Below are 72,089 nucleotides of genomic sequence, written 5' to 3' on the forward strand. Positions count from 1 at the left end.
AACTCCACAAACGAGAGACCTCGCGGTCGACCTCTGCCCTCCTGTCAACACCGACTGCGAGCGTCCCTGGAGATAGGAGGAGAACCACTGTAAAACCGTGCCTCCCACTCCCAATCCCCTGAGACGCCGCAGCAGGATACCATGGTCGATGGTATCGAAAGCCGCTGAGAGGTCCAATAGGACTAGAACAGAGGAATGACCCCTGTCCCGAGCCCTCCAGAGATCATTCACCAGCGCGACCAATGCCGTCTCCGTGCTGGAGTTGGGGGGGGGGACAAGGTCTTGCAGGGCTCAAAGGAAAGATGCAGAGTAACTTTTCCCAATGTCAGATTGCATCACAGAGTAAATTGCCTATTATGGACAACAGGATGGATAACATGCCTGAACAACAAAATGCCAATTATAAAAAGAACAGGATTAGCTAATGGACTTGAGAGGTTTATTTGTAATGACGACCCTGAATGTTAGGGGTAATATGCTGACACTATAAACTGCCCAGAGAGTGTTGTAAAGCACTATGGAGTGGTATATAAGTCTAAGTGCTGTTGCTATACGGAATAAAGAAACCAAAGAAGAAAAGAATCTGATTGATGGCAGATAAGACGATAAACGTAAAGGTTCCCCTACACATGCGTGCTAGTCGTTTCCAACTCTAGGGGCTGGTGCTCATCTCCGTTTCAAAGCCAAAGAGCCAGCGCTTGTCCGAGGACGTCTCCATGGTCATGTGGCCGGCATGCCTAGACGCCAAAGGCGCACGGAACGCTGTTACCTTCCCACCGTAGTGGTCCCTATTTTTCTACTTGCATTTTTAGATGCTTTCGAACTGCTAGGTTGGCAGAAGCTGGGACGAGGAACAGGCGCTCACGCTGTTACGCAGCACTCGGGATTCGACCCACCAAACTGCCGACCTTCTGATCGACAAGCTCAGCATCCTAACCCACTGAGCCACCGCGTCCCTGAGATAAGACAATAGTTTATTTTAAAAAAACTGAAATTTCTAAAAACAAGAATAAGTCCAGCATCTCACCATTAGCATCACTGCCAAACACTTTTTACTCTAAGGACAATTACAGTTAGAAATAATGAATAACACATGCTATTAGAACATATCTAAATTCAGGAAAAAAAGATTAAACATCAAGAATTGTTCAATGAAAAAAGGAATCTACCATAGTTAATATATCTGTATCTAATATTTTATTTCTAATTATTTCTAACCTTCTGTGGGGATGCAGTGATGCAGAGGCTTAATGACGCTTGGATGTGCTGAGCAATTGCCATCACTCCAGTGGTTCGAGTGCAATTCTGCAGGACAGGGTGAGCTCCTGTCTGTTGTCCCTAGCTCTTGCCTACCTAGCAGTTTGAAAACATTGTGTGGGAGTGGATAGATAAGTACCTCCATTTTGGTGGTGGGAAACTACTGGCTGTGTTCTGCATGGGGAGCTGGAACCAGTGCTGGATCTGCCTGGATGTGATTGGCAAAGGAGTGGTGGAGGAAAGTCCTGGATGAACTGACTTCCTCTAAGAATACTGCAGGCCAGCCGGTGTTAACCTAGTGTGCCCTTTTGTGGTGCATCGGTGTAACAAACAGACTAGGAACTGTCGGCTACCAGGACTTCTACTGTGTGCGTAACATTGTAGCCTCCTTGTATGCCATGTGCTAAATAAATAATTCTAATCTTCTATTGTTAAACATACAAACAAATAAACAAACAAATAATTCTAATCTTCTGCTGTTGTCCAAATCAGCCTTTCATAACCTTTTCCTTACATAAAGGTTTCCCTGTCCAGTCACATCGACTTCTAGGGTGCTCATCTCCATTTCTTGGTCATGGGAGCCAGCATTGTCCAAAGATATTTTCCGTGGTCAAGTGGCCAGCCTGTCTATCTACCAAAGGGACACAGAATGCTGTTACCTTCCCATCAAAGTGGCATCTATTAATATATTCAGATTTGCAAGCTTTCAAACTGCTAGGTGGGCAGGACCTAGGGCAAGTAATGGGAGCTCACTCTGTTGCATGGCACTGGGGTTTCAAACCCAGACTGTCAACTCTCCAGCTGACAAGCTCAGCATCTTTCATTGCTGAGCTATCACGCCCTTCCAAGAACAGTATATTGGTCTATAATTCCCAGCCATATATTAATGATTCAGAGGTGTCCGGGGCGAAGGCACATATGAATCATAGGCTGTCAACTGACCATTTTTGATTTAGATACACTATAATTAATTCTGCCCCTTCATGGATTACTGCCTTGTCGTGGCGAAGGGGCTTGCGTAATTCAATGAAGCTATGAGCTATGCCATGCAGGGCCACCCAAGACGGACAGGTCATAGCAGAGAGTTCTGACAAAACGTGATCCACTGGAGAAGGAAATGGCAACCCACTCCAGTATCTTTGCCATGAAAACCCTATGGACAGTACCAAAAGGCAAAACGATATGACGCTGGAAGATGAGCCCCTCAGGTCGGAAGGCATCCAATATGCTACTGGGGAAGAGCAGAGGGCTAGTACTAGTAGTGCCAGAAAGAATGAAGTGACTGGGCCAAAGCCAAAAGGACGCTCAGCTGTGGATGTGTCTGGTGGTGAAAGGAAAGTCCGATGCTGTAAAGATTTTTTCTCCATAGGAACCTGGAATGTAAGATCCATGAATCAAGGAAAGCTGGACGTGGTCAAACAAAAGATGACAAGACTGAACATCGACATCTTAGGTATCAGCGAACTAAAATGGACAGGAATGGGTGAATTTAATTCAGATGACCATCAGGTATACTACTGCTGGCAAGAATCCCTCAGAAGAAATGGAGTAGCCTTCATAGTCAATAAAAGAATAGGAAAAGCAATACTGGGATACAATCCTCAAAATGACAGAATGATCTCAGTTCGAATCCAAGACAAACCATTCAATATCACAGTAGTCCAAGTCTATGCCCCAACCACCGGTGCTGAAGAGGATGAAATTAACCGGTTCTATGAAGCCCTACAGCACCTTATAGAACTAACACCAAAAAATGATGTTCTTATCGTCATGGGGGATTGGAATGCTAAAGTAGGAAGCCAAAAGATAACCGGAATAACAGGCAAGTTTGACCTTGGAGTACAAAATGAAGCAGGGCACAGGCTGATAGAATTTTGTCAAGAGAATACGATGGTCATAGCAAACACTCTTTTCCAACAACCCAAGAGATGGCTCTACACATGGACATCACCAGACAGTCAACACAGAAATCAGATTGACTACATGCTCTGCAGCCAAAGATGGAGAAGCTCTATACAGTCAGTAAAAACAAGACCAGGAGCTGACTGCGGCTCAGACCATGAGCTTCTCGTTGCAAAGTTTAGGCTTAAACTGAAGAAAGTAGGGAAAAGCACTAGGCCAGTCAGGTATGAATTAAATCATATCCCTGTTGAATATACAGTAGAGGTGACAAAAAGATTTAAGGATAGACAGGGTGCCTGAAGAACTATGGACAGAGGTTCGCAACATTGTGCAAGAGGTAGCAACCAAAACCATCCCAAAGAAAAAGAAATGCAAGAAAGCAAAATGGCTGTCTGAGGAAGCTTTGCAAATAGCTGAGGAAAGGAGGGAAGCGAATGGCAAAGAAAAAGAAAGATATGCCCAATTAAATGCAGAATTCCAAAGAATAGCTAGAAGAGATAAGAATGCCTTCTTAAATGAACAATGCAAAGAAATAGAAGAAAACAATAGAATAGGGAGGACCAGAGATCTTTTCAAGAAAATTGGAGAGATGAAAGGAACGTTTCATGCAAAAATGGGCATGATAAAGGACCAAAATGGCAGGGACCTAACAGAGGCAGAAGAGATTAAGAAGAGGTGGCAAAATTACACAGAAGAACTATACAAGAATGAGCTTAACATCCCTGATAATCACAATGAGGTGGTCACTGACCTCGAGCCAGACATCCTACAATGTGAAGTGAAGTGGGCCTTAGAAAAGTTGAGCGACAACAAAGCTAGTGGAGGTGACAGTATTCCAGCTGAGCTATTCAAAATCTTAAAAGACGATGCAGTAAAAGTGCTACACTCAATTTGCCAGGAAATTTGGAAAACTTAACAGTGGCCACAGGATTGGAAAAGATCAGTTTACATTCCAATTCCAAAGAAAGGCAGTGCCAAAGAATGTTCAAACTATCGCACCATTGCACTCATTCCTCACGCTAGTAAACTTATTGTTGTGATTCAGGGTCAGCCTGTGGGTTTGGCAGTTGGGTCGGACGACTCAGAACAGGAGGAGGGGGGTGTTGAAGAGCTTGCTGATGATGGCCTTGAGGCTCCGCAGAGCCCTCAGCCGGGCCCCTCCCACCTGGTCACGACGGAGACCCAGCTGTGTGAGCCTGACAGCGTGGATAAAGATGACCCACAGCTGGCCCTGTTCAAGGATGCCCGACGCAGGAGGCAGTCAATCAGGAGTAAACAGAGGAAGGCAATGGGGCACCTCGGAAGGAGGCAGAGAGAGGCCATGCCCTGAACTGTATTTAAGGGGAATGTGTGGGAGGGCTGGTTTGCTGAAGGCACCCACTTGGATAGTTCCTGTTTCATAGCTCCTGTTTCATGGTTGGTGTCTTGTCTTGCTCTGTTTTATGTTAATAAATTTGGCAGGCTTTATTCCAGCCTCTTGCCATTTGTAAAGGGGTTGTCCCTGCTTTTGCTGCAGGGCCGGTAGCAGGCTGGTACAGAACAGTTATGCTTAAAATCCTACAAGCTAGACTCCAGCAGTATGTGGATCGAGAACTACCAGAAGTACAGGCAGGATTTCGAAGAGGCAGAGGAACTAGAGATCAAATTGCTAACATACGCTGGATCATGGAGAAAGCTAGAGAGTTCCAGAAAAACATCTACTTCTGCTTCATTGACTATGCTAAAGCCTTTGATTGTGTGGATCATAACAAACTGTGGCAAGTCCTTAAAGAGATGGGCGTGCCAGACCATCTTATTTGTCTCTTGAGAAACCTATATGCCAAGAAGCAACAGTGAGAACTGGAAACGGAACCACTGATAGGTTCAAAATTGGGAAAGGAGTCCGGCAAGGCTGTATACTGTCACCTTGCCTATTTAACTTATATGCAGAGCACATCATGAGAAAGGCAGGGCTAGATGAATCAAAAGTTGGAATTAAGATTGCCCGGAAGAAACATCAACAACCTAAGATATGCAGATGATACCACTCTAATGGCAGAAAGTGAAGAGGAACTAAAGAGCCTCTTGTTGCGAGTGAAGAAGGAGAGTGCAAAACTTGGGTTGAAACTAAACATTAAGAAAACCAAGATCATGGCATCTGGCCCTCTCAATTCCTGGCAAATAGATGGGGAAGAAATGGAGGTAGTGACAGATTTTATTTTCCTGGGCTCCAAGATCATTGCAGATGGGGACTGTAGCCAAGAAATTAAAAGACGCTTGCTCCTCGGGAGGAAAGCCATGACAAATCTAGACAGCACACTAAAAAGCAGAGATATCACCCTGTCAACAAAAGTGCGTATAGTCAAGGCTATGGTCTTCCCAGTTGCAATGTATGGCAGTGAAAGTTGGACCATAAGAAAGGCTGAGCGCCAAAGAATTGAAGCCTTTGAAATATGGTGCTGGAGAAGACTCCTGCGAGTTCCTTGGACTGCAAGGCGATCAAACCGGTCAGTCCTAGAGGAGATCAACCCTGACTGCTCTTTAGAAGGCCAGATCCTGAAGCTAAAACTCAAATTCTTTGGCCACCTAATGAGAAGGAAGGACTCACTGGAGAAGAGCCTAATGCTGGGAAAGATTGAGGGAAATAGAAGAAGGGGACAACAGAGAATGAGGTGGCTGGATGGAGTCACTGAAGCAGTAGGCGTGAGCTTAAATGGACTCCAGAAGATGGTAGAGGACAGGAAGGCCTGGAGGAACGTTGTCCATAGGGTCGCGATGGGTCGGACATGACTTCGCAACTAACAACAACCATCAATTCTGAGATTAAAATTTTATTTTAAACTGAATTGGTTTAAGAAATGTTGGCATTCAGATTAGTGATGTAATGAGTAGAAAAAGAGATGGGAACTCTTCCTTAGCCCTATTTGGCCACCACCACCCCCAGTTCCCATCTACAAGTTTGAGGTAACTGTTTGCAATTGAGACTTTGCCACACAGTTTTGATCAGGGAACATTTTCACATGCTACTTGCACTTGGGCTTTCCAAAAGTGGTGAAGGATCTGCACTGCAAAGCATATTGGGTAAGATGTTTGTCAGTGGAAGAGAAGGTAGAGCTGATCTCCTCCTCCCTTATTGTTTGAGCAACCTGAATAACTCTGTAGAGCTACTAAGAGAATGGCATTTGAATCTAAGTACTCTGAAAAAGTGAATTCTAACTACTGAATTCTGACTATTCTGATAGACCACAATCGATGTGGTTGCTAGGAATCAAGAATGACTTAACGTCACATATCGATCAATTCTGAAGTTTTACTCAGTTGGATCTATACAAGGATTTCGCAGCACCCCCAAAAGTAAACTTCTGGCAAGTAGCTCCATGAACATTTTTCCAACAAAATCTGACATTTCCAAAACATTTAAGAAAATAGAACCAAAGCAGTGCTAGGTTCCACAAGCCCTTGATTCATTTTCAAAAGCCAAGATGGGACGAGAATTACTTCAAACAGGGCCAATTTATTCTTAAAACGGTTACGTATAGAGATAAGACTAGCTGAGAATGTTTCGTTCAAGTTCTCATTAATACAAGTGTCATTATAAATGAGAGATAATTTTCTCCTATTTATTTTTAGATCAGAGAATTTGTCACAACAGTGACATCAAGTGGCTAGGCGGAGTGCCAGCTGCAGTTCCCTGAAAATTCTCCAAAAGTTTGTCATTTCATTTTAACTGTAATAGAATAGCATTTAGCTTTAATAAAACTTTTTATACTTTTGTTTAAATTTGGCAGTGCTACTTTGGGGAATAAAGTAAATGTATTAAACATCTTTAAAGGTTTTAATTTGGGACTATTGTAATTTGGGACTTCCAAAATACAGGTAGTCCTCAACTTACAACAGTTCATTTAGTGACCAAAGTTTACAATGGCATTGAAAAAAGTGACTTCTGTGTTTTACGTTTACGACTGTTGCAGCATCCCCATGGTCATGTGATAAAAATTCAGATGCTTAGCACCTTGCTCATATTTATGAATCATATTTATGACCGTTGCAGTGTCCAGGGGTCATGTGATCACCTTTTGCAACCTTCTAATAAGCAAAGTCGGGGACGCGGTGGCTCAGTGGGTTAGGACGCTGAGCTTGTCGATCAGAAGGTCGGCAGTTTGGCGGGTCGAATCCTGAGTGCCGCGTAACAGAATGAGCGCCTGTTACTCGTCCCAGCTTCTGCCAACCTAGCAGTTCGAAAGCACGTGAAAAACTCAAGTAGAAAAATAGGGACCACTACGGTGGGAAGGTAACAGCGTTCCGTGCGCCTTTGGCGTCTAGTCATGCCGGCCACATGACCACGGAGACGTCCTCGGACAAGCGCTGGCTCTTCGGCTTTTTTTTTTTTTTTTTTTTTTTTTTTTTATTGAAAAGTTTTAAAATACAATTTTCCTTTGAAAAACCCCCCTTCCCCCTCCCTCCTCCCCTCCCTACCTCCCCCCTATCTCCCCCCCTCCCCCTCTCCCTCCTCCCTCCCCTGCCTCCCACCCCTCTACTTCCCCTCCTCCCCCCCTCCCCCCCCCCGACTTCCCAGAGCAAAATACAAGGTATATATCTAAAAAGCAATCATAAACAATCATATACTAACAATTATAAACTCTAAAATCCATCACTCTCTAGCTTATATAGAGTAAACCAATCCTTAACAATACTAAATATGTATAAAGAACTAAAATAAAAGAAAACTAGCATCATTCCCATCTATGTTCTTCCACAATTCACTATTACCTAGACATATTCTCACTTACACATCACAAGCACCTATCCCTATTAACCTCTCTAGCCAAAATAGGCTATAATAGATAGTTCTTACACAAATTAACCCGCATTAACCCACAAAATTTTCTTCCTCTTCCTCTGTAGTAAATTGTCCATTAATTCCAAATTGAACATTCTGTTACCATAGATATCATCCCAAAACTCTTAAAAACACAGCTACCACTTGACTATAAGTATATTGTGGAAGTTCCATAGATTTCTACTGGTCTTATTTTTTAATCTTTTTTGAGCGTTTTAAGGCAGCACGCGTCACCCTCTGTTCTCTAGGATCATCCAAAAGAGTTGCAGCTTGATCTCCTCCTGTACCCTTCTCGTCTATCTGTCCATCTTCATCCTCTTGATGTTCTCCTTCTCCAGAGCCCTCTGCAGCTTCCAGAAGTGTTGATGGGGTTGCTTTTAAAACATTGTTGTAAAAATCATGCGCTTGCTTCACAGTACCCAAACAGTACCTTTTGCCATCATACATGAAGCTCAACCCATTAAACATTTATTTAAAATGTTTATGCAGCTGCTCGCTGGCTCTTCGGCTTTGAAACGGAGATGAGCACCGGCCCCTAGAGTCGGAAACAACTAGCACTCATGTGCCGGGGAACCTTTACCTTTTTTAATAAGCAAAGTCAATGGGGAAGCCAGATTCACTTAACAATCATGTCACTAACTCAGCAACTGCAGTAATTCACTTAACAACAGTGGCAAGAAAGTGTGTAAAATGGGGCAAAACTCACTTAACAACTATCTTATTTAGCAACAGAAATTTTGGGCTCAATTGTGGTTATAAGTCAAGGACTACCTGTACACATAAGTTTCTTTCCATGTAAACATGCTAATTTCAACCTTAAACGAATGGAATGTGCTCTACAATGCCAATGAGAGTGAGCACATAGTTTTTGACAATCAAAAGGATGAACATAAAGTAATAAGAGGTTGAATGATTGATGTAGGAAGCAGCAACGTTCATAATATTTTATTGTATTTTTTAGAGCTAGAAGGGCAATTTGTATTATAGAATCCACTTAAGAGTGTAAGATTGCAACCATATTCTCCACTGCAAACTTAAATGCAGTTAATGAACTGACTAAAAAGAAATATCACCTAGGACAAGAGGTGATGATTTCAGTTATTAAAAAAAACTAAAATAATTATAGAACAAATGCGTTGTACATAACACAAACAAAAGAATAGAGGAAGGAAAGAGACATCATTAGATGTCTGTATTATACCAGCCTGTTCAGATCATAATAGATAAATAATACAAGTGAGAGTTGGATATCCAATTATTGTGTGATATGAATGGAATCCAGAATGGATCATACTAACTTGTAACTTGCATCTGAGACAATTTATGTTAATAAAAAACTTTCTTGATTCTTGAGGATTGTCAAGGAAGGAATCTTAAGTCCAATGAATGAATGCAGCCTAGCCTCTATTAAACATATTTTGAATCTGTTAGTAATATTCCTTTTAATTGTTGTTCCTGGTGTTACAGAGAGTGTATTAAACACATTTGTTAGCTTATCTCCTCTCCAATAACTTTAGTTTTATCTGAACAGCTCCTCAGGAGAGTTAAGCAAGCTATAATCACCCCATTGATCTTGTTTAAGTTTCACGTCCTTTAACAAATATGACATTTTATAATGTATTAATTTAGATACGTGTAGAGAGGATTGTCATCAATGAAAACAAATCATACTGCTATACTACCACAAGATGGCAGGCAAGATATGTAAAATACATTGCTATAAGGTTCTTCAGTCTGTTAATTTCCGAAGTCTATGACCACGATCCATAATTCCATAACCAGCGGAATTGGTATAACCAATGGAATGTTGACTGGCAATTACAGACACTGAAGTTCAACATATCTGTAAAGCCCCAGATTTTGGGAAGCCTAAGAGGGCAAAGTTCACCAATAATCTTATTCCTGTAGTGAAAGACCCACAAACAGATGTACAGTATTTTTTTGATAGCATGTAAATAGATTAAGCAGATTTGTAAACTTTTATCCATAAACTCAAAGTCTATTTTTGATTTGTCTTTTTGCTATTAAATAAACTATCCAGTTTAAGGTAGCTTTCCTCTTACTCCTTTTCTCCTGCATGACCAGCAAGCTATTAAAAACTATCCAACACTAGAATGGATATTTTGAGTGCAAGTCCTTCTTTCCTCTGCCTGCATAATAGATAAATGTGATAGACTTGCTTTCATTTTATGCTTTAAGTACATAACAGAACTCCTACAGCAATATAATATCTAATTTGTTTTAGGGTGATATTTTTTCTTGTTTTTTTCTTCTATTTTATACATGTATAAGTAATAATTTAGCAGAGATTCCCTTAAGATAAAAAAATCACATTTTTTTCTTTAATGTCATGAAAATATTTGAGGGAACACCTGCTGCCAGCATCAAGTTCCCTTCGTCCAGTGCGCTCGCAGAGGGAGGGTCTTCTCAGGGTGCCGCCGGCTGCTGGCGGATAACACCCAGGGAGAGGGCCTTTTCTGTGGGTGCACCTGCCCTCTGGAACCAGCTGCCCGTAGAGCTCAGGACTGCCCCTGACCTACGCTCATTCCACCAGGACCTGAAGACTTGGCTCTTTGAGCTCTCTGACCCAGGCTGAGAATTTTAACTGGGGTTTTATTTTCAGGGATAATTTAATCTTTTAATTCTCTTTTAACTTTGTATTTTATATTGATGTGATTTTAAAATGCCCTGTAAACCATCCTGAGTCCTTCGGGAAAGGGCGGTATATAAATCTAATAAAATCTAAAATCTAAATCTAAATCTGAAGGAACACCTGCTGCCGGCATCAACTTCCCATCGTCCTGTGCGCTCCCACAGGGAGGGCCTTCTTAGGGTACCGCCGGTAAAGGATTGCCAGCAGGTGACTCCCAGAGAGAGGGCCTTCTCTGTGGGTGCGCCTGCCCTCTGGAACCAGCTTCCAATGGAACCTAGGACTGCCTCCGACCTCCGCTCATTCTGCCAGGACCTGAAAACTTGGCTCTTTGAGCTGTCGGGCCTAGACTGAGGGGTTTTAATTGGGTTTTAAATTTTGGGCTCTAAATTTAATTAACTGTTTTAATTAACTGCTTTAATTTTTTTAACTTTTGTATGGTATGATTTTAATTGCCCTGTAAACCGCCCTAAGTCCTACGGGAATAGGGCGGTATATAAGTTAAATAATAAAATAAAATAAATAAATAATAAAATAATTAAAAGTACTTTGCTTGGTATCTTATTTTTTTATTGAAAAGTTTTACAGTACATTTTAAGCATATACTCCTTCCCTCCCCCTCCCCCCCTCCCCCTTCCCCCCCGAACTTCCCAGAGCTGAATACAGAGTATTGCCTCAAACAAACTTAAGCTAAAATATGCTAACCAACTATAAATACACTTTAAATCCTATCACACTTTAACTCCCCTTAAACATAAGTAAGTAATAATACATCTTATAATTCTAATATTCATTCATATGCTAAATAAAATGCTTGGTATCTCTTATTAATGCTATACTGAGCGTTAATTGTATAATTATCTGTCCATCTACAGATATTATCCATTTTAGAAACATATTTCTGTTTTAAATTTTCAAATGACATTTAAAAAACTAATCCTATTTTAAAATTGATAAAGTGGCTGTTTGGGAAAAATAAAAAAAATTCTACAGCAGAGAAATATAGAGGAATCAAGCATATAAATAAAAAGAAATAGACAAAGAGTACTTGTTTACAAAGCAATTTTTGAAGTCCAAAATAACCAATACATAACCTCACTTATATCAGCAGCAGTGTGAATTACTATCAACCATTCCAAGTCTTGTATTAGTGGTATAGGTTTAAGATAACACAAAACCAAATGAAATTTGAATGCACGATGGTTATTGGTGAGATTCACTTCCAGTGAATGAAGCAAAATGGGAATAAATTGATGGAAATTGAAATCTGGAGGGCATTTCATTAAATAAGGGACATTTGTTACTGAATTTTATTTCAGCAATGTTTTAATATATTACTGAATATTATTTTCCAGAGTGGTTATTATTATTATTCCCAGCACGACATACATTCCCTGACATACTGTATTAAGAGGCAGTTCTATTGCAAGCATAATATTGAATAACCTTCTTCAACCTGGCATCTTTTAGATACTAGAGATTACAAATCCCATCAGAGCCAGGTAGGCCAATAGCCATGCTCCCTGATGATTATGTAGTTTGCTACCTGCACAGGTGGGAGCCACTATTAAAGAAAGACCTACTTCGTCTTCTGTGAAAACACTTTCTTAGGAAGCAGATGAAACCACCCTCTGATGCACTGACTAACAACCAAACTGTGTGTCTTAGGAAGAGCTATTGCCTGGACTCATTATATGAAGCGCTGATAAAGGTCTCTCATCTAATATTTTAGAAAAATTCTCTTCTTTATAGGCCATAATCAGAATTTTACTGTGCTAAGGAACAGCTAGAGCAGGCATGTCAAACTGCCGGCCCACGGGCTGAGTGTGTCACAAGGAAACTGCGCCCACCCCATTGCCAGCAATGGAGAAAAAGCTCCAATACGTCACGCAACGTCTCATGACATCGCGAGTTTGACATGTCTGAGCTAGAGGACCTTCAATAACAAAGACATAATCCACAAGTCAACAATCTAGCAACAGAATTCTGAAAACTTTGTTTGTTATCCAATACAGTGTGAGTGGGTAATCTGTTGTCCACAACCCATTTTTAATTTCCATGAGCATATGACAACTTTAGTAGCTAAATTTGGTGGTAACATGGAGCAAAATGCTCCCAGTTGCCCTTATCCCTCAAGCCGATGGACATCAAATCTAGTTTCTAGATCCAATTTTGCCAATCATTTTGTCTTCTGGGACATGGGAATAGGAGGAAAGGGCAATCAAACCATTCTCACCTTACCCTTAAAAATTTCCCAAATAGCCCAAATCAGCTCTGATTTCAGACTTTATTTATCGATGTAATAAGGGTGGGGTTCAGAATGGATTGCCTCCAATGAATTGCTTTCTCCCAATCTGCATCCCATCCACTCCAGCAATACGGACTGGGGGGAGGATGGTTCTCCCTCTTTTAGTGATGTCATTATGGTCTCCCTTACCTCTCCAGGTCAGGCAGCTCATTTGCTGCCTCTTTTCTCCAAAGATGCCCATGCCAATTTCTGACATCTTAAAGCAAATCAAGTGAAATGCAAGACTGTGCCACTGAGCCAGATTTTACTTGTAAATTAATTGGCTGTAGGGAGAAAGGCAAAGTGAGAAACAGACATTTTTCCTAATGAATAAGAGGTTTCAAAACCAACAGCACATGCAATAATTTACATTCCACTTTCAGTCTTCAGGAAGGAAGGTTGGTGCACGGACAGTCAAAAATAAGCAATGACTGCAAACAAGAGGGAGGCATTACAAGACAGAGGGGAAACCCAGAGATTTGCAGAAACACAGAAGAAAAGGCTGTGGGAGAGGAGAGGGGGAAATGTTGGGAGAGGAAGGGAGTGGGGAAGAAGAAGAGAGTGGAGGGAAACCGGTTCAACAGCTCCAGGAGAATAAGGTGTGATTAGGAAGCCTGGAATGACACCTGGCAGTAGAGAGCAAATAGAAGGAAAAGAAAATCAAGAGAGAAAAGAAAACACTGAACAGTTCCAATCGATACTCATTGGACCTTTAAAAAATGTCTACACTTTATATTTATTTCAATTCAAGCACTCCCCAAACTTAATTGTTTCAGGGTGGTTGACAAGTAATCAATTAAATCAACTGTTCATTTCTCAGATTGTTTAATCGTCAAACAAAAACAAGGTGAAATCCAGTTCCTCAATCCTGTTAATCCACCCTTCTCCACCCCTTACCCAACTGCTGGTTTCATTTTCACTACATTCAGGATCCGTTCAGTGGGAATTTCCATGAAATGCTCCGAGTGGACAACTGAACACATGCAAAGCAATGTGTATAAAAGAGATGCAATTAAAATAGTTAACGATAAAGGTCTGCAGTTTGCACAGAGCTCCTTCTGTCCTCCTCCCCAAGCCATGCATTTGCAGAATCTCTGCTTGCTCTTGTAGCTCTTCTGTAGAGCGAGTGAACTATTTCCTCCTTCCTGTTGACAACTAACTTAGCCAGAAGCGAGGGGGAGTAAGGGAATTTCCCAGTATTTCTGCCTGGCCTGACTTCTGTGTCCAATCTGAGATAAGTCTATTTTTCTGCTTAACAGCTGGCCCAAACCTGTGGCCAAATGTATTACTTCAACAAAGGACTTTCCTTCTTTTATATGCACTGCTTGATGATGCCCTCCTTCAGGGTGTTTCCAGATTAGGCTTTAATTGCACAATAGCCTTTCTCAAACACAGAATTTCACAAAGGGTTCAAATTCATTTCTTTGTTACTTATTTATTCTATCTTTTCATTGGAAGATTGTACAGAACATTCTTTCCATTTGTTTCAGGAGGCAACTGGACTTTCTTATTTTTCTTTGAAGATGTTTCACTTCTCATCCAAGAAGCTGCTTCAACTCTGACTGGATGGTAGGGAACGGAATACGGAAGGATTTATATTCCTTGCAGACAGAAGGTCATTTGCATTCTTTTAGAGAGTCATTGAGGCCACTTGGAGGCTTGCCTGTGTCCTCAGGTTCACCTGAGTAGTGCAAATATGTGTGGATGTTTTCTGCCCTGTGTCCCTTCACTTGAAGGCAGACGCAGGCTGTTGGGGATGAGTTTCTGTTGTCTTGCATCTCAAACTGAAGCGCAGATGGTTCCTGTACTCTGCAATATTTTCTGGAAATCCATTCATACTCCCGCACCACTCAAGGGGAGTTCATCCCAAAGTGCATAGGTAAATGTCTATGGAGATTCTCAGTGATCCAGGTCATGGATGTCCCAAAGGTGCTTTTTCAGGAGGCAACTAGACTTGTTTTTCTTTGAAGACGTTTCACTTCTCATCCAAAAAGATTCTTGTGCTTCAGTTTGAGATGCAGATAACACAGACTCATCCCCAACAGCCCACACCTGTCTACAACAGTGAAGGGACAAAGGGCAGAAAACAACCTTCAGCCAAGAAGGCTCCACACACATTTGTACTACTTCCACTTAACTTATTCTAGAGAATCAGTTGGGCTGAAAGACAATTACTGGTCCAAAGCCACCCACTGATTTTTTTTCCCCAAAGGCTCGGAGTGCTTTGAATTTCTTTCTAGTTTTTTTCTTTCTTGTCTTTCTAGTTGTGGTCCCATGCCCCCACCACCACCACCAGTACACCACACCAATCTCTTGTGACAATGCTTGAAAATGTTTTCTGGTGTTTCTCCACTTTTTTTATTATAAAAGAGAAGAAAGTAAAGATGGAACATCTGCATAAAGTGCCTGGGTATCATGGAAGTTGAAATGTTGAAGATTGCGGAAGGCACCAGGTTGAAGAGTAGAAGGATACGGAATTTGGAAATATTTCCATTTGTTACATGATACAATATCCTATATTAAATTAATATCATATGTAATAAAATATCCACCTATTTTATCAATTGTATCATCCAGTTTCTAACTGGAACTAGAACTCCAGTTTCTAACTCTGAACTTGAAAAGTAGCCCAGATATTTTCCAAAGTGAGATGGGTGGCATCTAAATCTAATAAATAAATACAGAAAAACAGAAAATAGTACATCATTTTACAAAACAACCTAGATTAGATTGCTTATATAGGATCCAAGGCTGTTGTAAATAGCTAGGAAAATGCCAAATTTGATAAAAGACCTCTGACAGGAATTTCCCAAATACATGAAAGGAAATAATTTCTGATTTCCGTATGTGAAGTATGCTGACCAGTTGCTCTTTCCTTGGGACCTCCGATTATTCTCCTTTCAATATTCAAAAACTTGTTTCCAGGGAAAGAATATTATAATATCTTGTTTTTATAAATTATAGTAATTAACTTCCAAATTTAAAAAATGAATATTAAGACAGAACAAGGTTTTCCGTTCAATCTCATGAAGTCATCAAAACCAACAAGGGAGAATCAGCAGATATTGGGATAACTCTGAAGCCAGCAGAAAGGCGAGGAGGGGGGAATAAGGTTAGTCAAGTGCAAGTCCAATTTTAGAGAATCACAGGGAGGGAGGGAGGGAGGAAGGAAATGGAGGGAGGGAGGGAGGGAGGGAGGGAGGAAGGAAGGAAGGAAGGAAGGAAGGAAGGAAGGAAGGAAGGAAGGAAGGAAGGAAGGAAGGAAGGAAGGAAGGAAGAAAATAGATGGAGGGAGATAGATAAATAGATAAGAGAGACAGAAAAAGAAAGATCCTTCGGGACATTTTACTACCATACTAGGTAACATCAGTGTTCTGATGAGACTCCACGCTTTCTCAAGACTGATGGAATTATGGAAGAATTAAGAGAATTGCTTCTCAATTTCAAATGTAATAATTGATGTTAATATTGGTTTCTTCTATTGGATTTTGGTGGCAAGTTATAAAGTATAGCTTTTTTGTTTTTTACAAAATGCTGTCTCTGAAAAAGCATGCTAATGCGGCGGATTTCCAGAAATTACTCTTCTCCGCTGACTTCCACATGATTAAAACTAAACCTAGGTTTCAATATAAAAAAAAAACTAAACCTGGGGGAGAACCAAAAACTTCTCCCTCTACTTATTTGTAAATTAGGTTAGATTCTTTGATCTCAGTAGATCTGGAGTGGTTCCTCTGTTCCTCAGAAAGGAACCAGAATAGAGCCTGTGGAAAATATTTTTTTTAAAATGACATTTTTTCTTCTGCATTAATTAAATTTTATAATCACTTTCCGTTCACTGAGGTTTATACACTGAGGTAGGATAGGCTTGAATCACGTAACAACCTAAGACATAATGTTATTTGCTTGTTAAGAATTGTCTTAATGTTATGTAAACACAGATTAAAGATTGTGTGGTTAGCTGACACTTAACACAACCTAACGAGGTGTAACACTTCTTAGATAACCTCAAATATGTAAGCATATACTGTAAAAGTAGTGAGACAAAAAGTGACAGGACCGCAGCTTAAAGCTTTAGCGCCTTGAGCCCAAATAAATCAGTTTGTGGACTTCAGATATATTTCTTCTTGCTTGCCGACAAGTAGAGGTAGTCCTCGACTTACAAACAGTTTAGCGACCGTTCAAAGTTACAACAGCACTGAAAAAAGTGACATGACTGTTTTTCACACTTACGACTAGTGCAGCATCCCCATGGCCACGTGATCAAATTTCAGACACCTGACAACTAGTTCGTGCTTATGACAGTTGCAGTCTCCTGGCATCCAAAAGCACCAGCTTTTGAGACTTTCTGACAAGCAAAGTCAATGGGGAAATCGGATTCACTTAACAAACAACCCTGTTACCAACTTGACAGCTACAATGATTCACAAATAGGGCAAAATTCACTTAACAAACGTCTCCTTTAGCCACATAAATTGGGCGCTCAGTTGCGGTCGTTAAATCCAGGACTAGGTTGGATCTCCTCTCCGAAGCCTGCCGGTGAGTTAGTTGCCGACCAATGGGTCTTCATGAACGATTCCGCCTTAAGCAGACATGTCAAACACAAGGCCCGGGGGCCAGATCCGGCCCGCAAAGTGGTTTCATGTGGCCAGTGGCGTAGCGTGGGGGGTGCAGGGGGGGCCGGCCGCACCGGGCGCAACATCTGGGGGGGCGCCCATTAAGCTCGCCGGAGGGGGACGATTCTGCTTCACCGAGGGTCGGAGGAGCGAGCGAGTGGGCGGAGCATAGAAAGCAACCGCATTCGCTGCGCCCAGCTAGAGCGGGATCCCGTCCTCTCGCGGCTGCGGATCGCCTCCTTTCTCGGGTGGGGGTGGGGAGGCTTGGCGGCGTCTCGCCTCCCTCTCTTTCTCCCACCGCGGCTCTCCTCCGCTTGGCTCTCAACCTGCAAGCCCGCCCCCCCGACCCAGCTCCCGCCCCCGTCTCCTCCTTTCCTGGAGGTAAAGGTAACAACTGCAGCCGCCGCACCTGCGGCTGCTTGCTGCTCCTCCTCCTCCTCCTTCTCCTCCTCCTCCTGCCGTATTGACTCTCTGCGGCCACTCGGTTCCCCCTGCAGGAGGCGATCAGGACGCCCCCCCGACACACGTCGCCAGCAGCGAGAGTTTCCAGCCAGTCCGGCGAATCTTTGGGGCGAGGTGCCAAAGAGAAGGAGGCGGCTTGGCTTGGATAAGCAGCGTCTGGGCAGAAAATAGGTCAGGCGCCACAGCAAGTATGAACTCCTGGGGTTCAGCCTAAGCAGGCAAAGCTGCAGGGTGGGTTGGTTGGCTTTTCCGGCTTTGGAATAACCTTGGGAAGCTGAGGCATTGTAAGTTGGAAGTCATTGTTTGTTGCCTAACATGTTGGGTCACCCCACACCACATACTAAGCCATAAACCGTGGTTGGTATCCAGGGTTTAGGACAAGATGGAGAAAACTAGCCAATTGTGGGATCATAAATCTTGATGAAGCCCATCATCGCTCCATGTGATGTATGCACTCAATCTACAAACGTAGTCCAAGCCTATTCACATCTGTTGTAAGGTCATTCTCTCGTGGGGTTTATCTTGACATCCACTAAGAGTGGAACAAACATGCCCCATTAACCATTTTCAACGCCATGTCCTCTCTTTGTCTCATCCTAAATCACAGCTGAGGCACCTTAAAGTTGCCTTGTTTCAGTTTTAAACTAGCATTTTCCCTCTTCTCCAGAGACCCTTTTTTGCCTTGAACCTAACTCAAGGGTAGGCAACCTTGGCTCTTTTATGACTCATGGACTTCAACTCCCAGAATTCCTGAGCTAGTGGAAGAGACTCGAGTGCTAAAATCCACAGGTTAGGGGGCGCAAATTACTTCCCTTGCCCCGGGTGCTGACAACCCACGCTACGCCACTGCATGTGGCCCACGAAGCCATCCTGGAAACAGTGAGGGAATGGCCCCCACTGCCTTGGCCCTGGCTCAGAGACCCTCCTTCTGCCAGAGACCCTCAGATCTGTCCCATTCCTGCCCAGGCCCCCATAGGCACCCTTGATGCGAACGATGTAGAGCTGGCCATGCCCACCCACTAGGCCATATGCACTCTAGCCACGCCCACCCAGTAGGCCACGCCTACCCTGGCCATACCCACCTGCCCCCTTGAGGGCAACCGCAATGCTGATGCGGCCCTCAATGAAATTGAGTTTGACACCCCTGGCCTTAAGCAACTAAGGCAGGGGTAGGCAACCTCGGCTCTTTTAGGACTCATGGACTTCAACTCCCAGAATTCCTGAGTCAGCTATGCTGACTCAGGAATTCTGGGAGTTGAAGTCCATGAGTCCTAAAAGAGCCGAGGTTGCCTACCCCTGAACTAAGGGGAGGAGAACCGCCAATCCGCAGCGACAAGTGAGCCAGTGGGGAGGGGCGGGCGCTAGCCAGACTTTCCAGTGCGTGCGCCTCTGCTCTTCCGGAATACCGTAGGGAGTCGGAGGTTTTGGGAAGGCAGCCCAGGCAACGCCTTCCTGCCTGTTTTGTCTACGCACAGCTGACTAACTCTCCGAGGCGGGAGGAGTATCTAGGTCCCCGCGAGAAGAGGGGCCTTGAAGATTTTAGGGCGCCACTGACTTGGGCATCGCCGGTCGCAGCGAGCTGGCTTACTTCAGCGTCCCTCGCCCTCCGTGTTTTCTCCTTCCATCCGAAGCCCAGCGGTCTCAGCGGGCGTGGTTCGACTTTCGAACCTTGGAAATCTTGCATCGCTACCGAGGCCTGCGGTGCCTCGAGGTTCTTCCCCGCCCCTCAAGAGGCGAAGGGTGCGTCGGCTCGGTCGTCCTGCGAATCGCAAGCTCGAAAGCCCGACGCTCGCTGTGGCGCGAGGTTCTGTCACCTGTTCCGGGCCAGGGAGTGGGAGAAGAGGCGTCAAGAGGTGGGAGGAAAGTTTTGGAAAAGGGGAAGCCGGAGCGGCTTCTGAAAAGTTCGCCTAGAGTAGGCCAGCCGGATTCGGAGCGGAAGAGATGGCGGCCGAGAAAGGACGTATGATGAGGACTTGGTAAAAAAAAAAAAAAGGAGGTCGATGTTCGGGACGATTCGGATGAGCCGCCGGTGAAGAGCCAGTTAGAGAGAGCAGGATACGATGCAAAGAAAAGTTAGAAGCGAGTCGCGGAAGAACCGGCGCCTCTTGGCTGAGATTGTTGAGGGTCGCTGAAAAAGGCTGAGATCCCGTCAGTTCGCCGGGCCGGGCCCCGTTTGCGGATCCCTTGCCTGAATTCCCTCGCGAGGGGGCGCGTTTCGGAAGACTGCCCTAGTTTGATGGCCGCTGACGGCAGCATGAGGACGAACGGCGGAGGCCCCGATTGCGGGATCAGCGCCAGTTGCGCGCCTTGCAACATCAGCTACACACTCCCCATCATCTCTTCCAACAAGCTCCCGGACCAGCGCTTCGTTAGCCGCGGGGCCTACGGGACGGTGTCCTCCGCGCGTCACGCAGACTGGCGAATCCCGGTAGCTGTCAAGTCCTTGCAAGGCAACCTGTTAGAAAGGTAACCTTTAGGGCTAAAAGCGAATGCCTGATAGCTAGACGTTGCTAAAAGCCCCTGTGTTGGGGGGAGAGAGCACAGGGGGAGGCTCAGCTAATCTCAATGTACACATGTTGTACTTTGACAATAAAGGTTTATTATTTATTATTATTATTATAACCCCGGGGTCCCCAAGTTGTTTGCAACCGGGCTGCGGAAACGGGCTGCGAGCGCGCGCGCGCACATCCGAACTTGGGCGAGCGAGCGCGTGCACGTGCGCTCCAATTGCGTGAGTGGCGGGCGTGGATGCACCCCATTCGTGCAAAAGAAGCGGCGCGCACAGGTGCGCTTGCCAGCCACTCGTGCGGAACCATCCCCTCTCCTCCTCCACCCCCCCCCTTCCCCAGGCGCCCGTCCGCAAAGTCAGAAAGTTTGGGAAACTTTGCTCTAACCCAGCCTCTTCCCGCTAGACGAGCCGTTTCTCTCCATTGCTTTTTTTTCCGAAAAGCTTTTTAAAAAGTTGTCGTTCTCCTTTTCAAAAAATAAAAAAACCCAAGCCTGAACGAAGTCTCGTAATTGTTCGATCTATGCTTTCTCTTTGGAAGGTTTGGGCGTTTGTTTGTTTTTTTTATCTGTGGTTCATACGGGATTGTACACTTAGCCACGATAAGGCCTGCTCTTCTCCCACCAGTTCTTGCTTCTGGCCGCGTGAGCTAATGAGCGTTTAAGGGCGAAGCAGTCGGATCAACATTACAAGAAATTTAATTTGCACGTTAAGCAAACGTTTATTAGAACTCTGATGGTGAATGCTATTGTATAGGTTGGTAAAGTAACTCGTAGGGGATCAGACTGGTAAATAAAGGAGAATATTTGTAGCTCAGGGTTGACATGAGGGCTCCTTGGTGCTCTCTGAGCTTGCTTGTTTTCTTTTAGACGTTTCATTATCCAAACTAGGTAACATCATCAATGCTCACGATGTTACCCAGTTTCAGTAACAGACTGATAAATTCTGGAAGTTTCTTTCGCTTTCTGTTTAGGGAAAAAAATGAAATACTGCAATGTTTTGGGAGGATATTAGTATGCTCGTGGAGGAAAGCAATATGGTTCTGTAATATAGTTTTGGGTGGGATTCCTAGAATACTTTTTGTCCCATAATTGCTATTCTGGACTTTTTTATTTGTTTTGTTTTGCAAGAGGGAGGAAGGGCTATATTTGTGAATATGCGTATATTTCTGGAGGATAGTGCATGCAGAGAGATAATAGCCTTGTAAATGGGGTACATTACATTACAGGCAAATAAGTTTTAATTCATATTTTTAAGTGAGTTAATATATATTTGCACTCCAACATTATCTTGGTTTGGTTTACCGCTTCTGCCAGGTAAATAATACCTGCATACATCTAGGAAGACTGGTGAGTCATAGGCACCCATTTTGTGTGGGAAGGAATTTCCTAAATTTCAGTAGGCAGTTGGCAAGTCTAGGTGAACAACCTGCAGCAAGTGTGCATTATTTTGGGGTGGTAAGGGGAGGATATCAAGTTCAGTTTATCCTTTCAATGAATCTAATATTAGCTGGTCCTTTGAGAGTACAAGTAGTATAGGAACTATTAGAAAATCCTGCCATATTTTAAAGAGATAGAATGTAAGTGTTGTATAAGAATTCAACCCTAGATATTTGAAATAACTCATTGTTTCAATGTTGACCATCAATAATTTGAAGCACTTAGGCCGTTTTGGGACACCACTGTTTTCAGTTTGCAGCTATCCACTCTGGAATGATAAGGGTCCCTTCTACTTGTCTTCATAGTATTTCGTTTTTAATCTCCAGATCATCCTTGTTGCTTTTCTCCAAACCAGATTGCTCGAATTCTTTATGCAATGCAATACCAGGACACACCAATTCCTCCTGGCATATGACCAAACAGAACAAAATGAAACAATTGCAGCTCATTATTTGAAACACTGTTTCTGGTTTTGCACTCCAATATTAGCTTTGGCATTTTTGCAGTCCTATCATATCTGATAAGTTCAGTTTGTAATGCTTGTTCCAGGTTTGTTTGTTTGTTTTTTAAAGAATTACTGTTGCCATGCTAGGTAGCCTTCATCCCATTTACATTCAGTTTTGATTGCCTAGGTCAGGGGTGTCAAACTCAATTTCATTGAGGGCCGCATCAGCATTGCGGTTGCCCTCAGGGGGCTGGTTGGTTATGGCCAGGGTGGGCGTGGCCTACTGGGTGGGCGTGGCTAGAGTGCATATGGCCTACTGGGTGGGCGTGGCCAGCTCTACATCGTTTGCATCAAGGGTGCCTATGGGGGCCTCGGCAGGAGTGGGACAGATCTGGGGGTCTCTGGCAGAAGGATGGTCTCGGCCAGGGCCAAGGCAGTGGGGGCCGTTCCCTCACTGTTTCCAGGATGGCTTTGCGGGCCGCATGAAACCACTTTGCAGGCTGCATCTGGCCCCCGGGCCTTGTGTTTGACATGTCTGGCCTAGGTGAAGAAAATTGCATTTGTCTCTTTGAATTTCATTCTTTTCTTAGCCATTTATTTACTCTATCAACATCTTTTGAATTTTCTCTCTGTATTTTTAGTTATCTTAACCCAGACATGTCAAACACAAGGCCCGGGGGCCAGATCCGGCCCGCGAAGTGGTTTCATGCGGCCCGCAAAGCCATCCTGGAAACAGTGAGGGAGCGGCCCCCACTGCCTTGGCCCTGGCCCAGAGACCCTCCTCCTGCCAGAGACCCTCAGATCTGTCCCACTCCTGCCCAGGCCCCCAGAGGCACCCTTGATGCGAACAATGTAGAGCTGGCCATGCCCACCCAGTAGGCCATATGCATTCTAGCCACGCCCACCCAGTATAGGCCATGCCCACCCTGGCTATACCCACCCGGCCCCCTGAGGGCAACCGCAATGCTGATGCGGCCCTCAATGAAATTGAGTTTGACACCCCTGTCTTAACCAGTTTTGTTTTGTTGTCAATATTGATCAGCTTGTTTTTAGTTGAGTAAGACTGAACTTTGTGGCATTCAAGTCAGTGATCATTTATGAGAAATCTCTATTGAGATGTGGTGGAATCTGGCATTGAGCTGTGAGATGGGGACATAAAAATAAACATCAGCAGCCTGCAATTGTTGCTATTCAGGAAGTGGCCCAGGAGGGAACTTCCCTAATTTCCAATTTTCTTTTTAGTATTAGGCAGGAAGAATGTCTCCAGTAATATGTACATGTACCATTTCCTGATTTTACATCTAAAGGTTCAGCAAGATGTGTTCAATTGTACTAAACTAGCTTGTGAGGTGTCCATTTTGAATATTTTGCATAGTCTTATTTTATTTCTCACCTATTGAGGGCAACTTTTCCTATTTGTCACGGAATTCTACACATCATTGCTCTCAAAATCTCTGCTTTTGAAGTCAGACATGTTGGTTCCATTTTATTCAGGTTTAATTTTCATTAAAATCAAGAATGCCAACATTTCTTCCACATGTTTTTGCTACTTCTACTTTCTCAATTACAATTTCCTTCTTGGTTAATATAAAGTCAGGCACTCCTAATGTTTTTGGTTTTGCTAAATGGTAGGACCTATCCAAATTATAGGATACCTGATCAAATCTCTAGCCAGAACACTTTCTAAAATACTAATACACAAAGGCATACTAACTAGGAATTATCCCCTTTCAAGACATCTGGTAAAAATGCTAATATGTTAAGACACTGTCTACCTTTGGAAATTGAGATGTGGACTACTTCTACAAATATTGTCTGATTAGAACTACAGTTTTGAGAAATAATCTTAACGTCCCTGTATTTGTAAAACTACTTCTCATTAGTACAAGGAAATACAAAAAGTCAAAATCGGTATTGCTCCCAATTATATTGTTCAATTACTACATAGACTTGGAGGAATATAACGTTATATGCATATGTAAAAATTGTAAGCCAAAAAAGAGAGAGGAGCTTAAACAATCCAAGGCAGAGTCATCAGTGCACTGATTGTCATCAGCAGAAAAGTGGAATAAAGCATGATGTAAATCAACACATGTTAAGGGCTGAAATCTTGATAAGCTTCATTTGATATATGTTGAAATCTCATCGTATTCCATATTTATTCACGTTGAATCAGTGTAATCAAGGATGTTTCCTGTTCATCTATGGAACATAAACTTTTATTTGACTTCTTTGTACTATATATAATTTCCTTAACAAAAATTTTGAGATTCCTTGGCTTGTTTCTAAGCTGGCAAAGAGATAAATTCCAAGGCTAAAGGTAAAGGTAAAGGTTCCCCCGCACATGTGTGCTAGTCATTTCCAACTCTAGGGGCTCATCTCCGTTTCAAAGCCAAAGAGCCAGCGCTTGTCTGAGGACGTCTCCGTGGTCATGTGGCTGGCATGACTAGACGCCAAAGGCGCACAGAACGCTGTTACCTTCCCACCGTAGGGGTCCCTATTTTTCTACTTGCATTTTTACGTGCTTTCGAACTGCTAGGTTGGCAGAAGCTGGGACGAGTAACAGGCGCTCACTCTGTTACACGGCACTCGGGATTCGACCCCGCCAAACTGCCGACCTTCTGATCGACAAGCTCAGCGTCCTAACCCACTGAGCCACCGCGTCCCTTATTCCAAGGCTAGTGGACTACAATAACCAAAAGTTCTCTATAGTTAACTAGCTGATGCATCTGGATCAAGAAGAAATGAGGCGAGGCTGGACAGTTATGCAGTGTAAAATAAAAAAGCAATCCTATAAATTGAATACACAATCCTGTTCAGTACAAATGCTTTGCTTAGTAATGAACGAGGTAGAATAATAATAAAATTGGAAGGGATCATTCTTGCTCAACGTAAAACGATAGATAATAATGTACAATTCACCTGCAAGTTCAGTACCACTTTCCGAAACTCAGATCAACTTGGTCTGTGTGTGTGTGTGTGTGTGTGTGTGTGTGTGTGTGTGTGTGTGTTAACTGCACTACAAGTGTTAATTTTTATTTCTATTATCAGCTGGTCTTTATTTTTTTTAATAGAAGTATCACCACTTTTATTTTCTATATTTCCTCTTAATTCAGTTAATAAACTGGAGAGCCAATTTGGTGTAGTGGTTAAGGTATCAGTCTTGAAAGTAAGAGTCCGTAAGTCCCATCTTAGCTATGAAATCATCTGGGCAGCCTTGGGCCTGTCACTCTCTCTCAGCCCTAGAAAGAGGGCACTAGCAAACCACTTCTGAAATCCTGCCAAGAAAACTGCAGGGAATTGTCCTGGTAGTGAGCAGGAGTGAGAAACTGACTTGAAGACACAGACACATTAATTTCACTCTTAGTCCCTTATGCTTCTATTTATAGTTTATTTATTTATTTGTTATTTATTTATTTTATTAGACTTATATAGTTCATGAATATATTAAAGACAGTTTGCTTCCTCTTGGGAGGGTTCCTCTTGAGATTGCTGTTCTGTTTTCCAGAGGAGTAGCCATGTTCTGCATTATCATTTAAGACAGAGCCATGTTTCTGTTAATAAGAAACATGAACTCAATTCTGCCTCCCCAAGGTGAATCAAAGCGCTTGTGATGGCCTGGTGTTTGCTCATGCTAACAGCAAAATATTTTGATTTAAAGATAAGGGAACAGAGCCAAGATACAATGTGTACCTGGTTGCTGAGCACCCTAAGGAAATAAAAGTCAGGCTGACAGGTTTTGGGGGCAAGACAGAAGCTTCATGTGTTATGAAAGAATCTGGTAACAAAAGAAAATCAGCAATGCACAGAGTTTGTGCTTTTTTATTTTAGTAGGTGTCCCATCTCTTTACTTTAAACTTAATTGAAGGTAGAGAGTAACATAATGATATTTTTCCCCAATAAAAACAAAAATGATAGAATAAGTATTGAATAAGAATTGAGTAATAAGAAAACAATAAGTTGAGTAAGAAAAAAATAAGAATTGAAAAAGAATCAATTCGTTTAAAATTAATCAAGCACAATTTGTGCTTTGAGAAGGTAATTATTTTCTTGGCTCTAACTCTCTTGGCCATCAGAAGGCTGCTACGATCTGGCTTTTTCCTTAGGTTTTAGAGTTGGGATGTTATGCTTTCCCATTTGCAAGTTACTTGGGACCCTGTAGGTTTTTTTTTAATATATTTGGATTATTTTAATTTTATCTAGTTTTGGATTTCTTTTATGTGGATTTCTTTTATTTATTTTTTTGCAAATGTACTTAAAACAGGCAGCCGATATACATTTTCTAAATAAATACAGTAAATGAAGCAGGAAAGATCACATGAGCTGGTACTAGGCCAATTTAAACAGACTTTAATACAATATTGCAGATCCCTAAAATTAAGCATTCCCTGGAGTAATCATGAAGGTATGCAATTTTTTCTTAATGCAGCATGTGGTGAAAAAATGGGCAGAGGCAGGACTTCTTTTATTGCAAAGTGAAAATATTTAAGTATTAAAGCAAGCACCTTAAACCCATTTTGCTAAAGCACCCATTTTGTTCTTTTGCTTTCCCAATCCTATACCCTTCCCAAAATGAAGCCTGCTGGAATAAGCTTTGGGGGAGGGGTGGATTCTGAAGGCTGAAAACAGGCATGCTTTTGTTTTTGGAGGGAAAGTGCAGATAGCAGCATCTTGCTGCTCTTCAAATTGCTATATGGAATAACTGTCAAGACATTCAGTATTGAAAACTGAACTAGAAAGGTTTTTGTTTTTATCATTCTGAGAAAGGGCAGTGGCAACTCACGTTTGTCTTACTGTTAAGAAAATCACCTGGATGAGCTCATGTAGTCATCAGATTCAAGAGAATTCATCTTTCTGAAAATTTAAACACTCCTTAGAATAAGCGCTAGGTCACTCTGGCTTTCAAATTCCCACCCAGTTATGAAAGGATGATAGCCTTATCTAAAAGGCACATGTGACATTTAAGTGGGGGAATTTTGTAAGTAACAACCAGCAGACTAGAACCAACAATAAATAAACTAGATTTAATCAGAATACAATATGTATGATTATTCCCATTAACTTTTTTTGGTTTTCAAAATTGCACTTTGTGATGGCCTTCAGAGATAGTTTAGGTGGCTGCATCTAAGAGTTGGGTCTATTTGTTTTGAAGTCTTAGGAAGATTATTTGCCTTCTGATAAATTATTAACAACAAAGCTGTATTCTGAGAATAGTCCCAGACTTTGTGAAGAAATGACAGGACAACCATGTGTGTGACTCATGCATGCTTTTCTAGTAAGACTTTTGTAAAATTTACAAAAGGGGAACTCTTAAGACATTTTCCAGACAGTGAGATGTGACTTTTTGGGAGGACCAGATAATGTATCTCTTCCTAAAGGAGAAATATTCCCTCCCTCTTGAAATGTAATTAGAAACTTAGAAACATAGAAAACCAACAGCAGATTTCTATATGGATTGGTGTGTCAGCTTCCCATGCTTTTTTGTAATATTCTAATGAATAATATTTTACAGTTCCCAGGATTATGGCCTTTGCATTAAACAAAGCCCACTTCAAATCCAACTCATTGGCTTGATTGTTTCTTAGTCTTCGCCTGTAAATGGTTACATTCAATAGCCTCTTCACTAGCAACTTTCAAATTTGTTAAACTTCAAATTTTCCAATTTTGTTTACCTAATTTGTTTGCTTGCCAGAAGAATACATTTAGGAATATATTTATCTCACTCATGGTTTCTCTCTCTAGATAAATGTATAAAAATTCCATTCTCATCCTCAATCGTGGGCACTCTACCAACAGCCTGGGAGTTTGAAGGTTCTGCTCAGGATCTTATCTGTCCTTTGCACTCTTTTGGACAGAAGTCATAGTATCAAGTGCTTCTTGAGTGCACCATTGGCCTTTATTACTTTGGCCTTTATTATCCAAATGCGCTCTCGTTTCTTCTTCAAATCCTGGTATTTCTGCAGCTTCTCATACTTCTTTCTGTTGATGTTGCTGTTACTTGGCACTGCTCTATCATCAATGCTGTCTTCTGGTGAGTGGATGGATTGTAGAACATATGTTAGAGTGCCACCTTTGATGCGGAATACCTGGGTTCAACTCCTGGCTGCTACCTGTCTTACCAATGAGGATCCTTGGGCAAAGGCTCACCTGCCTACCTCAAAAAAGTATGACATGAAAAAGAAGTGTCATTCCAGTTCAAACATTGACTGGATAAGAAGGTCATCAATAAAAGTTGGGGAATTAAGACAATCTCATGATAAAATCTGGGACATTGCCCAGATTTTGTTTACACACACACAAACACACAGACAGGGGAGGGAAAATAAGTGTAGTGTCAAGAATGAAACTTGTTTCAACTTGCCATTAGAGTAAGAAGGGGGGTATTGCTTTAGAATGGATTATTAGATGAAGAAACAAAACCTCTATGATTCCACTGAAGACTGTGAGAGCTTGAAACCTTTCCAAGGACACCGCAGCAGTTGTGGAGAGAAAGCAGACAGTTCACATAACAAAGTGAAATTGTTAACATGGTCTACATGAGAGGTTGGGGGTTTGGTTGGAGAAATTATTGTTTAATTCTATGAACTGGTGTCTGGGAATCTCAGAGTTAGTTTTGCTTTGACATTATCACGCAGTATATTCAATAAACAGTAAGAGTTTTGGAAATGGAATGAACCTGGAGTTTTATTTAGATTCTCAAACTGGATATTGACATGTAGTTTATTTGAATTTAATCAAAACATCTCATAGCTGGAGTTTCTCCCCAAAAAATTCTCCAAACAGACATAGGGAATATAAAGCAGCTGTGGGAGATGGCCAGGCTGAGCCTGAGGGAGAGGTCAAACATGTCATCAGTTTTAAGTCCCTTTGTGCCCACAAGAGGTCTAAGTCCAGCCCACCTTGAATTCCATTGACTTTTATCTATGCCAATTTGCTTTGACAATTAGTAATTCAGATTCTTATAGAGACCTTAAGCTTTCAAGAAACCTTTACATTCATTTGAACTGCCTGGATTTCCTGATTTCTCATGCTTGACACAGGCTATATTTCGGCCTTCAGTTGAAAAGAATCAAAACTTCAATCAAACAACTTAATTACTGGCTTGCAACATTTTGAAAATTAAAATAGTGGTAACATTAATTCAGATAAGGAAGACTTTACTTTTACTTTTTACTTTACTTTCACAATTTGGTTTGGTTAATGAAAGGCTTACTTCCCCTGCCAGTAATGCTGAATATTATAGTTTGGAATTATTCACTTCTGTGATTCTTTCTTTTTTCTTCAACTTTACCTTAAAGCCTTCATAAAATTTGTAGATTCCATCTATGGAAATGAGGTGGGTGTGCAAAATTAAAAGGTGTGTCTCATATACTGGGTTCTTAAGGCAGTTCTGAAGCATCTTCAGTCTAGTCTCTACTTACGAATTTCCCTTTGGGGAAAATATTTTTGTAAATGATATACAGTACCTTTACAATTCTTAAAAGACACTGTTATGTCTAGACCACAGGTCTGCAACCTGCGGCTCCAGAGCCGCATGCGGCTCTTTCAGCCGTCTCCTGCGGCTCCCAGTCCTCTGCCATGTGCAGTCCAAAAAAAAAAGTGGGACTAAAAAAGTTCAACCAATCAATTCAAATATGCAGGGTAGGTGCATATCTCACCTTGGCTCCACTCTTCAGTCAAACCCTGTTCTGCGCATGCGCGCATGTATGCGCATGTGCACACATTTTTTGTGGCTCCCAGTTTTTCCTTTTGTGAGGGAACCGGTTCCGAGTGGCTCTTTCACTGTTTCAGGTTGCTGACCCCTGGTCTAGACTAAGAAATGCCATTTTAATACTTTCTTAATTTGAGTGTAAGATTCCTTATTTGTTTACCAGAACACTTATCATAGTAACTATTTCCTAGGCTAGCATTCTTGGCACAGTTCCAGCACAGCCTTAACATTTGTAATCCTTCAACCTAATGCATATGGTTCTAAAGGCACTAATGCTTTGTCTTGAGTCTTAAGAGTATATATTTTTGTTTTCTGAATTACAAAGGTCTAGTTATGAGGATTGTACTCAGCTGCCCTACTATGTAATGGCACAACCTCACCTATACACTGCCTTGTAGTATGATTGATACTATTATGTCTAGACTGGAAAAAAATCCAAACAACCAGTAGAAGGCAGCAAAGATGATTCTCTTTGCTGTATTTATTAATCACCTAGATTTTGCAGCCCAGATATGGTCACCATATCAGATGAATTGGAGATGTGAAACGACTATCAGAAGATAATTAGAATTTGGATGCCTTTATTAGAGACAAGATGCTAGTTCCTGCAAAGAAGAGAAACTTAGTTTTCATCACAGAAACAAGATGCAGCTATCTTGTATGTACTGTTCGGTATTATGCAAATAAAACTAGTTATCTCTAACTGGTTTTATGAGCATTCATATTTAGTTTGCAACCAGCTTGTTTTAATAAAACATACAGTAGTTGAATAATTATGGAAATACAAATAAGAAGCTAACATTTTCAAACTGCACCCTTTATTCACACCTAAAGTGGAAGCAGAAATCCATGCTGTGATTTGGTCCCTTTTTAAAATTCTAAATTATCTTATCTGAAGGAACTTGCTAGGATTGATTTTAAGGTAAAAATCCATGAAGCTATAGAAAATATAATTTGCTATATTACATAAAATGACTAGCAAAAGTAAATCTGGCTTCAAAATAGAAATTCTGGGAATAGAATTGAAAACAGCTGTATATTTTGACTTCAGCAGCTGGTGAAAGATGCAAAAAGAATGGGCACATTTAAATAAATATGTAAACAAGCCTTTTTTTCTTTTTCTTTAACCATGTCTTTCCACAGTGTATATTTTAAGTCTATTATCTGGAAGAAAAATAAATTTGACTATTGTTTTTTCCATTTATTCTTGTAGTGAGAGAGACAGTCTCTTAAAAGAAGCTGAAATTTTACATCAGGCAAGATTCAGTTACATTCTACCAATTTTGGGAATTTGCAATGAACCTCAGTTTCTGGGTATTGTGACAGAATATATGCCTAATGGTTCACTGAACCAACTTTTATATGAGGTGAGTGTGAACAACAGTAATAAGTGTTTAGAGCTACTTTATTAATTTTAAAATAAGGAAACCTTTGGGAACCAGTCTCAGGAACTCATACATGCTGGGGAATTCTGGGAATTGAAGTGCACATTTTTTTTAATTGCTGAAGTTGAGAAATACTGAGTTAATGCTTCAGGAAGAAGAGAAGCGTATGTTCTGACCAGTGTTGTGTCTTAATCCAGAAAGGGGCAATTTGAGAACAAGTTCCCCATCTTCATGCATTGATATGGATTGGTAAGTGCTTTTAGAGAGCCTCTAAAAAGCTGCTGAATATAGCCATTCTCCAGAGCTTATACATGTTTTCTTTATTAGATTCAAAATATTGTTATAGATTGAGAATGAATATGAAATAGTTTTAGTTGTGTAATTAATTTTATTAATTTTTAATTGTGTAGTTTTAATTATTGTGCACATAAACTGTGGGCAATTGGTAAAAGATGAAGGTGCTATCTAGTTGAGGTCAATTCTTCACCAAGTGTTAAGGAACCACTTCTTCAGGTTATCTCGACAATAGCAATAGTAATAGCACAGATCCGGCCCGCGAAGTGGTTTCATGTGGCCCGCAAAGCCATCCTGGAAACAGTGAGGGAATGGCCCCCACTGCCTTGGCCCTGGCCCAGAGACCCTCCTTCTGCCAGAGACCCTCAGATCTGTCCCACTCCTGCCCAGGCCCCCATAGGTATCCTTGATGCGAATGATGTAGAGCTGGCCATGCCCACCCAGTAGGCCATACACACTCTAGCCACGCCCACACAGTAGGCCACGCCCACTCTAGCCACGCCCACCCGGCCCCTTGAGGGCAACCGCAATGCTGATGCGGCCCTCAATGAAATTGAGTTTGACACCCCTGCTCTAGAGTCATTTACAGCACTGTCTAAGCAGGGCCGTATCAATCTCAGGGAAGGCCTCTCCGCTGCTTACAAGCGGTGAGGCACTCCGACCCTCTGCCTCTACCCCAAGGTCCCGGGAGTGAGGGTGTGCAGCCCCCTGAGCTCCGGCTGGTGTACTTGAATGCCAGGTCTGTCTCTAATAAGGCTCCTCTCGTTCGTGACCTGGTCGAGGGTGAGCAGGCGGACCTGGCTTGCATCACGGAGACTTGGTTGGGCCCAGAGGGCGGGATTCCTCTGGTCGACCTTTGCCCACCAGGTTTTCGGGTGCTGCACCGGCCTCGGGCTCAGGGTAGGGGTGGGGGTGTGGCTGTTGTTATGAGGGAGACCTTGTGTCCGCGGGAGGCCACCGTTCCTCAGATAGTCGGGTGTGAGTCTCTCTTTTTGAGATGCGGCCCTGGTGCGCAGTTGGGCTTGCTGCTGGTGTACCTTTCGCCTAGTCACGCAGCAGCAGCCCTGCCTGAGCTGCTCGATGTCCTCTCTGGGCTGGTGGTTGAGTTCCCCAAACTTATAGTTTTGGGGGACTTCAATCTACCATCGCTGGGAGGATCATCTGAGTTGGCTCGGGAGTTCATGGCTTCCATGACGGCCATGGACCTGACGCAAGTAATTTCGGGACCGACTCATGAGGGAGGCCACACCCTTGACCTAGTTTTCTTATCTGGACGGTGGTTAGATGATCTTGGTGGGGGCTCTCCAATTATTATGCCCCTGTCATGGACCGATCATCATCTCCTGCGGCTGGTCTTCCGTTTTGCCACCCCCCGCCGTGGGTGTGTGGAACCAATTAAATGGTACCGCCCCAGACGCTTAATGGATCCCCAGAGGTTCCAGGCAGCGCTGGGGTCCCCACCTGCCTCCCTTGCTCACAGCTCGGCAGACGCTTTAGTGGAAGCCTGGGAAAGGATGGCCACTGAGGCTCTTGACCGAGTTGTACCCCTGCGGCCCCTGACCCGGTGCAGATCTCGTCGAGCTCCATGGTTCTCTGCGGAGCTCCGGGAGATGAAGCGTCGGAGACGGGGCCTAGAGAGCGGTTGGAGGTCCAGCCGATCCGAATCCGACCGATTGCGACTAAGAGCCCACATTAGGTCTTATCTCGCTGCGATAAGGGAGGCGAGGTCTAACCACTTCGCCACCCTTATCGCGTCCGCAGATAATCGCCCGGCCGCCCTGTTTAGGGTGACTCGCTCCCTCCTAAATCAGGAGGTGAGGGAGGATCCCTTGCAGGGTCGTGCCGAGGAGTTTAACCAACATCTGTCGGACAAAATCGCTCGGATTCGGACCGGTCTGGACTCTGACTGGGCAGAGTCTGACGATCAGGACACGGGCGGTCTTGTCGATATCACCTGGGAGGAGTTTGATTCTGTGACTCCGGAGGGAGTGGACAGGATCATGGGGAGGCTGAGCACCACCACATGTTTATTGGACCTGTGCCCTTCCTGGCTGGTCTATGCAGCCCGGGAGAGGACACGCAGCTGGTTCCAGGCAGTTATATCGGCTTCTCTGAGTGAGGGTAGCTTCCCCGCCGTCTTGAAAGAGGCGGTGGTGAGGCCTCTCCTCAAGAAGCCTGCCTTGGACCCAGCTGTATTAAACAACTTTCGTCCTGTCTCCAACCTTCGCTTTCTTGCGAAGGTTGTTGAGAGTGTGGTGGCGCATCAGCTCCCTCTGGTCCTGGATGAAGCGGATTATCTAGACCCATACCAATCGGGTTTCAGGCCCGGGCACAGCACGGAGACGGCATTGGTCGCGCTGGTGAATGATCTCTGGAGGGCTCGGGACAGGGGATATTCCTCTGTTCTAGTCCTATTAGACCTCTCGGCGGCTTTCGATACCATCGACCATGGTATCTTGCTGCGGCGTCTCAGGGGACTGGGAGTGGGAGGCACAGTTTTACAGTGGTTCTCCTCCTATCTCCAGGGACGTTCGCAGTCGGTGTTGGCAGGAGGGCAGAGGTCGACCGCGAGGTCTCTCATTTGTGGAGTTCCTCAGGGGTCGGTCCTCTCGCCTCTCCTGTTCAACATCTACATGAAGCCGCTGGGTGAGATCATTCGTGGCTTTGGAGTTGGGTATCATCAGTACGCTGATGATACCCAACTTTTCCTTTCGACCCCAAACCACCCCAGTGATGCCCTCAACGTGATGTCCCGGTGCCTGGAGGCGGTTCGGGTCTGGATGGGGAGGAACAGACTTCAACTCAACCCCGACAAGACTGAGTGGCTTTGCATACCTTCATCCCGGGTTTATTCGGATATTCCACCTCTGGCTATGGGGGGTGAACTATTACCCCCCGTAGATAGGGCTCGCAACTTGGGAGTCCTCCTAGATTCACGGCTCACCTTGGAAGACCATGTAGGAGCTGTGACTAGGGGGGCCTTCGCCCAGGTTCGCCTGGTGCGCCAGTTGCGGCCCTATCTTAGCCGGGATGATTTGTGCACGGTCACTCATGCGCTCGTGTCCTCTCGTCTGGACTACTGCAACGCTCTCTACATGGGGCTGCCCTTGAGGACCACCCGGAAGCTCCAACTGGTACAGAATGCAGCCGCGAGAGTTGTGTTGGGAGTCTCCCGATACTCCCACGTTACACCGCTGCTCCGTGAGCTGCATTGGTTGCCAGTTGTCTTCCGGGTGAGATTCAAGGTACTGGTAACGGTGTTCAAAGCACTCCATGGCATGGGGCCGGAGTACCTTAGGGAACATCTGCTGCTGGCATCAAGCTCCCTGCGCCCTGTGCGTTCCCACAGAGAGGGCCTCCTCAGGGTGCCACCGATCAGAGAATGTCGATTGGTGGCCCCCAGGGGGAGATCCTTCTCTGTGGGCGCTCCGGAGCTGTGGAACCAGCTACCGGTAGAGCTCCGGATGGCGCCCGATCTTCGCTCCTTTCGTCGCGATCTCAAGACCTTTCTGTTTGTACAAGCCGGCCTAGCCTGATGGGGATTGGTGGGGTTTTTTATTTTTGGTGGTTTAGTTTTTAACTTGGTGTTTTAGAATTCTATTTTAACTGTTTTAATATGGGCAACTATTTAATCTCTTTTTAACGTTTGTATTTAGTATTTTATTCTGCCCTGTGAACCGCCCTGAGTCCTCAGGGAGAAGGGCGGTATACAAATATTATTAAATTAAATTAAATTATTAAATTTTATTTTATTTTTTTGGTAAAAGTTTTATTAATTTTTTAAAATTACAGTCTTTAGTAAGCAACATGTTGTCTGGGTTCAAATATTTAACATTAACTTATTCAGTATAAATCTGTTCAATACTACACAATCCAGTATTTTTCCCTGATCCTCCTTTCTTCTCCATATTTTTTCCATTTTCCCTTCATTACAATTTTTAGTACTATTAATGTATAGTGTTAGATATAAGCATCTTCATCATATTTTACTAATAACATACAAATAACTAATATCAATTCATAAATCAATAATATCAATTCATTAATCAATATCCTGTTTTTTGTGCTCTTGTTAAAGTTTAATTTCCATCAGTATTTGAAATATCTTTATAAATTATGATTTTCTCAATATTAATTACATTTATATAACTGAAAGTTTTATTCAAATCAATCCTCTTATGTTCATATTTCCCATATCAGAAAAAGAGGGGGGAAATGTTATCTTAATTCTAAATCATATCTTTCATTATAACAGTGTAATTATATCTAAAAGTCTTCCGTTCTTTTAACCTTATTAAAAGACATATTTAAATATATAATGCCCCTTCTAAAAGGTCAAATTTCTGTTTTTTAAATCTCTCGGTTTCTTTTTTTGCCAAGTCGCATTCTTTCCCACTAGCTCTTGAAGTTAAAGTCCAAGCTCAGTAGGTATTTATAATCCAAGAAGGTCAGGATGATAAGTATGGCAAAATATTTTCTTTTATTACCAGCAACTCTTCTCCCAAGGTAGGAATCACCAAGCAAAGCAAAATATAGTGCTATACATAAATCCACCACTAGATGTCATTCAAAGTCCATTTTCCACTCTTAAAACAAAGGCTTGATTTCTTATATTTCGCCTCAATGTATTTCTTTTTCAAAAAGGAAATCTTAACAGTTATCTCAGTTCTCAAATTTGTTGAAACTGTAGCTTTATTTTTCTTCCACTTCAATATTGTATGTTTCTGTCCCCCATAAGATTAAAATGCCGCTTCTGTTTACATTCAGAGGTTTTTAGCTTCTTGGGAGCCTTTCCCAGGAAATTCCATTGCAAAATAGTAAAGAAGGATCAATATTCTTACCCAGTTCCAAAAATGCTGTTTATGATGTATTAAGTAGTGCTTTTTTCTTCATCGGTTGTCAGCAGCTAATGGCCGGCCACAGGAATGTAGCCAGTCTTTCCCCTGCCAGTTTGGAGGCCTTTCCTTCAATCAAACAGAAAGACCGTGATCAACAAGGCACCCCTCCTCTTCATCGCCTCTGTTCTGTACCAGCCTGCTACCGGCCTTGCAGAAAGGCAACCCCTGTACAAACGGCAGAGGCTGGAGAGCGTCTGAGGCTGGAAAACGTCTGCCAAGATTTATTATACAAACAAGCAACAAAACATGAAACAAGATACCGGAACTTTGATCCTCAAACGGAGCGGTTGCTTTCAGCAACCAGCCCTTCCCCAAACACTCCCTTTATTAGAGTTCAGGGCGTGGCCTCCCTGTGCCTCCTTCCGAGGAGTCCCACAGCCTTTCTCTGCTTGCTCCTGCTTGACTGCCTCCTGCGTCGGGCATCCTTGAACAGGGCCAGCTGTGGGTCATCATCATCCGCACTGTCGGGCTCGCGCAGCTGAGAAGAGGGGCCTGGCTGGGGGCTCTGCGAAGCCTCCAAGCCATCATCAGCAAGTTCGTCTTCAACACCCTCCTCCTCCCCCTCGTCTGAGTCATCCGAGTCATCCGACCCGGCTGCCGGACCCACAGGCTGACCCTGAATCACAACAGCCTCTTCGGGGTGATTTTAGGTCCTTTTTAGAGCCCCCAGCAGGGAGAAATTGGGCGTGGAAGGCAGAGTCCTGCTTTCCTGCATCCTGATCTGCCGCGACACAAACCAGAAGTCCCACACTGTCTAGGCATTTTACAATGTCAGCATATTGCCCAAACAATTTGTGTCCTCATTTTATTGACCTCAGAAGCAGGGAAGGCTGAGTCAACCTTGAGCCAGTCAGGATCAAACTCCTGATTGTGGGGAAAATTTACCTGCAATACTATGCTACCAAGTCTCCTAACAGTAGCCCATTACACAGCCCAGCCCATCCTGTCAATCAGGGATAAGTATATTGTAGACCTGTCAGCTAAAGAATTCTGACTTGTGGGGTCCATAAAAGAGCCTTCTCTGTGTTGCACCCCTCCGTCTTCCCGCCAGAGATGAGGTGGGCCTTTTGCAAAAGTTTGAAAACATGGCTCTGTTGTTTTGCTTGGAGCTCACAGAGGAGCAGTCAGCTGTGGGGCTGGTTAGTGCTCTGAAAAGGGTCCCCCCACCTTTTAAAATTAACTTTTAACATCTTAATCATCCTTGCCTATTTGAAATAGAAAAGATAGAAAAATGTGGGTTAGACAGCATCACCACCAGATGGATTCGTAGCTGGCTGACCGGCCATATTCAGCAATGGAACTGCATGTACATGGAGGGAAGTGTATAGTGTGGTGCCCCAGGGCTCTGTTCAGGGCCCAGTGCTCTTCAACATCTTCATCAACGATTTGGATGAGGGGATAGATGGGGAATGGTATAGGGCAGGGGTGTCAAACTGCCAGCCCGTGGGCTGGATTTGTCATGGCAAAACCATGGCCACCCCATTGCCGGTAATGGGAAAAAAAGTTGCGACAAATCACATGATGTTGCGACTTTGACACCCTTGGTATAGGATTTCCTGCTTGAGCAGGGGGTTGACTAGATGACCTCCAAGGTCCCTTCCAACATCATCATCATCATTATTAGTAGTAGTAGTACTAGTAGTATTGTTTTTGTTTTGTTGCTGCTGCTGCTTATTATTATTAAATTTTATATATTGTTTTTACATTTTAATATTTTATCTGTACTGTACCCAGATGGGAGATGAGTCGTTTTAGAATTCGATAAATAAATACGTAAGCTAGTAGATCAGCTAACTTCAAGATGCCCTTTCAAACATTCTAGTCTGTCTCTCTGTATCTCCATGTGTTATGTTCTTTCTCTTTTCTAAATAGAAAAACATCTATCCTGATATTGCTTGGTCACTCAGGTATCGCATTTTGTATGAAATCGCTTTAGGAGTAAATTATCTTCACAACCTGAGTCCTCCACTCATGCACCATGATTTGAAGACCCAGAATATTTTACTTGACAGTGAGTTCCATGTTAAGGTAAGGCTGGGCTCTTCTACAGAGAAGAAGTGGAAAAATCAGGGGTAGCAACTTTACAGTGCAGAGAAAAACTTTGCACATGGGAGGTAAGACAGATCAATGTTGAAAAGAGTCCCTTAGATGAGATGGGTGGTACAAAAAATCAGAGAGAGAGAGAGAAGGGCATGTTACAGAAGAGAAGGGCATTTTATATAAGAAAAGGGCATTTTACACTTGGAGTGTCCCAAGTTCTATTTTTAAAAGCTTCCTAAAATTATGCCAAGTGTTATCAAAATCTTTTGAAGCTGTTCCGCTGCTAAAGTTTTAAATCCTTTTAAACGAAAAAGGGAAGGCTATAATCACAACTTTATTTCAGTAAGATTTGTACCGAATGCTCCCAAATTCTTTATCAATTTAAAGAATTTACCAAAATCATCTTAGTTGGCTATATATTCAAGTAATTTATTTTTTAATGCAGTTGTCCCAGTTTTATTATTTGAGTGGATCCTTATAGTTATCTAGCCCAATTCCCCAGCTCAGTGAGGTACAGGGGCACCTGCAGCAGTTGGCAAGTACAACTTCTTAACTTGAACCCTTGTCCCTTTTTTACGTGCTCATTATGAATGAGTGGAATCTACTAAACTACCCTGACTGGCAGCTTGAACCACTGTTTGAAAACCTCCTGCAAGGAGAGTCCACCATTGTTCTGGCCTTTATTCCACGGCTTAACAGCTCTTAGCAGGAAATTCCTCCTAAATACTCATTATGAATCTCCTCTCTTTTAATTTAACCTATTTAACCCCAGTCCTCTCTTGAATTTCAACAGAGATCAGTTTCCATCATATTTCCACATACCATATTTTTAGAAGTTTGCAAATTATTAAATATTCTTTCAATTTTCTTATTCATTTATGTAATTGATATACAGAAAAGCAATATTGTGGCTTAGTAGATAATTGCATTGCTCATATTTATGTCTCAAAGGGGGAAGTAAAAATTGCCACTTACCGAGTAAGAACTTTTAGAAAGGTAGCGGTGACCATGATTCTAGTTTTATAACATAAAGCATGAAATTGTTTGTAAACAACTGGCGGCCCGAAAATTGGCCGCAGAATTCCAGGTACTTAGGATTAACTGGGTTAGTCTCTGGCAGCATGTTTGTATCATCTTATTTAATTGCTACTGCTGCTTATGGGGTTGGCAGCTTGAAGATCGGCCCTGATTGCGATTGCGATTGCATTTGCATTTGGATTACATCGGATGATGGCTGGAGATTGATGCAGGGTTTGGACGGACTGAGATTTCCCTGCTCTCGTGACTTCCCTTTGATGGTCCGGAACAAACCCAGGACTGGACCGTGGTGAGAGGGCGGCCCTGAACTGTTCATCAACCTCCCCGCTGGTGTGAGAGGCCAGTGGGGGAGGTTCTACCCGGCAATGACGCTTACCCACTCCAGACTGGATCTCACAGCTGTGGTGAGAGGTCAGCTGTGAGCTCATCGTCTGGGCCGGCTCAGGTGAGAGCAGAGCCAGATTAGTGGATGAAGACGTGTTCCGGTCTTAACATTTTATCATCTTAACAACTTTAACATCTTACAACATCTTATAACATCTGACTTTCCATTGTGAACAATGGCTCACATGGATATTTGCTCTATATGGGCCGATTACAATATTCTAGGTCGGACTTGTACGCCCTTAGGGGGGTTTCTCCCTCCTGGTCACAACCAGCCTTTCTGTTTACCATCTCCCTTGATGACAGGCCCAATTGTTGGGATCCTGAGAGGTGGTTGGGTTTACCTAGGGGCCTCTGGGGGAGACGCACTAAGAGGCCCCTGATATGTTTTAAGCCGGTTATTTTAAGGGGTTAGGGAGGGGGAGGAATAGTGGGGAGGGGAGGGAACTAATAACCGGCACTCGGTCTGGGTCCCTTATGGGCTCTGGGGGTTGGGGGTGGAGGCTGCTGGCTCTGCATGTGCTGGGGTGGGGTGTCAAATCCCCACGACGATAGGGAATGGCAGCAGGTAGTTGCACAGAGGGCCACATCAATATCTGGGATCGCGCCCTCGCTATCTTCGAGCGGTGGCGCACTCCGACCCTCCGGTTAGCACCCTTTTGCCTGGGGATGAGGGTGATCAGGCCCCTGAGCTTAGGCTGGTGTATTTTAATGCCAGATCCGTTGTTAATAAGGCTCCCCTCGTTCGTGATTTGATCGAGGAGGAATGCGCAAATCTGGCATGCATTACCAAAACCTGGTTGGGCTCGGAGGGAGGGGTCCCTCTGACTAAGCTATGCCCCCCAGGTTTCTGTGTGCTACACCAGCCACGGGCTCAGGGTAGGGGCGGTGGGGTGGCGGTGGTTATTCGGGAGACTTTATGTCCACGGGAGACCACCATTGTCCAGATAGGCGGGAGTGAGTCCCTCCTCCTGAGATTTGGCCCTCGGGACCAGATGGGCTTGTTGCTCACATACCTGGCACCCAGCTGTGTGGCAACAGCCCTGCCTGGGCTGCTCGACACCCTCTCAGGGTTGGCGGTGGAGTTCCCCAGGCTTATAGTGCTGGGTGACTTCAACCTGCCTTCCCTGGGAGGGTTGTCAGAGTTAGTTCGGGAGTTCATGGCTTCCATGATGGCCATGGACCTGACCCAGTAATTCAGGGCCCGACTCATGTGGGGGGTCACACTCTCGACCTAGTCTTTATCCGGGCAGTGGTTGGATGATCTGGGAGGGGGTTTGCCAGCCATTTTTCCCCTGTCATGGTCCGATCATTATCTCCTGCGGCTGGTCTTCCACTATGCCACCCCCCGTCGCTGGGCTGTGGAGCCGACCAGGTGGTTCCGCCCCAGGCACCTAATGGACCCAGAACAGTTCCAGATGGCGCTTGGGTCTATACCCATCGCCCTCATTCACAGCCCGGCTGATGCCTTGGTGGGTGCCTGGGAAAAGGCGGCCACCGAGGCACTCGACCGTGTTGTACCCTTGCGACCCCTGACCCGGCGCAGATCCCGTTGGGCTCCATGGTTTTCTGTGGAGCTCCAGGAGATGAAGCGTCGGAGACGGTGTCTGGAGAGCGGTTGGAAGTCCAGCCGATCCGAATCTGATGGATTGCAGTTAAGAACCTTCATAAGGTCTTATCTTGCGGTGATGAGGACAGCGAAGGCTAATTATTTCGCTGCCCTCATCGCGTCCGCAGATAATCGCCTGGCCGCCCTGTTTAGGGTGACTCGCTCCCTTCTTAACCAGGAGGTGAGGGAGGATCCCTTACAGGGTCAGGCCGAGGAGTTTAGTTATCATCTGACGGACAAAATCGCGCAGATACAGACCGGTTTGGACTCGGACTGGGCAGAGTCTGATATGGAGGAATCGGACGGTCTTGAGCATGTTATCTGGACTGAGTTCGATCCTGTTTCCCCTGATGATGTGGACAGGATTATGGGGTGGCTGAGCTCCACCACCTGTTTGTTGGACCCATGCCCCTCCTGGCTGGTTTTTGCGGCCCGGGAAGAGACATGAGGCTGGTTCCAGGCAGTAATAACTGCGTCCTTGAAGGAGGGTATCTTCCCCTCCGTCTTGAAGGAGGCGGTGGTGAGACCCCTCCTCAAGAAGCCTGCCCTGGACCCGGCTGTTTTAAACAACTATCGTCCGGTCTCCAACCTTCGTTTTCTGGCGAAGGTTGTTGAGAGTGTGGTGGTGCATCAGCTTCCCCTGTTCCTGGAGGAAACTGATTATCTGGACCCGTACCAATCGGGTTTCAGGCCCGGGCACAGCACGGAGACAGCATTGGTCGCACTGGTGAATGATCTCTGGCGGGCTCGGGACAGGGGTTGTTCCTCTGTCCTAGTCCTATTAGATCTCTCAGTGGCTTTTGATACCATCGACCATGGTATCCTACTGCGGCGTCTCGGGGTTGGGAGTGGGAGGCACCATTTTACGGTGGTTCGCCTATCTCCTGGGCCGCTCACAGTCAGTGTTGATGGGAGGGCAGAGATCCTCCCCAAGGCCTCTCGTTTGTGGAGTTCCTCAGGGGGTCGGTTCTCTCTCCCCTCCGGTTCAACATCTATATGAAGCCGAGATCATTCGTGGTTTTGGGGTGGGGTATCATCAGTACGCTGATGATACCCAACTTTTTTTCTCCACCCCGAACCAACCCAGTGATGCCCTCACCGTGATGTCCCGCTGCCTGGAGGCAGTCCGGGTTTGGATGGGGAGAAACAGGCTTCGTCTCAATCCTGCCAAGACTGAGTGGCTGTGCATACCGGCATCTCGGGTTAACCAGATTATTCCATCATTAACGATGGGGGGTGAGGTGTTACCCCCCGTTGATAGGGCTCGCAACTTGGGTGTCCTCCTGGATTCGCGGCTCAGTTTTGAAGACCATATAGGAGCCGTGACCAGGGGTGCTTTTGCCCAGGTTCGCCTGGTGCGCCAGTTGCGACCCTACCTGGACCGAGACGCCCTACGCACAGTCACTCATGTGCTCGTGACCTCCCGTTTAGACTACTGCAATGCTCTCTACATGGGGCTGCCCTTGAGGACCACTCGGAGGCTTCAGCTGGTGCAAAATGCAGCCGCACGAGTTGTGATGGGGGTTTCCCGTTACTCCCATGTAACACCTCTGCTCCGTGAGCTGCATTGGCTTCCGGTTGCCCTCCGGGTGAGATTCAAGGTGCTGGTGATGACCTATAAAGCCCTAAATGGCTTGGGTCCAGGATATCTGAGGGAACACCTGCTGCCGGCATCAAGTTCCCTTCGTCCTGTGCGCTCCCACAGGGAAGGCCTTCTCAGGGTGCGGCCAGTAAAAGAATGCCGTCGGATAACACCCAGGGGGAGGGCCTTCTCAGTGGGTGCGCCTGCCCTCTGGAACCAGCTGCCCGTGGAGCTTAGGACTGCCCCCGACCTTCGATCATTTCGCCGAGACCTGAAGACCTGGCTCTTCGAGCTTTCCGGCCCAGGCTGAATTTTAATTGGGATTTTAACTAGGGTTTTATATGTTTTATATTTTTCAGGGATTTAGTTTAATCTTTTTAATTGTTCTTAATTTTTGTACTGACGTTTTTTATGCCCTGTAAACCGCCCTGAGTCCTACGGAAAGGGCGGTATATAAATTTAATAAAATAAATAAATAAATTTGAACTCTGCTCTCCTGTGACCAAAGTATAAATTTTAATGGACCTAAACCAAGGGTAGGCAACTTTGGCTCTACTGGCTCAGGAATTCTGGGAGTTGAAGTCCATGAGTCATAAAAGAGCCAAGGTTGCCTACCCCTGATCTAAACCTTTTTCTCTGAGCTGCACACGGTGACCTAAGTTTCTTTTCCATCTTTCAGATTGCAGATTTTGGTTTATCAAAGTGGCGCATGGTGTCCATGTCACTTTCAAAAGGGGATAAATCGATATCTGAGGGAGGGACCATCATTTACATACCACCTGAATGTTATGATGGCAGCAAAATCCGCTCAAGTGTAAAGCATGATATATACAGGTATGTTATTCTGTTATGGAGTTTTGGAACAATGTGTGCTTATTTTTTAAAAATATAAAAAACAACCATATTGGGCATTATAGACAGTGTATATAAAATGCAGTGAGATTAAAGACCCAAAATGTTGCATACTTTGGTGTCTCACTCTCCACAGAATTACTTTACACTTTACACATCCAGCTATCACAATAAACACTGGTTTACTGACAGAACTTCTGCTTTGTGTTCTCTTTCAATACAGCTTCCTGCATATTTTCAAAAACATTGCTTCCATTTTAAATTTAAAAAAGCTTTAAAAAGGTTCATCTTAAACTTAAGCTCTTGAATGAAGTCAGCTTCTGACTTTAAGAAGGCATATCTTGTAGGGAAGGAGGTTTTGCTAAATTTATTTTAAAAGGGGGCTGTATTCAATAAAAAATAGGTGTAAAATCTTCCAAACTTTCCTTTGCTGCTATATACTGTAAGAGGAAAATTAGCATGGAAAACTAAAATTTACTCTACTTAATTTCTAGTAGGTCAGGATATATACTGATACAAGAATGCAGTTGATTACAATTAATATTGCTATTGCTAAGCACATTGATTTGTGCTTTAAATTGTAAGCTGCCCTGAGTCTTTGGAGAAGGGCGGGATATAAATGGGATTAAAAAAAATATTTAAATAACATTTGAGAAAGTATCCCTGTATTTGTATTAGGTGTAATAGGTCGATATGATGTATTTATATACACAAATGCTGTGTATATAAAGAAATTACTGTGTTTTTAAGATACCATGGGTATTTGTCCCAACTAGTCACTGAAAATATTTGAATAATAATATTGTTTGCTGTTGGAGTGAGATGTAGATTTCCCACAAAACAACAATCAGGATATTTTCATTTTACTGAGATTATTTTGTCTTGGGGGGAAAAATGAACTAATTTAAAAAATACATACTAACATGCATTTTTGTTTGCAACAGTTATGCCATTATTATGTGGGAAGTGATGTCAAGAAAAAAACCATTTGAAGGTCAGATTTTTGTCTTTGTCTAATTCTGTTAAAGAATAGCTGAGATAGACTAACCTGTTAAGATTAATGTAAGATTAATGTAAACAGTATTTTTTTAAAAGGCCATTGTTTCCCCTTTGTCTTAAGCTTGCATTGTATTGTACTATTGTATTGTAGTAAAATACCATGTATTGCAGAATATTGGTAGGAAGGGGAGGTGATATATTTTGCATTTAACATTTTCAAATTAGGTTTAGATCACAATATAATATAATTTAAAATTTACTATTTATGTTCCAATTTCTAGAATTGGAAGAAATGCACATATATTTCTAACACATGCGTGTATTGACTTTTGCAGATGTTATACATCACTTGCAAATTATGTTTAGCATGTCACAAGGGAAGCGTCCAGATGTTGGGGAAGAAACTTTGCCCCTTGATATTCCTTACCGAGAATTGATGGTGTCTTTAATGGAATCTGCTTGGGCACCCAATCCAGAGGAAAGGCCATCTTTTTCAAGTGAGTTTCTCTTTTGCTCTGTATGATAGGTAACAGCAGCTCTGGCTACACTCTGGTGTTGGATATTTGTTGCACCCTCTGAACTACTTCTCTTCCACATCAACTATTGAAATGAGGAAAGGCCACACTGGAATACAATGTTCAAGACTATTCAACGGCTGAAAGCATGTCAAGGATTACTTGAGATTGCTTTATTTGTATATTAAAGTTATTAAGTATAATTTGCATTGGCCTTCAAGCTTTATTTTACCATTATAAAATTAGGGCTACCTACTAGGTGGGTCTTACCCATCACCACAAGTTAGCTGGATTCAATGGGTAAAGATACTTTGGAGCAGGCATAGTGTACTAGTAAAGAACTTATTAAAAATATTTTATTAAAACTTTTTTTTACATATGTAAAAAATACATATTAAGGAATTGTGGGCCAATGCTTGGTCCATGACCAATGAATTTGAAGCACCTTTTCCCCTTAAAAATTGTAATCTTGTACAGGTCTGTTGACTAAGGAGAATATACACCTAATAGATAACCCTATATTTATTTTGTGATTCAGTTGCAGTGGAAAGTTTTGAGTATCTGTTCACTGAAGGTTGCTCAGTCAAGCAGTTCTTGTGCCTTTTAAAACTCCTTGTCAGGATATGGTTACTCTTTTTCCCATTTTACAGCTGAATTTCAAAACTGAAACAGTTGCTAGAAATGAAGGAATAAAAATGGTAATTCTCCAAGCAAGTGAGCTTGAGTGAAGCACCTCTTCTTGAACCACTAAAGCAGTCAATACTTAGCAAGTCTCATGTGGCTTCTGTGGCTAAACTGCCCTGCTATGCAGAACTGAGATAGAAAGTCTATGAGTAATTTTATGATGCATATATTACTCTTATTTGTAAAATGTTTAGTGCTTTAGGACCATCTAGATAGTAACACAACTATCCAATAATATCAGATACATTTGTACTAATCAGATATCTGGTATTTGGATTCAGGAAGCTATTGATGTTACAACTAATACTATATTATTCTAGTCAATTGATATAAATATTCTAATATTTAAATTTAAACAGGGTGAATGCAGAGAAAAAAGTCTGGTTGCCTTCGTAGGTACAGGTAATTCTCAACATACGACTATAATGGAGCCTGCTTATTGCAGTGATATATCTTAATGGTCATAAAAATAGTTGTTCATGTGACTGACCCCATTTTATGGCTTTTTTTTGCTGTAGCAGCACAGTCATTAAGGAATCAAAGGCTCGCTATGAGTGAAGTTTTGCCAAAATCTGGAAGCAAATTCCAGTTTTCAGCAAAACCATGGTAATATGCTATGATAATGACCGTAAAATGCAACCCTGTTGTTGAGCACTCAAAGTTCAATCATATGACTAACACGTCACATCCAGGTCTTGGACCCCCTTTTTCATGTCGGTCATAACTTCAACAGTTGCTAAGCAACTGGTGGTAAATTGAGGACCACTTATATTCATGTATTTTATATTGGCATACAAATTAGAAAAGTTAAGTGTCAGTATTCTAGACTTAGAAAAATCTAGAACAATTTTTATATTAATATTCAGTTTTTCTCACTTTTCGATATATATATATTTTGCTATTTATGCCCTTAAAGATTGGCTTTTCTTGACAAAAAAGCGGCACATAATAAACAAATGTTTTCAGTGTATTAGAAAGTTTCTCACATCCTCCAGCCATTCACCTACATATGTATAGGAGTTCCAAATAGATGAAGAATGGAACTCTGATTTTCTTCTCTTCCCAATTTTCATGCATTTAGCTGAAGGAGAGGCTTTCTGCAATTGGATGAACCAAAATAGAGCTGTCTGTAGGATCTGGGATCTTGATTTTTTTTATGCTGTACACCTGTGTTTGAATGGAAGCGTTGTTTCTGTATTGTAGCCTGATCTCTATCCAATTTTGGAATGACTGAAGAGAGTGAACATGTCAATATTATTCTTCCTATAGGTCGTAGCATACTATTTTACCTAAGGCCATCTAATGTGTTTGTTGCACGCAAATTCTTAACCCTGATATTTCCTGGTTCCTGTTCTGGCGGTCAGACAGCACTCAGCAAACAATGCATGCCAGTTATTCTCTACCGAAATGCACTCAAAATTATATCATATACTGCATAGATTGTGTTCATTCAGTATTTCTTTTTCTCTTCATTAAGAGAAACTGGCCTTAGGGAGTATGTTTTAAAATATTTTTCAGGAATGTAATTTCCATAATTTAAATGTTCTATTAAGAGACCTAATGGTGACTGTCTTTGTTTAGGGTGCTTAATAGATCTAGAATCTGTGATGAGGACATTTGAAGAGATACCTATGCTTGAAGCAGTAATAGAGATAAAGAGGGCCAAAGTAAGTGCTCATATTATAATCTGTTATGAATAGAAGTTATTCCCAATAAGAAACTGGACATCCATATAGCTGAAGCTAGACTTCTCATACTATTAATCATATACAGAATGTTCACTTTCCCAGGCTGAGTTATGCTAAGATATACTGTATGGGGTCTTATGGGATCATAAGTCCATTGAGATATATGTAATCAGAAAACTGCCCTGTTCGGATGCCTGATCATAGATAGAACTGTAAGCATGGTTAGCTAAAGGGATATCCTGTCCATTTATTTGTGTATTGTTTATTTTTATTATTATAGTTTAATATATTTATATAATATAAACATAAATTATAATTTGTTTATTGTTTATAGAATAAATTTATTTATTGCTGTGTTAAACAATAAAAATCTTTGCAAGCAGTTGGCTGTAGGTAAGGACAGTCCCAAATTGTGCTGTTTCTCAGATGAGAACTCTTAGGTATTTTATCTTATAATTATGCTTTGATTTCATAACACCATTTTGTTTTATGCCAATATCTCTTTCAGGCACAATATGAGTGGACATGCATTCATTTGCCTAACAAGATAGCCAGTGATGAATCAATATCTTTAAATATACCACTGAACACTAGTATACAAGAGGTAAAACATTTTTTCTATTATTAACATAAACACCTTAATATTCTTAAGACTGTTTTTTGCCAAAGATCAGTTGTTGGTTTTGTAGAGAGTCAGAGAGAATGCATAAGATTATTTCATTTGTAAACTATATTGGGTTGGAAGTTGGAACACATTAAGTCTCATCCAGTGATGCAAAGATTTATGGTGAGCTAAACAATGAGCTCTCTGCCAAGGATAAACATACAGCATTTTTCACCATTGCAGACCTGTTCTTTCAGGGGATAGCTAACAATTTTATACTATGCTAATCATAGGCACCCCTATAAATTAGCATATTCATATATCCACTCAAGGCAGAAAATAAACTGATGAATGACGAATGACAAACATGGATAATTACTGATTCCTGCTTACCATACTATGATACAGGGGGACACCTGCTCCATGTTTGAATGCCACAGAATAGGTATGAATTTTTAAAAGAATAGCTTCCAAAGGGTGAAACTGAAATAGCATGTAGGGACAGAGAGGTGTCATGTTTTCGGACCACTGTTGTCTTCCTTGAAATAAATAGATCTTCCAGCACTTATAATTCAGTATCATTTCAGAAACCATATAATATTTGCATGAATAATACATTGCTCTGTTGAAGACAGTGAAAGATATCTAACATTTAGGGTCATTTCAGTCACCCAGTAGCTGATATTCTCTGTGCTATTTAAGCCCTAGCATCTCTAAAAAGGGCTCGTCCTTGAAAGATCAGATAGCCAAAAACATTTTTATGTTTGTTTTTCTTTGGGAAGTGGGTGGGCAGAGAAACTTTACACCATTATCAAGTGATTTTAGGCTGCCTCCTGCTACATTACCTGTCTAATTTAGGACAGATAGTACAATGGGAATTTGCACCACGTTTAAGATATAGCATCCTTCCCACAGGTTCTTAAAAGGAAGAAAAAAATGGCTTTCCCCATTGGGGAAATCACTTGAATTCATTCACAGAGAAACACCACAGACATTTGGAAAAGAGCAAATAACTGTGTAAAAAGGTGATATAATTTCACCTCACTTTTTGATCATACTAGGGATCAACCTTTAATTTCAACCTGAATTTGATGAATATCCCTGTAGAATCGGAGAATAGACACAATGAATTGATTTAATGGCAATAACAGTGGTAGAGAATCTGTGCAGTTATTAATGTTGTATTAAGCCTAGAAATCTTGGGTTCAAGTGCACTATTGGCCATGGAAGTTTTCCCGGGTGACTTTGGGCTAATCACATTCTCTCAGTGATATGTTCCTTACAGAGTTGTCATTAATTAAAAGTATAGACATAATTTATGTCATTTTGTTATTAATAAAATGACAAAAAATAAAAGAACATTGGTAATTTTTATGAGGAAATTGGCAAGTGACAGTGCTCTTTTACAGTATTATGGGGGGGGGTGTTTCATTATTTAAGGCTGAGAATATGTTGTCCCTTGATGAAGAGCCATATGCAACAATTGTACAATGAATTTAGCTTTAGTTTTCACCAAAAAAACTTTGCAATACCTTTGCTACATTCTAAATGAACTACAATACAGCTGTGGCAATTAGTGATTGTGTGTAGTATTTATAACCAACAATTTTGGTATGAATGCAACATTTTAAAATAGCTTTCCTGACACCCTCAGACAGATTAGAATTTAGCTATACTGATTATAAATTCTGAAAGAATCAACCCAAACAAATTGGAAAGCCATAAGTATGAGTAAAATTATTCTAGATGCCCTCAGACCTCAATATAAAGTAGAATTAATGGCATTAAGGGTACCATTGAGAAATCTGCAATGCTATTTCTGTTCAGAAATATCTCCTACTAGAACTAGATTCATACTGCAAAACAAAAATGTGCAGAGAACAAAAACAAGATGTTTCATTTATGTGGGGCACATGGAGTCAAGCCATTACTTCATGTACCTCAGGCATGCCCAGCCCATGGGCCATATGTGGCTCTGAACAGCTAGTACTGCGGCCCCTTTATGAGTTTAAAGATTAAATTAATCCCGTGTTGAAACAAAATTGATACTATATAGAATTTTATAGTAAGTTTTTCTTTTTTGTGTGTGCTTATTTTAATTACTGATATGTAAATAGGAATTTAAAAACAATCACTAGTGCATTTTGTGGTCATTGTATTTGCTAAATTTTACCAATAAAAAAATTAAACCAAAAATCTTTGTTCCATGTGATTCTGTCCATTCCAGAATTCCTGTTCATCCCAAGATGATCAATCTTATCCATCAAGTGTTCCCCAGAATATATCAAAACCATGCAACCTCCTTTCATATGGTATGTCCTCTGCACACAATTGAAGTTTACTATTGGCAATTACATAATCCTCTTATGGATACCAATAAAGGAGAATATTTGCAGCATAGGTTTGAAATGAGGCATCCTTTGTGCTCTTTGAGCTTGATTGTTTTCTTAAAGATGTTTCATTACCCAAAGTAGGCAACTTTATCAGTGTTAGAGTCATCAGACTAGCACTGATGATATTACTTAGTTGGGGTAAGGAAACATCTGCAAGAAAATAACCAAGCTCAGAGAGCACTAAGGACCCCTCACCTCTCATGGATACAGCATAACTAGATAGTGTCTCTCTGGTTCACAGAATGTTAATAATAAATTGAACCAAAACAGAGAGTTGAACAGATGGCATCCTATCCAGGATAAGATTTTAGATTGAAGACTAGTACAGGTAGTCTTTGACTCATAACAGTTCATTTAGTGAGCTTTCAAAGTTACAATGCCATTGGAAAAAGTGACTTTATGACCATTTTTCACACTTATGACCATTGCAGCATTCTCCATGGTCATGTGATTAAAATTGAGACACTTAGCAACTTACTCATATTTCTAATGGTTGCAGTGTTCTGGGATCACGTGATCAGCTTTTTTAGAAGAGCCTTGGTGGAGCAGTGGGCTAATGCCTCCTTAAGTAACACAGCTGCCTGCAATTAGTGCAGGTTCGAGTCCCACCAGGCTCAAGGTTGACTCAGCCTTCCATCCTTCCGAGGTAGGTAAAATGAGGACCCAGATTGTTGGGGGCAATAAGCTGACTTTGTAAAAATGCCGCTTGGGTGGGGCTGAAAGCCCTAATAAGCAGGCATATACATAGAATGAAGATTATTGCTAAGCACATTGATTTGTGCTTCTTAGATTGCAAGCCGCCCTGAGTCTTCGGAGAAGGGCGGGATATAAATGGGATAAAAAAAACCTGTCTGACAAGCAAATTCAATGGGGAAACTAGATTCACTTAACAACTGTGCTACTAATTTAACACCTGCAGTGATTCACTTAACAACTATAACAAGAAAGGTCATAAAATGGGGCAAAATTCACTTAACAAATGTCTCACTTAGCAAAAGAAATTTTGGGTTCAATTGTGGTCGTAAGTCGAGGACTACCTGTATTCTACAATAATCAGTATCAGTAAACAATATTATTTTTAAAGTATTATGTGGGTAAATATATTGATTCCAACTATATTGTTTTAAATAAAGATCAAATTGTGTAATAAAAGATAGTTTTACCCTAGATCTGTAGATTTAAAAATAAGTTCAGTCTCACTATGCCAAGATACAACATTTAGTTGTTAGCAAAAAAAAATGGTTGCAACTATAAATATCAATCACTTTATGTTTAACATTTCATTGTGGCCTTGATCTCTCTGCTTTCTTTTTTTCCAATCCATTTGTCTTTCCTTCTAGTATATCCTGCCTTTCTGATTTGTGAATTTGATTGCAGGGCCATTCTTTTAAGAGGCAGCAAGTATCTGTACTAACCTGGTACTCCTAGACCCATTGGGCTGCAGCAGGTCTCATCTCTGAACAGCACTGCCAACTGTACTACCAACAGCCATATTGTACAATGCAACACATTTGGAAGATACCAGATTATGTTTCAGAAGAACAAAAGTGCTTTTAGGTTGATAGAAAATAATGTTTGATGTTATCCATTAGGATAATGAGAGAAATCAGTCTACTGGTTATGTTTGCAGCCTGGCTGGGATGTTAAGTAATTTGTAGGTAAATGGCAGAGTAGTTCTGGGTTTATTTTGTGCATTGTTTTTATTTTTACTCTTTTTTAAATTAAATTAATAAGATGCTTTTTTTCTTTTGTGATAGTTAAGGATGAACCACACTCGCTGCTCAGTTATGTTCCACACTCACAGAGTACTCAGTCTTACGTATCTCAACAAAGTTCTTCATCTAACACAGATAGTTCTAATTCGTCAAATTCCACACCGGGCTTGCTGCAGCTATCGGGAGCTGATCCAGGTATGCAGCTGAGAGTTTTGAATCCTACTCATGATCAGCTTGTTTTATTATATAAATGGATCAGATCTCTAGAGTAACACAGTTTCTACAGGTGTGCATGCATTATTCTCTTTTACACATTTGTGAGAGTTACTTTATGGGGGAATTTATAAAAAGAAAACTTAAAACTATTTTTTTCTTGGTAGCACTGCACATACTGTCTATCACAAGGATCGATCAGAAATAGAATTCTTCAGATAGTAGTATACTGGAACTATTAAATCATTTTATGGCTTCAGCTCATACACAGTTTACAAGTATAGAAGAAAGTGGAAACTATAGAGAAGGTAGAACTTTTGAACAGAATCTACATGTCGCTCAAGAGTTTGTGATTGTTTTAAACAATGAGGATTATAATTAATGTTCTGATATCTTGATTTACAACATTAAATAACATTAAAAATGTGTTCCTTAAAAGGGTATTTAGAACAAAATGAGTAGAATAAAAAATGAAGTGAACATCTAAAAGAAACATAACATCTAAAAGAAACATAACAAATGCGTTGTACAAAACATTTGGGGTACATGTACAGAAGACACTTGTTTCTGGAAAGTGTGGACATATTTCTGCCGGGATCGTCTGTTTCGTGTTGGAGATGACTTCAAAGTGTGGGACACACTATCTGCTTAATAACTCGGAAGAACAATCTCCAAATGCTTTAAGTGTCCCTAATATTTAGGTAAAACGTTAGTCTAAAGTTTGGGATTTTCACACTGCAACAATATGTATGGTCTATCTTACTTTCACCTTCAAGTGCATTTGATCATAACTGGCCATCGTCTTTATCTAACAAAAGCAATGGCTATGTCTCCAGATGTGATAAAGTGGTAGATAACATAATTAAGGAGGTGCTGAGGTGCTGAAGGAAGAGCTAGTATGTAGTGAATAATGGGAGAATACAACTTTTATTTTAATAAGGGTGAAAGGACATATGGTAGTTTTGAAGTATCATACTGTTATCTAAAAAATATATAAAAATATGTTATTTTCTCTTAAGTTGCTCTGTGTAGATTGATGTTATTTTTCTTTTAGGACTGAGTCAGATTTTGTTGTTTCTTTCCTTCTCTGTATTAGACTTTATATTGAGGACTATGCAATCACAAGACTTCGCTGTAGCTCAGCATTGGATCCAAACTAAAAGAGAGGATATTGTCCATCAGATGACTGACACTTGCATTAACCAGTGTTTAGATGCCCTTCTTTCCAGGGATTTAATCATGAAAGAGGATTATGAACTTGTTAACACCAAACCTACAAGGACCTCAAGAGTCAGGCAACTGCTTGATACTACTGACAGTCAAGGAGAAGACGTGGCTAGAATCATAGTGCAAAAACTGAAAGATAACAAACAGATGGGGCTTCAGCCTTACCCAAATATACCTCCTGCATCCAGGAGCACTTCTTTGCATCTATAAATGAGGACTTGCAGTGTGGATTCCTATTTCTGAAGTACCTCTTTATGTTTGTGCTAAATGGCTACAAACTGAGGTTCTTAGTTTGCTGGCTGAGGGAGAGGGCATCTGGCAAATGGAAGTATTACAGTGTCCTTACCATTTTTAAAAAGAACAACACACTTGGACTTTCCTCACTGAATAAATTTGTATTTTGTGGAATTATTAAAAAGAAAATATGAAATATATAAAGAATACAAAATAATAGGCAACTCAAAAGGGTTTTCTGTCTTTTGAAGCATTCTGTCAGTCAAACCTGCCTTTAAGTAGGGAAGGGTTACCGGGTTAGAGTGTTAGTACAATAGTTCTAAAACACCACTCTTTATAAAGTCTTTTACATGAATAGGAACCACTTCTACATGGATTTCCTTTTCTTTAATCATGTGCTTTGAGGCAAAAAACACATACCCTATTTGGCTATGCCAAACATTGTCCAGATATAATGAGACAAACCCCAGATGTATTTTGGAATGCATACGCTACCGCTTTGCAGCTTTGTAAAATAGGGAAAAAAGTGGTCTGTAAGTTGTTATTGAAAGCAACATGTTCTCTGTTAATAATCTTTAAAGAATATCTCGAGTCCAGATTTGCAGGATGTAAGACATTAATCCCCCAAAGAGTAGAGTGTTGTTCAAATGGATTGTATTGGATTTTAGGAAAAATCTATACTGTTTTCATAGAGGCCCCATTGATTATAGCTCAAATTGTTCATGAATACTTTGCTAAGATGGAAATAGGCCTGCAGCAATCCATGTTCAGTGTGCCTTAACTCAAAAGTAGGTGTGGCAAGGTGGATATAACAACCACTTCTGAAGAGGAAACTCTTTAAAGACATTGAAGAACTGAAGAGAACCTGACAAGCATGAATGAGGTTTTGCCTCACAATGCCTGCCTCTTTACAAAATGAAGTTGCACTCCATACTCTAGTAGTCTAATTCTGTTTAGATATATGGGGAGGAGAATGGCATCTTCTAAAAAGATGAAATGATCCTTCAAGTAGTCCACCAATAGCATATAAAATAAGTACGAATCATATAAAACCAGTCTGGTGTCGAGCTAGAAAACGGAAGAGTGGATATGTAGACCAGTTGTAGTTCTTTAGGCACGGAACCAACTGGGTGAATAGCAATCCACTTCTGAAATCCTATCAATAAAACTACAGAGACCTGTCTAGGTAGTTGCCAGGATTCAAAGCTGACTTGAAGAGACAAAAAATAAATCATAGAATTAATTCCTGAATTACTACTGTATCTATCATTATGAACAAATGCCTTTGAAGCTCTTCCAGTTAAACCACCAAGGATTATGCTGACTATAGTTTGGTGGAATAGAGGAGCTGTGGCAGGAGAGAGACTACGTAATGTTCTTTAGAAGCCAAATAATAAGTTTTTTAAAAACTTAATATAATTTTAATTCACATGTGACTGGTAGGATTCAGACAGTTCTCTATAAAAATGCAAATTATGGTTGGAAAGATTTAGTGATATAGCTGAAAATTATTCTCATTCAGAATGTTCTAGGTTCAATCCTTAGTATTATCAGTTAAATTAAAAAGTTGAGATAGTAGCTAATAGGAAAAATCTCTTCCAGGAGTTGCCATTAGGAAGAATAGACCATTGAGGACCGCTATTGATTGAGCTTTTCAAGCCCAATTAGTAGATAAAAGCTGTCCTTTTATGTTACAAAGATTATTTTGCTTTTGACTTAAACTTTTCATTGTTCATTTATTTGTATCTGAAAGAGTAATGGGTAGCCCAGCATTGGTTAAATGTAACAAAATTCATTGCATGTGTTGGTGGCAATTGCCAGATTTCTACTTACATATGTTCTGTTCAGAATTCTAATGTGTGTTGTCTAGATCTGGGATAGTTCTGTCAGGCCTGGCTTTTTTTCTTGATGGGCAGCTGTTCTTACCTCAGCTTTTCCCAAAGCTCACTGCTGTGATGAGTCTGACATGATTTAGTTAGAGCCTGCCACCTTTTACTTTTCCAGAATTTCTATAATGATAAGGAAAAAAATCCTGATTCCTAAGATCTGTGCATAATGGAAAATTAACCTGCTGAAGTTGTGGACTCTCTTATGTCTGGAAGTTTTTAAGAAGAAGGTGGACTGCCACCTCTCAAGGATGGTTTAATTGTTTTATTTTGTTTTTACGCATTGCAGAAGGTTGAACTAAATGATTCATGTAGTGCCTTCCAATTCCATAATTCTGTTTCTATACATCTAGAAGGTGCTCAGTTTGAATATTGCTGCATATAGATTATTAATAGTGTTAGGAAGCCAAAAGTCCTCTCAATTTTGTCTGATTGATTGATTGATTATGTATCATCACGTCAGTGTTGACTTTTGGTGACCACATTGGTGATTTTTCCCCCAACTCCCTAACCTGGTCCTTTACGTCTTGTCTTCCAATGGTATTGTCATCACCACTGTAATTGAGTCCTCATCTTCTGTTTCTTTAAACTTTTCCCTGCTTTAGAGTCTTTTCTAGAGAGTTAGATCCTTCAGAGTCTGAAGTAGGATAATTTTAGCCATGTCATTTATGTTTTGAGTGAAAAGTCTGGACTATTTTGTTCAATGATCTTTTTTTTTCCCCTCTTGGCTGTGCATTGGGTTCTCAGCAGTCTTCTACATCAAAGTTCAAAAGCATCAGTCAGTTTCCCATTTCTTCAAAGTCCATTCCTTATTGTCTGCAATATTGAGGACACATATGGGATATTTTCATAAATGCATTGGTGTACAACTTGAGGTTCTGGGTTTCATGTACTCCACTAAAGTCTATGATGAAATTACTGAATATACATAGAGTGATAATCAGTATTTAATTTTATTACATTTATATTCATCATTGAACTAAGCCTTTCATCACTGAAAAATCTTTGGCTCAAAAGGGGTGATGTGTCTTGTTGCAAAATATGAAAATTTACCCTTAAGAATGATGGCTTTTGATGGATTATACGTGTACCCTGTTTGAGATTTCGCATTTAATGTTCAGCTAATGCCTGTTTGCTGCTAATGAAGATAAGACTTCATCATCTACTTTGTTACACCCTTGGTTTAACTAAACTATTCATTTCCCCCTGAATTGGGAAAAGTTCTTCAATTAGGTGTGGTTGCTCAAGGCACTGCTATTTAATGGAGCCTGGTATTTTCTCTATGTCAACCACATACTGTATTGCTGAGATATTCCTGCCTTAAATACCGTCATCATCTAGATAAAAGTGGGCCACGCTCTTGGCCTGTTTCTGGTGCTTTCTTCTTTTGTCAATAATATTGCTATCACTTTCCCCTGTTATTCACAGTGTACATGAACTGCCATTGGCAAATGTGAGTAGAGCATATATGATTTGCCAGCCAATGAAACTAAGCACCAGCTTTCTGAAAAACATTGAGCTAAAGGATCTGATCCAACAAATCATTACTACCAGTGGAACTCCCTAGCTTCATATAACAAGATGGAAACTAATCAAGGAGAAAACCAACCTAGATCTAAGAAGAAATTTCCTGCCAGAGGACAATAAATCAGTAGAATGGCTTGCTTCCAGAAGTTGTGGGTGCTCCAACTTTGGAGGTTTTAAAGAAGAGGTTGGACAACCATTTGTCTGAAATGGTATAGGTTTCCTGCTTGAGTAGGGGGTGGACTAGAAGACCTCCAAAGTCCCTTCCAACTCTGTTAGTCTCTTCTGTTACAAACTTTTCATCTAATTCCTTGAAACAAAGATGTACCAAGCCAGGCTGAAGAATGCCCCAATTTTTTCAGTCTGGCAGCCTGCCGATATGAACTTTAGCACTAGTATTTTGTTACAGAATCAGAGCGCAGAGAAGAGTCAAATAGGGTAATGGTAATGGATTTAATGTCAGTGTCAAACACTTCATGTTAAGTGCCACGAAAAAGTCAGATAACAAATATATGTACAGTTTGACATACTCGTAACTTCTCAAAGTTCGCAGTTTAAAAAAAATGGCCACTGATGTGTTCTAGCCATTGGCTTATTTTGGAAGAAAGAAGATCACAATTGTTTCTGAAGTATATTTTTAGCCTAGGAGAGTAGCATAATCCTCAGAAGCAGAGGACCAGCCAACTAGTGTGACGCAGAGGCTGGTTCAAGTACAGGTACTCCTCAACTTGCACTAAACAGTTTGTTTAGTGACCAAAGTCACCATGGCATTTAAAAAAGTGATTTATGACTGTTTCTCACAAAACTATTGTAGCAGCCCCATGGTCATGTCATCAAAATTCAAATGCTTGGCAACTGGCTCATATTTATGATGGTTGCAGTGTCCTGGGATCATGTGATCAATCACCTTTTGCAAAGTCAACGGGGATTCATTTAATAACTGGGTTACTAACTTAACAACTGCAATAATTCACTTAATAACTGGCAAGGAAAGTCATACAATGGGCAAAACTCAAATGCTTCACTTAGCAACATAAATTTTGGGCTCAATTGTCATAAGTTGAGGGCTAGCTGTAATGCATTAAACAGAACAGTCTTGATTGTGTGGAAGCTTTATTGTTCATTGCATGTCATAAGGCAAAGATATTCTCTGAAGAGGTAAAGTACATGAGGAAGTTACAAGCTAAGATCAAAGCATTGTTTGAAGCAGAGAATTACAACTGTTTAATGGGATCAGAAAGATAAAGCTTTGAAGCCTGTACCTGAATTGTACTTACCAAAGAAAGAATGAGGTTACACTTTGAACCACCGGTCACAGCTATGCAGTTATCTGGGTTGTTATTCTTCTTACATGGTTTGCAAGCTGAAGTGTTCCAGAAAAAGAAAGTCTTGATCTGGATTGAAACAATTGGGAAAGGGGGGGAAAACAGAAGAAATAGCCAAAACCAACAATGCCTTTGTTAATTTTGTTCCAGTATTTTGATCCAGCATATTACTTCTTTCTTTATTTTAATTTCTATCCACATTAAAATGTGATAAAAGAAAGCATGTCTATGTTACTTTTTGTACCTCTGATTACTTTTGTACTTTCGATTACTCAGAAATATTGTGCATGTTTACTGTATGCACATAAGTATGCCCATTATTGTATACTATAATACAGCAAAATTTAGAAGACTAACAGTTTGACATCTGCAGCCTTTTGTGACCTAAATGGAAAGTAAATGTTTCTTGAGGAAAGTCACGCTTCCTCCTCTTGCCCTACTCTGAAATGGAGAGGGGGAGCATAAAGAATTCTGCAGCATGGAAAATTGGGAGTACTGGGGTGTGGATAGAAAAATCTGTGCACAGTTCTACCTAATCCTGCATTCACCAGGATCTGAGGGTTTTTTGTCTTTTTAAGTTGGCGGGCATGAAGCCATCTTATTTTCAGTGTAAAAAGTTCTGCAAATTCTAGGATGTGTTATTGAATAACAGAATTGAAAGAATCTTGGAAATCATTATCCTGCAGAAAAAGAAGCAACGCCTTGTATCATCTGGCTTTTCATTCCCTCTTTCTCTCTTATTTATTGCTGTCTTAAAATAGCACAACCATTACAGAAGGAATAGAATTTCTCAGAACTGGAAATAGCTTCCCAGTAGTAAGCCCTCTCAAATTATAATTTTGCAATTGGTTGCAAATAAAAACCCCACCCAAACTCCAATTCACAGGTTTGTTATTCATGCATATAAATATTTTGTCATGACTTGTAATTTCCTGAGAATTTTTTTATAGTCAAGCAAAATTAGCATCTGACCTGAAAATTTAGTATAAAAAGCTGAAGATTGTAGAAAGCGCTGTTATATAAGCATTGAATAAACCTTGAAAATTCTGAGTTTCAATGTTACTCAGAATTCACCTCTCTGATTAGTGTATCATAGAATTATATAATTGGAAGGGACCTGGGAGACCTAGTCCAACCCTATTCCCTGAGCAAGAATCTCAGACCATCCAAAAAAAGTGGTTGCTTTAAATTTGTGCTTCCAGGAGGCAGATGATCCACTGCTTTATAGCTCTCATTGTTAAAAAAGATTCTTCCTTATTGCAAGCTTAGATCAACCTACTCGCTTTCTATAACAGCTGTTTCAGTATTGAAAGAGGGCTGTGGTCCTAGCCTTCTCATCTTTAAACTAAGCATGCCCAGTTCTTCTGCAGGTAGTTCTTAATTTACAACCACAATAACGACTGAAAAATTCATAGTGGTGCGGTTGTTAAATGAGACATCACAACACGTTACCTTCCCTGCCAGCTTCCCCACTGATGTTGCATGTTAGAAACTGGCTGGGAAGGTTGCAAATGGCAGTCACATGAGCTCAGAATGCTGCAACCGTCATAAATATAAGCTGGTTGTCAGGCACCGAGATTGTGATCTTGTAGTTGTGGGGATGTTGCATATATGTGAGGACCAGTCATAAGTCATTTTTTTCAAGGCTGTCATAATTTGGAACAGTTGCTAAATGAATGGTCATAAGCTGAAGACCAGCAATAACTTCTTCATAAGACTTAGCTTTCAAATTTCTCACTGCCTTTGACCTTTGGCTCTGTACTCTTTCCATTTCCTCAACATCCTTCTTATATTGTAGGAGCCCTGGTTAGAATGCAGTATTGCAAGCTAACTCTAACCACAGTCTGGAGTTCAATCCTGGTGGGCTTTAGGTTGACTCAACTATCCATCCTTCTGAGGTTGGTAAAATGAAGATCCTGATTGTTGGGGGCAATATGCTGATGTAAACCACTCAAGAGAGTGCTGCAAAAACACTATGGTAGGGGTTCCCAACTGGGGGTGCAAGACGATATTCCAAGGGGTGGGAAAACTTGAGTTTTCAAACTTATAGTGTACATGCATAATTTGTTGCTGTTATTTCGAACATTAGTAAATGGTGCGAGAATATAGTGGTGGGGGTATAGAAAAGGTTGGGAGGCACTGCACAATGGAGTGGTATATACAGTAAGTCTAAATGCTCTTGCTCTTGCTGTTGTAGTGACCAAAACTGGATGTACTGTAGATGCAGTCTAACTAGTGCATTGGAACAATGTTCTCGGCATTATACGTCCGCTGATCCTGCTCAAGATCACACTGGCTCTTTTGGCAGCTATAGCACATTGTTGCCTCATGCTTAATCTGTGATCTACCAGGACATCCAGATCCTTCTCACCAATATTACTCCTGAGCTACATACTTCCCATCATGTACCTGTGTATCTGTGTTTTGGCTTGTTTTTCCTGACTAGAACATAACTTTACATTTATTGCCATTCAGTTGCTTATTGTTGAATAGAGTTCAGTATTGAGGTCTATGAAAAGCCTTTTGAACCTTGAACCTTTGTGGGAAACAGAAGCACCAAAGCTCCTTAAATCCAAATATTTACTCTTAAAATTCATTCTTCTAGGGCTAGTTACTATTAAAAACCCCAAGCAATTAGGAGTGGGTGGAAGGAGTGGGTAGGGAGGGAGCAGAATGAGAGAAAGCAAGAGCTAGGAATATAACTAGCAGATCCTGAGAAAAAAGGTCTGACTGGCTTAGGTCATATCCCCATGGCTATTCTGCTTCCAGTTGCTCTTTGACTTTAGGAGCAGAAATGCATTCCTTGACTCTGGCTGGTTTGTTTTGACTGCCTCACAGTTTTCCAGCATTCATTAACTTCTTAAACTGCTGCTCACAAGACACTCCACAGGGACTGTTTTTCTACTCAGCTTCTTTGGCTGTTGTGTACTTTGCTTCATTCTGGCCTCTGGATGCCAACAAGCACGCTCTAAATAAGGAACTATATGACTGTGAGGAACATCTAGCCAGTAGATGTGTGGTAAGTCTTTTCCTTACAAATTGGGGTCATTTTGAATTAATTTAAAAGCACCTTCAAATAGTGTCTCCAGGATAGTCTCTAACACACACCTGGGGACAGTGGGATGAAACTAGGAAGAATTAATTCCATGAGAAATGAAGAAAGCTGATCAATATTTGGATATCAGCAGGACTAATGTTCATCAGCTACAGGTGCCAGATACAAAAGGAGATCCACTCCCTTATCTTGCACATTACTCCTAACCTCACATAAAATTGCTGACTGCAATTTTCACTAAAAAAAACAGGAATAGATCATCTGATACGGTCAAATTATTTTGGATTACAATTTTCACAGTTCCTTGTCACTGGGTACGGTACCTGGAGGATATTTCAGTCCAAAAAACTCAGAGGAACCAAGCTGCTTCCCCTCCAATAAGACATGTTCATTGGGAAGATGAGACTGCTTCATCATCACTACAACAGCACTGAAGCTGGTCAGTTAGAATCTTTCTGTCCTCTGGATCCCAGCAAAGTTGAAGCAATTTAATGTCTTCCTAATTTTTCCTTCTCCCTTGTTTTAGCTCACCACTGTTGAGATGTATGATCTGGGTGGTAGAAATGAGGCAAAGGTTAAAACAAGTAGGGGAAGGGAAATAACCGGCAGGTACACTCAAACCCCATATTGTTATGGGAAGAGGATTTTGGAATGGGATGAAGGAAACCTGGGCAAATGCTAGATAGTCTTTGATGTGGGATGCTTCAGTGGCATTGTGAATGAGGATACAGGATCCAATCTGAGTTTCTGTCTTCTGAGCTTTTGGACTCATGCTGGAGCCCATCCTCAGAGAACTTCTCTCTAGCAATGTGTGCTGTTCTGTGTGTGTGGTATTTATAGTACCTGTTGTAAGTGGCTTTTTAGATGTTGATTGGGGTATGTTGATGGCTGAGAATATAGGTCCTTCACTCTTGTGCTTTGTCAGCTACTCTCCTGCTGCCCAAATAAGTAGCCCTGGAAAATATTGCCCAGGGACTAAATGGAAAGAGATATGCCCACAATGGCCCAAATTTGCTCAAAGGTGCTGGGCAGATCCCAGCCCTGATCATATAATCAACTGTACTATTGACAAAATGTCCCACATCTTATCCACAGCCAAAAGAAGGAATCAGCTAAAATGGGCCAGCTAAAGTCAAATTTGCTTTCACTGTGAACTGGAGTTGAACTAGAATCATTATAAAGACATCTTTGCACCATAGTTAGTAACATGGGAGAAAAAATCCTAATAACTCTACAATAAAGCTGTTTCAGTCCTTGGCTGTATGCATGGGGTGCAGCCATAGCATCCCAGGAATCACACTAACCCACAAATCCTCTGTGCCCTTTCATACAATCAGTACTAATAGCAATACATACTTTTATTAACCAAACTAGGTAACTTCATCAGTGCTAATCAGAACTCTTTCTATCTGCTTCTCCAAAGTCCAACTTTCATTTCCACAGAGTGTCACATGGAAAACCATTACCTGAATAATTCTAAGATGTATCAGAGCATCTAGATATTTTTTCCAAGGGTTCACTTCTGTTTTATCCAAAGTTAGTCTGTGATATACGTATTTCTTGATTACTGTGACTGTCAATCCTAAAAAGTAAAAGCTATTCACCACTTCAGTACCTTAATTGTCAATTCTAAGGTGATTACCTATTGGTATTAAAAAGAATTAACATTCTACTATATTCTGTGTTTGTTGAAATAAACTGCACATTTGTGTCCAGTTCTGGGAAATATATTTAAGAAAGATTCAAAGAAAGTAAATGAGGTCCATGAATCTAGGAACTGGAAACTAAGTTTTATGAGTAGCAAGGAGTTTAGCCCTGAGAAAAGAGACAGGATATGATATCACTTTTGAAATATCTAAGCAAAGAAGATTAATATTGGTTTTTATAACAATTCAAGACATAGTTAATAGATTGTTATGAAAAAGAAATCCTAAAAATAAGTACAGTTGAACAGAGTAGTAAAATCAAGTACTGGTTACATAGCAGTTTTCATACTGGTAGGTATAATATGTAGAGATCACAAACCAGTTGACTGTCCCAGCTCAAGCTGCAAAGTTACCAGAAACCTGTTGAACCCACCTTAGGATCAACTTTTATTTTTCTCTTTGGAGTCAGAAAGTTAGACGTTCAAGTAGACTCTTTGAAGTACATGAAGATTGCTTTAAATATGTTTCCCTGAAATTAGCACAGAAATTAAGAAGGCAAACAGAACCTTTACTCATCGCCCATTCTCTAGTTAAACAGGTAAATACAGAGATACAGCTGACGAAAAATAGCCATTCTTTGAGTTAATAATGCTATAAATTAGGTCTTTGTTGATTCTCCCTGAAATCAACAGAGACTTTCGAACTGCACTGAAATGTACTCACTTTGCTGGTGGCATACTACTGAGAGTTCAGCAGCAGCAATCTTCCTATTGTGCATCTTATTTATTTTATTTATTCAATTTCTAAAGCTTCCCACCTAAAATTCATAGCAGACATTTAAAACAACAATACCAAAAACCAAAAACCTGAAGCAATCATACAAACAATCAAAAACATTAAAACCATTAAAAACCATGCAATTCAGGATGCAGGAGAACACAGTATTTTAAGAACAGTGCAACCATTTTATGGGTTCCACACCACTCTCTGATCACCAAGCCAAATGACAAAATCAGGTCTTCAAGACCTTCCAGTAATCCATCAAGGTTGGGGTCAGCCTAACCTCAGGGGCAATTATGTTCCATAGGACAAGTGCAGCAACAGAAAAGGCCCTCCTCCTGGATCCCATCAGATGACACTTTTTAATTGGTGGAACTCACAACAAGATTCTTCTCCTAGTCCTGACGGGATAGGTGAATGTCACTGAGGAGAGGCAGTAACTGAAATAACCCATCCTCGTGGGCTACTGTTAAGTGTATCTCTTGCACATTTTTCAGACAATTCAGTTCACACAACACTCTAGACTCCAAATGTCAGTTGACCAGGTATAATTAATATGTGGCATAACAAGCTGCATCCAAAAATATAAAACATTATATAGTTCGGGATCCAATCTGAGTTGGTCACTAGACCATGGGTTTATTCTTCCAAACTTTCTGGCTTGTGCTGGAGCTCATTATCAGGAAACTTCTCTTTCTCCAGAATATGTGCACTGGTCTGTTCTACATGTTGCATTTATATAGTTCCTAGTTATATGTAGCTTTTAGTTGTTGATTAGAGTATTAATGGCTGACTAGTAAGACACTAATTGTTTTTTCCTTGTGCCCCTGCACCATCAGCTCCTGAGTACCTGATAGGCTGGTGGTAAATCAGCATTTCTATTGACTGACAAGGGGCCTATTTCCCAGACTTTAATCATTTCTCTGGCTATTTTTGTCCCTGCTTGGCCAACAATCATAATAGCTGCAAAATTAAATACAGGTGAAACTCGAAAAATTAAAAGACTATCTCAGCGCAGTATGATTTATTACTCCGAAGCGGACTTGTATGCCCTTAGGGCAGTTCCTGCCTCATGGGCGCGACCTGTCGCCTGTTTCCATACTCCCCTTAATGACGATCCCAAGCTTTGGGATTCCGAGAGGTGGCTGGGCTTAGATAGGGGCCTCGAGTCAAGACATGCTAAGAGGCCCCTGATAAAATTTTTAGCTGGTTATTTTAAGAGGTTAGGGAGGGGGAGGGAGGGGGGGTAGGGAGGGAATCTTTAACCGGCACTCAGTCTGGTCCTGTTAGAGGTCCTGACGGGACGGGGTCGGGGGAGGTGGCTGCTGGTTCTGGGAATGTGGGGGTGGGGCTTCAAATCCCCACGGCGATAGGGAATGGCAGCAGGTGTTTGCGCGGAGGGCCATATCAACATCTGGGATCGCGCCCCCGCTATCTCCGAGCGGTGGCGCGCTCCGACCCTCCGGTTAGCACCCTCCTACCCGGGGATGAGGGTGATCAGGCCCCTGAGCTCAGGTTGGTCTATTTTAACGCTAGATCCGTAGTTAACAAAGCTCCCCTCATCCGTGATCTGATCGAGGAGGAATGTGCGGATCTAGCGTGCATCACGGAAACTTGGTTGGGTTCGGAGGGAGGGGTGCCTCTCACCGAGTTATGCCCGCCAGGTTTCCGGGTGCTGCACCAGCCACGGGCTCAGGGCAGGGGTGGTGGGGTGGCAGTGGTTATTCGGGAGACTTTGTGTCCCCGGGAGGCCACCATTGTCCAGATGGCCGGGAGTGAATCCCTCCTCTTGAGATGTGGTCCTCGGGTTCAGTTGGGCTTGTTGCTCACATACCTGGCGCCCAGCTGTGTGGCAACAGCCCTGCCTGAGCTGCTCGACACCCTCTCAGGGTTGGCGGTGGAGTTCCCCAGGCTTATAGTCCTGGGTGACTTCAACCTGCCATCACTGGGGGGGTCGTCGGAGTTAGCTCGGGAGTTCATGGCTTCCATGACAGCCATGGGCCTGACCCAGGTTATTGAGGGCCCTACTCACGAGGGGGATCATACTCTCGACCTGGTGTTCCTGTCTGGACAGTGGTTGGATGATCTGGGAGGGGGTTCTCCGTCCATCACCCCTCTGTCATGGTCAGATCATTACCTCCTGAGGCTGGTTTTCCGTCATGCCATCCCCCGCCGCTGGGCGGCGGAACCGACCAGGTGGTTCCGCCCCAGGCGCCTAATGGACCCGGACCGGTTCCAGAGGGCGCTTGGGCCGATACCTATCACCCTTACCCACAGCCCAGTCGATGCTCTGGTGGAGGCCTGGGAAACGGCTGCCACCAGGGCACTCGACTGTGTTGTTCCCATGCGACCTCTGACTCGGCGCAGATCCCGCTGGGCTCCATGGTTCTCGGTGGAGCTCCGGGAGATGAAGCGTCGGAGACGAGGTCTAGAGAGCGGTTGGAGATCCAGCCGATCCGAATCCGACCGATTGCAGTTAAGAACCTTTATAAGGTCTTATCTTGCGGCGATAAGGACGGCGAAGTCCAACTACTTTGCCGCCCTTGTCGCGTCCGCAGATAATCGCCCGGCCGCCCTGTTTAGGGTGACTCGCTCCCTCCTTAACCAGGAGGTGAGGGAGGATCCCTTGCAGGGACGAGCCGAGGAGTTCAGTCATCATCTGACGGACAAAATCGCTCGGATCCGGACCGGCTTGGACTCTGACTGGGCAGTGTCTGATGTGGAGGAATCAGGCGGTCTTGAGCATGTTATCTGGACTGAGTTCGACCCTGTTTCCCCTGATGATGTGGACAGGATCATGGGGAGACTGAGCTCCACCACCTGTTTGTTGGATCCGTGCCCCTCCTGGCTAGCTTATGCGGCTCGGGAGGGAACACGAGGCTGGTTCCATGCAGTAATAACTGCTTCTTTGAAGGAGGGTGTCTTCCCTGCCGCCTTGAAGGAGGCGGTGGTGAGACCCCTCCTCAAGAAGCCTGCTTTGGACCCGGCTGTTTTAAACAACTATCGTCCAGTCTCCAACCTTCGCTTTCTGGCGAAGGTTGTTGAGAGTGTGGTGGCGCATCAGCTCCCTCTGTTCCTGGAGGAAACTGATTATCTGGACCCGTACCAATCGGGCTTCAGGCCCGGACACAGCACGGAGACGGCATTGGTCGCGCTGGTGAATGATCTCTGGAGGGCTAGGGACAGGGGTTGCTCCTCTGTCCTGATCCTATTAGATCTCTCAGCGGCTTTCGATACCATCGACCATGGTATCCTGCTGCGGCGTCTCAGGGGGTTGGGAGTGGGAGGCACCGTTCTACGGTGGTTCTCCTCCTACCTCCAGGGCCGCTCGCAGTCGGTGTTGACAGGAAGGCAGAGATCCGCCCCGCGGTCTCTCATTTGTGGAGTCCCTCAGGGGTCGGTTCTCTCGCCTCTCCTGTTCAACATCTATATGAAGCCGCTGGGCGAGATCATTCGTGGTTTTGGGGTGGGGTATCACCAGTACGCTGATGATACCCAACTTTTTCTTTCCACCCCGAACCAACCCAGTGATGCCCTCTCCGTGATGTCCCGCTGCCTGGAGGCGGTTCAGGTCTGGATGGGGAGAAACAGGCTTCGTCTCAATCCCGCCAAGACTGAGTGGCTGTGCATATCGGCGTCTCGGGTTAACCAAGTTATTCCACCTCTAATGATGGGGGGGTGAGGTGTTACCCCCCGTTGATAGGGCTTGCAACTTGGGCGTCCTCCTGGATTCACGGCTCAATTTTGAAGATCACATAGGAGCCGTGACCAGGGGGGCTTTTGCACAGGTTCGCCTGGTGCGCCAGTTGCGTCCCTATCTGGACCGAGACGCCCTACGCACAGTCACTCATGCGCTTGTGACCTCCCGTTTGGACTACTGTAACGCTCTCTACATGGGGCTGCCCTTGAAGACCACTCGGAGGCTTTAACTGGTGCAGAATGCGGCCGCGCGAGTTGTAATGGGGGTTTCCCGATACTCCCATGTAACACCTCTACTCCGCGAGCTGCATTGGCTTCCGGTTGCCCTCCGGGTGAAATTCAAGGTGCTGGTTATTACCTATAAAGCCCTACATGGCCTGGGTCCGGGTTATTTGAGGGAACACCTGCTGCCGGCATCAAACGCCCTTCGCCCAGTGCGCTCCCACAGGGAGGGTCTGCTCAGGGTTCCGCCGGTGAGAGATTGCCGGCGGGTGACACCCAGGGATAGGGCCTTCTCAGTGGGAGTGCCTGCCCTCTGGAACCAGCTGCCGGTGGAGCTGAGGACTGCTCCCGACCTCCGATCATTCCGCCGGGGCCTGAAGACCTGGCTCTTTGAGCTCTCGGGCCCAGGCTGAGGAGAAAATTTTAACTGGGGTTTTTAGTGTACAGGGTGAATTTAATGCTTTTTAACTGGTTTTAACTTTTGTATGTTTTGATTTTTAATTCCCTGTAAACCGCCCTGAGTCCTCAGGGAAAGGGCGGTATACAAATGCAAATGCAACTAAATAAATAAAATATGTAAAAGTTCATTTATTTCAGTAATGCAACTTAAAAGGGGAAACTAATATATGAGATAGACTCATTACATGCAAAGCAAGATAGTTCAAGCCGTGATTTGTCATAATTGTGATGACAGCTCATGAAAACCCCAAATCCACAATCTCAGAAAATTAGAATATTACATGCAATCAATAAAACAAGGAGTGTACATAGAACAATATCGGACCTCTGAAAAATATAAGCATGCATATGTACTCAGTACTTGGTTTGGGCCCCTTTTGCAGCAATTACTGCCTCAATGCGGCGTGGCATGGACGCTATCAGCCTGTGGCACTGCTGAGGTGTTATGGAAGACCAGGATGCTTCAATAGCGGCCTTCAGCTCTTCTGCATTGTTTGGTCTCATGTCTCTCATCTTTCTCTTGGCAATGCCCCATAGATTCTCTATGGGGTTCAGGTTAGGCAAGTTTGCTGGCCAATCAAGCACAGTAATCCCACGGTCATTGAACCAGGTTTTGGTGCTTTTGGCAGTGTGGGCAGGTGCCATGTCCTGCTGGAAAGTGAAGTCAGCATCCCCATAAAGCTCATCTGCGGAAGGAAGCATGAAGTGCTCCAAAATCTCCTGGTAGACGGCTGCATTGAACCTGGACTTAATGAAGCACAGTGGACCAACACCAGAAGATGACATGGCTCCCCAAATCAACACAGACTGTGGAAACTTCACACTGGACTTCAAGCATCTTGCAGTGTGTGCCTCTCCATTCTTCCTCCAGATTCTGGGTCCTTGGTTTCCAAATGAGATGCAAAAGTTGCTCTCATCAGAAAAGAGGACTTTGGACCACTGAGCAACAGACCAGGTCTGTTTTTCTTTAGCCCAGGTAAGACACTTCTGACATTGTTTGTTGTTCAGGAGCAGCTTGACAAGAGGAATACGACATTTGAAGCCCATGTCCAGGATCCGTCTGTGTGTGGTGGCTCTTGATGCACTGACTCCAGCCTTAGTCCACTCCTTGTGAAAGTCCCCAGCACTTTTGAATGGCCTTTTCCTGACAATCCTCTCCAGGCTGCGGTCATCCCAGCTGCTTGTGCACCTTTTTCTTCCACACTTTTCCCTTCCACATAATTTTCTATTAATGTGCTTTGATACAGCACTTTGGAAACATCCAACTTCTTTTGCAATTACCTTTTGAGGCTTTCCCTCCTTATGGAGGGTGTCAATGATGGTTTTCTGCACAACTGTCAGGTCAGCAGTCTTCCCCATAATTGTGATTCCTACTGAACCAGACTGAGAGACCATTTAAAGGCTCAGGAACCCTTTGCAGGTGTTATGGCTTAATTAGCTGATTAGAGTGGGACACTTTGAGCCTAGAATATTGCACCTTTTCACAATATTCTAATTTTCTGAGATTGTGGATTTGGGGTTTTCATGAGCTGTACGCCATAATCATCACAATTATGACAAATCATGGCTTGAACTATCTTGCTTTGCATATAATGAGTCTATCTCATATATTAGTTTCCCCTTTTAAGTTGTATTACTGAAATAAATGAACTTTTGCACAATATTCTAATTTTTCGAGTTTCACCTGTATATGTGAAATTGAATACAAGTGAGCAGTCAGATGAGAAGACCCAAACTCATTGGTAGCCTCACATTGCAATGAATAAGGTGAAAAATAAAAAGATAAAGGAGTCCCTGCAGATTTTACTCCATTAGTCATTGCCGACTATAGGGGGTGGTGCTCATTCCGTTTCAAGGCCATTGAGCCAGCACTGCCCAAAGACATTTCTGCAATCATGCGACCATCATAACATCACTGTTACTTTCCCACTGAAGTGGTATCTATTTATCTACTCACATTTGTATGGTTTTGAACTGGTAGGTTGGTAGGAGCTGGGGAGAGGATGGGAGCGCATTCTATTTCATGGTGCTCAGGTCTCAAACTTGGGTTGCTGGCTTTCCAGTTGACAAGCCCAGCATCTTAACCACTGAGCCACCATGCTGCCAATTAATAAGGACATACATTCAATTCCACAGCTACTAAGATTGTTGGCTGAGCAGATACAAAAATAGCCAGGGAAATGATTGAAGCCTGGGAAACTGGCCCCTTGTCAATCAACAGAAGTGCTGATTTACCACCAGCTTATCAAGTTCTTAGAAGCCAAAGACTTGGAAGCACAAGGAAAAAACAGCCAATGACTTAATAGCTAGCCCTCAACACCCCAATCAATAACTAAAATGCCATACGCAACAAGGCGCCATATCAATACTATGCATAGAATAGCCCAAAGCACACATTCTGCTAGAAAAAGGTTCCCTAAGAATGGGCTCCACAGGACACTGAAAGCTTTGAAGACTAAACCTCTAGTCCCAGTGACTGACCCAGGTTGGACCTTGAATACATGTCCTTGTTCATTGCAGTGTGAGGCTACCATTAACTTCAGGTCTCCATTTCTAACCACTCACTTATGATCTTATAATCTGGTGGTTAGCTTCCTCACGGTCTGTCCCACATAGTTGCAGGGACAATCCATGCAGCATTATATGGTTTTAACTTATTTGGCCTAATCATGGAAGTTTTTGCTAGATTACCACTACCATGCTAAGATCTGGCATTTTTCCATACATTGAAATAAGCCTCATTGTGAATTGGTTTATGGTTATTGTGTTTGTTGTTTACCTGTTTGATCATATTTTCTTTATTAAGGTTTTAATTTTTTGAATTTTTATGTGTTTTTTTTAATCTGTCTGCCACCCAAGGTCATTCTGAGTGTGCAGTCAACAAACTACAGTATGCAGCTAGTAACAAATCTAGCTGTGGTGTGAAACCAGTGAATGCATAAGATTTTTGTCCTAATTATCTTAAACATCCATGTTTTCAATCTATTTCACTTATTATTTGCCTTGCCTGAATTTTATCCCTATTTTGTATTTCTACATCAATGGTCT

General features: G+C 42.3%; 1 protein-coding gene across 2 annotated transcripts; it reads left to right on the plus strand.

Annotated features, from left to right (window-relative positions):
* Positions 1-19,383: 19,383 nt before the first annotated feature.
* On the plus strand, positions 19,384-55,167 carry RIPK2 (receptor interacting serine/threonine kinase 2). Of its 2 annotated transcripts, none has more exons than XM_081323513.1 (11): positions 19,384-20,456; positions 31,305-31,458; positions 38,541-38,696; positions 44,001-44,155; positions 45,118-45,167; positions 45,508-45,669; positions 47,953-48,038; positions 48,568-48,663; positions 50,891-50,975; positions 52,814-53,057; positions 53,152-53,679. In XM_081323513.1, the coding sequence occupies exons 1-10, from the start codon at positions 20,227-20,229 to the stop codon at positions 53,041-53,043; spliced, it is 1,404 nt and encodes a 467-aa protein (XP_081179639.1). In that variant the 5' UTR covers positions 19,384-20,226; the 3' UTR covers positions 53,044-53,057; positions 53,152-53,679. The 2 variants fall into 2 exon arrangements, with proteins under 2 accessions (XP_081179639.1, XP_081179638.1); XM_081323512.1 differs by lacking the exon at positions 53,152-53,679 and adding an exon at positions 54,081-55,167 and having other exon boundaries at positions 19,397-20,456; positions 52,814-52,966.
* The last annotated feature ends 16,922 nt before the right edge of the window (positions 55,168-72,089 follow it).

This window comes from Vipera berus (genome assembly GCF_964194415.1).
Source record: "Vipera berus genome assembly, chromosome: 3".
NCBI classification, from domain to species: domain Eukaryota; kingdom Metazoa; phylum Chordata; class Lepidosauria; order Squamata; family Viperidae; genus Vipera; species Vipera berus.

Bases quoted from the DNA above. Each gene is read 5' to 3' on its own strand.
- RIPK2 (XM_081323512.1), top strand. From the start codon at position 20,227: ATGGCCGCTGACGGCAGCATGAGGACGAACGGCGGAGGCCCCGATTGC. The intron at 31,459-38,540 runs GTGAGTGTGAAC...TTTTCTAAATAG, and splicing joins TGAACCAACTTTTATATGAG to AAAAACATCTATCCTGATAT. The intron at 52,967-54,080 runs GTATGCAGCTGA...TCTCTGTATTAG, and splicing joins GCTATCGGGAGCTGATCCAG to ACTTTATATTGAGGACTATG.